This window comes from Phaseolus vulgaris, chromosome 3, assembly GCF_000499845.2.
Source record: "Phaseolus vulgaris cultivar G19833 chromosome 3, P. vulgaris v2.0, whole genome shotgun sequence".
Classification (NCBI taxonomy): domain Eukaryota; kingdom Viridiplantae; phylum Streptophyta; class Magnoliopsida; order Fabales; family Fabaceae; genus Phaseolus; species Phaseolus vulgaris.
In genome coordinates, this window is record NC_023757.2 from 2,689,019 (window position 1) to 2,761,107 (window position 72,089).

The window sequence follows — 72,089 nt, forward strand, 5'->3', positions numbered from 1 at the left end:
AAAATATGAGAGGACTAGATCAAAATGCATATGTTAACAAAAATGATACATAAATAGACTATACATATTAATAAAAAATTCTAATAACATACTAAATGAACCCTATTATACTTTATTCTTGTATATATTGTTCAATGATGTTCTACTTGAAAACATTTAAGCTTATAGCATTTGGATTTTTTTTTATTTTTTTGTGTATTTCCATATAAGAGAATGCTAGATCTATGTGATGGTTTAAATTTTTTTATACGGGTTCATCCATTTATATTTATTCATTCTTTATAGATAAAAAAAAACATTAAACTTATTTTTATTTTATTTTTTTAGTACCAAGAAAATAATATTTTAGTAGAATTTTGAATTTTGCAATTTATTCTCATTAGTATGTTTGAGTCCTTTAAATTTTTATAAGACAAAGGAAGTAATTTTCACATGAATACAAGATTCGATGAATTATATTACAAAATGGTATTCAGAAAACATAATCAAAATTTGGAAAGAATTGCATATAGGTTGGTATTTTGGAGAAATAATAATCAATATTTTATTAGAAAAACAATGGAATATTATCATTTAATGAATATAAGAAATAGTAATGTGATCGTTCTAGATGAGATTGAAATACTCGTTTGTAAAGAAAAAGAACAGAAGAAAATCTCAAGAATCTTGCATGAGAATAAGATCTTATCTGAAAGAGATTTAAAATGCAAAAAAGATTGAAACACTCGTTTCTGAAGATAATTTCGATGAATTGATAACCGTCCTAATCTTTTTCAGATAAACCTTAAGAATATCTAATTCTTAGGGAAATTTAAATACCACTAATTGTGGATGCCAAAACAACTTAGATAATTAGCTTTAAAAAATAATTAATGATGAACAGTATCACTGCATGTGGAGTTGTTTACGATGACAAAATTATGTATTTTATTACTCTTGATTTCCCTTGATTTTTTGGGGAAAAAAAGTTTGAAAAATATTGATTAATGCTATATACTTTATAGGACATAAATAAATTAATATAAATATTCAGATAATTAGCATAAAAATGAAGTGCAAATGAATGATTGTACTATGTGTTCACTTCCCTTGTCTGGTCTAATCATTGGCCAACCATTTGTCAAGCTCAAACCTCAATTTTCATGATGCAAGCAATATTTCATTATCAAATTAACATCCTCACCAAAATTTAAATACAATTTTAGCATAATTTTGAATTCATTATTATATCAAATCTATACATCAAATCTATAAAAAAATATTTAAAGCTTTAGATGGTAGAGCAAGGCTGAGTTGCAGGGTTTGTTGATAGATATATGTAGTTAATTTGAATTCGTCATAATTGTCCGTATGATTTAGAATTTGTCTTTGATATGTTTTATGTATAGAGTCACACGATGACTGGTTTGCATAAGGGTTTAGGTATTTTTGAAATATCTCTATTATTTATTCGTTTTTTATTGATAAAAAAAATTGTGTGTTGTTTTATCTCGAGTCCGTTGAGATTACATCACTACATCCAAAATCAAAATTTCATTACAATTTTGATTTTAAGAGATGTATCAATAAATTAAGATAAAAATGTGTATATAAATTGTTCGACCTCAACTCCAGAACAAAACGGTGTGAAACAGGGTTTAGGGTTTAGGGTTTAAGGTTTAGGGTTTAGAGTTTAGGGTTTAGGGTTTAGGATATATAAATATTTTGTAGTGAATATCACTTCAAACATTTTAGTTAAAGCAATATATCATTTAATGATATATATTTATAATTTTTCTCTCTAACATTGGTGGTTCATGTATTTAACCTACGTAGCCTTATGGTTGGTGCCCTAGCTTGTGGACCAGATATAAATTATGGGTGTCAACTAATAAAATATATATATATATATATATATATATATATATATATAAAGATGTGATGTGAGTTAATGAAATGTGTATGAGTAATTTTGATATTTAGATTTCTTGAATTAAGTTTGTGGTTCGATTTTGCAGTAAGAAAGAGATCGGTTGAGTGTTAAATAAACTTTATATATTTTTTAGTTAGACATTAAAATAGATATACCAAACTTGCTTAACCAGGGAATTATTAACATGATAATATTTATAAAATTATGTTTAACTTTTAATATCATGTGCGAAACCTTGAATATATCTTTTGAGAAATTAATCTTTTAATATAGTTAGTCTAAGTGGTTTAAAATGTTTTTGTATTTCGTCTAACATACATAAATCTTAAACATTTCATAATACATATTACATTATAATAAATAAATATTTTATGCTTGTAAAAATTATACAATTATTTTCATTATTTTAAGAAAAACTTAAAAAGTCTTGTCAACATTAAGATTTTTTTTTTTTTTTAAGAATACGTTAAAAATTGCTTCATATAAACTACTTATCTGAAAAAGATAAATATCAGTGTTGTGAAGTCATGCTATGGAAATTTTATCTTTTATAGTAGATGTTTTGTCATATGTATAAATATTAAATTATTATAAATTATAAATTGGATGTGAATGTCAACAAACATATCTACTAATGAAGATGTTACTCTAAATAAGATTATTCAAGATTTTAAAAAATTAACAAAGGAAATAAACAAAATGTGTAAATTGAATGATAAAAAAGTAAAAAAGCAATAAAAGTGCTTAAAATAAATAATTAAAACAGATAAATTACCAAAAAGTAAAAAAAAAACATAAAATACTTGAATATGAAAATAGAAACAAATATTAACAAAGAGAACATAATCTAAAGTTTACGCTGATGTGTACCATTCCCAACACTTATTACATAACTACTAATTAAGTCAAAGCGTTTATAAAACATCAATTTTAACTATTCATAATTTTCTCTCTTCATTATATTGATCAACATAATTTGGATTATGAAAATAGAAACAAATATTAACAAGGAGATTAAGAAATTTTCATGCAAGCAAACTCATTATACTCTTTCCAACATAACATTTTATATTAACTAAATAATTCGTTGAATACAACATATATTAACATATTTCGTTTTTAATAAAATAAAAATATATATAACTTTAGTAAAAAAAAAAAATGTTTAATTTTATTTAAAATTAGTTAATAATTAAAGATAATTAAACACGTTTTTAGTATTTATAATTGTTACATGTGTTCGATTGTTACATATCCTTTTTCCTTCTAAAAATTTAAATTTTTTAATGGATCTTCTAATGTTAATTATATATTAAGGTTATTTCGTCCTTTAATAAATACACATAATAATTCTTAAAGACCAAATTCAATACTTAATTATATTAATCATTAATAGAATTCAAACAAAATTAATATAATTAAAGTTATTTTATTAAGATTTTAATTTTTTTATTATACTAAACATAAAATATACTAACTTTTATTATACTTAACCGATCATTTAATTTTTTTATATTTAATTTTTTATATTTAATTTATATATTATCAATTCCTTATCTTAAAACATTATGCTGAGGAAAATGTTGAAAATTGGGTTAATTTAAACGGAAGTGACCTAAACGAAGCAGAGAAGAGTCCGTAAATACAGGAAATCATTGGTCACTATTATTTATTATTATTATTATTATTATAACAAAGTAAACTTTAACCTTAATTCAACCTCATAAAACCTGTTTAAAGATGAAATTTACACTCATTTATATACTATGAAATGTCATAATTTTTAATTGATGTGAGATCTTCAACACATCTTCCACACGTCAAAGTTACCAACTCGTACGTGGAACTATATATTATGGATGATTCGATTACGATTCGATAACGGGTGATCTGATAAGTCTAATAAACAATTGTTAAGATAGACTCAAAATAACTCTGATATCAGGTGAACTTTAAGCTTAACTCAATCTCATAAAATTGACTTAAAAAATAAAATGTCATAATAATCTCTAAATGTATTATTATTATTATATTGTTATTATTATATTATTATTATATTATTATTATTATTATTACTTTTTAATTTTTATCTTCTCACAAACTAACTGTTGTCACACGCACGTTCCCACTTGGTAGGAGGACAAGTTTTCCGTATGTACGTCTTTGTTTTTGTTCCTTCTACAACAACAATAACGTATGTCTACTATTCTCTCTCTTCCTCTCGAATACCATTTATTTTATTTCATATATAAAGTGATACCACCCATAAATTGTTAGAAAGATATTATCATTTAATTTATAACTTATTTTACTAAATTAAAATATAAAGTAGTTTGTTAAACAAATTTATCTCTTACAATAAAATAATTTTTTCTAGAAAAGTTATTAAAATACTATTCAAACTAATTATAATATTTTTATTTACACTTTTTACTTTGGTAAAAATCCTTCACTCATCACGTCTTATCTAATTTATAGCATATTATAATAGTTCTTTTTGAGATATTAGGGTAAATTTAATTGGAAGTGTGATAACTATTTATTTTTACTATTTTTAATTATTACATTTATTAGACTATTTATTTTTACTATTTTTAATTATTACATTTATTAGACTATTTATTTTAATTATTAATTAAATATTATTAATCTTGTTAGAAAATCACTCTTATTATCTTTAATAATTTTTTTCTCAATTATATTTGTAATTAAAAAAAAAACTTGAGACTTAAAGAATCTAAACTTAGTTAGATTTAAAAAACTAGAGTGATATATTTGAATCTTTTAAGATAGAAGATGCAAACTTTAAACCAACGCGTTTGTTAGCGATACTTCTTTGACTCGTGTACAAAAATTTCCTCTAACTTTCTTTCATGGCTTCTGTGGCTGAAAACTTTTAGGTTTAGAATAAATTATGTTAGAATGCACAATATATAAATATATATATATATGTAATTATAATTCAAATAAAATGTTCTCAATCATCTAGAAAGTAATCAAGTTCAGATTTGATTTCTGAAGTTAATTAAAATTAAGATGAAATATTTAAATAATGAGTTGCCAAATTCTACCACTTTCAACAAGTGAATTAATTATATTTTGATATTATTAACCCTAGTAATCTGAGCAAATTCCTTTAGTATAAATAAACACTTTAAAAAGCGTCTTTTAACATAAAATATTATTGTTTTCATTATATTTGAAATTTACAAAATAACTTTTCCATAAACAAAAAAAAAATTATGTACAAGTAAAAAATATTTTTAAAAAGTTGACACGAAAAGAATTTCTACTACTTTGTTTATAGATGAGAATTAATTTTAATTCATAAAAAATATTTTAGTTTTCAATCCTAGAATTGATATGAAAGAATTTAGCAAAACATAAAATATATATTTACTGACTTTGTTATAGGTATATAAAATATTCAAACTTAAATGTTTAGTATCCAAAACCTCTTTCAGTATAATGAATGAGTCATTAGTATATAACTAATGAATCTTAATAAATTACAATTAATAAAAATCGGTTGCTTTTATTACTTTGACAAAGGAGAGAATCTAAATCCTACGTTATCCAAAATTGTTCTAGGATGAGATTATCCATAGAGTTAATTACTAAGAATAGCAACTAAATACAAATAGGTAAGACAAACAAATCATATTTCAAACAAATTCACCACTTAAATATTACCATGTTTAGATGAAAACATTATCTTTGAAGAGCATTAACTACTCGTTACATAGTTAAAAATACCCTTAAATTAATGTGAGTATCAGAATTTAATATTGAACTCTTAATATTATAAATCTTTATCATATTAATCATCAATTCAATTAAACATAATGTTAATATTAATCATAAATTCAATTAAACATAATGTTAAGATTATTTATGATTTTATGATTATAATAACTACTGAAAAGCCTACAAAATATAATCTTTCATAATATACAAACTAACTCAATGAATATATATGATACAGATGATTGTTGTTACTTAAGATAGATGTCAAATTACATAATATTTAACCTAACAACTTTTTTATAAAAAAAAAAATTAATTCAATAAATATATTATCTTTATTATTTTTATTGATTTAAACATAAAAAAACCTTATTTAGATGGATCTTCCTTCTTTTCTGTTTTGATGATCTGACAATAGTTTATTCATAGAGTAAGTTTCACATCATAATTACAAAATTCTCCGAATTCATTTTCAGTAAATAAATATATATATTTTATAGTATTATTGAAAAATTTGGTGAGATTATTAGTATTGTTATGATGTAGAATTGAGGGCCCACATAAGAATGACGGTAAGGAGAGACCCACCGTCTGCAGCACCATGGTTTTATGAAACTATTCCGTGTGAGTCCCTGCTAAGGGCAAGGACTTCTCCGTACACAATAATACTAATAATAATAATAATTATTATTATTATTATTTTGACATGCAATTTGCTTACCCACCCCTTCGATTATTTAGTGACCACCCCTTTTGTGAAGTATCCTTATATGTAACCTCATCCACAGTGATAATATGATTCAACACAAGAGTGTGGCCCCAACACTCTTTCTCTGGATCAATAAATTGCTATATAGGCAGAGTCTATAATGCACCACAAGGGTTGTCTCAATCTGTACCTTCAACCTTCCAAGTCATTCTAAGAACTTTCATTTTGGAAAATCAATCAATGAATCAATGAATGAATCAATGCACTCCTCTTCCTCCTCCTCCCACTTGAACAAACCATGTAATTGGAATAGAAAACTTGATATTTTTGTGGTTTTTTGTTTTGTTTTGGAGAGAAGATAGTAGGGTTGAACCTGGCTAATAAGACAAAGTGGAACTTGGGAGGAGGAATGAGATGAAGCCAAGTGGGTAAGAATTTGTTGTTGGATGACCATGTCCCTTCTTCAATGCCTATCCATCCCTCCAATTAAACTCTTAACCCCACGACCCACACCCCTCCAACTCCACTCACCAACTTCACTTTCCCTTTTCACTCCTCTTCATTTTTTATGTTTACCCTTCCAACACCAAATAATACACATTTTTCCATAAAATAAGCACAATTCAGATAACACAAACTAAAGAGTTGTGTTGTGCACAGTAGCACCAACGTTCAGGGGGGATGAACTTCACCAATTACAGGTCCACCCTCCTCATGTGAACCCCATCAACTTGCTAATAAACTAGGACCCACCTCACATACAAAGCCCACAACTCAAACATAACCCTCACTCATAATCCTTTTTACCCTCTTCTTCCCATTCCTCACAGTCCCCACTTTCACACCATGAATCTTCCTAGTCCCTCCCCCATCCCAGTTGACCCACACCCCACACACACATACAACAAACACACACTCTCTCCTCAATTTACAACATTATTGTTAAACACAAACTATGCAACTAGTTATTAATATCACACCTCATCATTAATAAATTGTCCCAACTAAGCATATTTCCTTTCAAACTTAGGATAATATTAGAATAACATATTTACTAGGGACACTTTCCTTCTCTATATATTACCTCCTCAAACAACCCCTATTCCCACCCAAACAAACACATCTCTCCTGCTATGCTACCTCTTAGTCAAACAAACTAACAAACCATCTTTCCTCTTTTCTCTCTCTCTTTTCTTCTTTCTATCTTCAAATTACAAACTAATTACCTCCACAAATGGACTGCATGGATGAGAGCACCACCACTGAATCGCTCTCCATCAGCCTTTCTCCGACCATATCGTCGGAGGACAAGCTGGTTCCGCCATCCAAGAACCTATCTCCTCCTCCGCCCTCCAACACCCTGTGCCGCGTCGGCAGCGGCGCCAGCGCAATCGTGGATCCTGATGGCGCCGGGAACACCGAGGCGGAGTCCAGGAAGCTTCCGTCGTCCAAGTACAAAGGCGTCGTGCCGCAACCCAACGGACGCTGGGGCGCCCAGATTTACGAGAAGCACCAGCGCGTGTGGCTCGGAACCTTCAACGAGGAGGACGAGGCGGCCAGGGCGTACGACATCGCGGCGCAGCGCTTCCGCGGCAAGGACGCGGTCACCAACTTCAAGCCCGTCTCCGGCGGAGACGGCGACGACGACGACGGCGAGGCGGAGTTTCTCAACTCGCATTCCAAGTCGGAGATCGTCGACATGCTCAGGAAGCACACGTACAATGACGAGCTGGAGCAGAGCAAGCGCAGCCGCGGAGTCGTCCGGCGGCGCGGCGGAGCCGCCGGTGCCGGAACCGGGAACTCGATCTCCGGCGCGTGTTTTGTGAAGGCGCGTGAGCAGCTCTTCGAGAAGGCGGTCACGCCGAGCGACGTGGGGAAGTTGAACCGGTTGGTGATCCCGAAGCAGCACGCGGAGAAGCACTTTCCGCTGCAGAGCGTTAACGGCGTCAGCGCCACGGCGGCGAAGGGCGTTTTGTTGAACTTCGAAGACGTTGGGGGGAAAGTGTGGCGGTTCCGCTACTCGTATTGGAACAGTAGCCAGAGTTACGTTTTGACCAAAGGTTGGAGCCGGTTCGTTAAAGAGAAGAATCTGAAAGCCGGTGACACGGTTTGCTTCCACCGGTCCACTGGACCGGACAAGCAGCTCTATATCGATTGGAAGGCGCGGAATAATAGCGTTAACGAGGTTGGGTTGTTCGGACCGGTCGGACCGGTGGTTGAACCGATTCAGATGGTTCGGCTCTTCGGCGTGAACATTTTGAAACTACCCGGTTCGGAGGCTAACAATAACAATAATGCAAGCGCAACCATTCCCGGGTTCTGCAATGGCAAAAGAAGAGAAATGGAGCTGTTTTCGTTAGAGTGTAGCAAGAAACCCAAGATTATTGGTGCTTTGTAACATTACGTTAGAGAAACTTCGTTTTTGTTTTGTTTTTTGTTTTTTGTTCTGAGAGCGATGAAAGGAAGAAGGTGGTGTAGAGGCAAGTTGCTAAAGGTGGATTGTATATTACTTAATTAGACGCTGAAATTAGGTGTAATGTGACAAAAAGTGTACAAGGGAAAAAAAAGGGGTTTTAAGAGGGGGGAGAAGAAGAAGAAAAAAAAGAAGAAAGCATAACTGTTTAATTGTACATGTTGAATCGTTTGAATGATGATTATTTTGATGGCATCTGATGTTGTTTCTATTTTTTGGATTGTGGGGGTGAGGGAAATATGGGTCATAGGTTTCCGAAAATATCAGTGTTGACAGAGAAAAATAGAAGTGTGTTTTGTTGGTGATGGTTAGAGGGGGTTGTAATTAATTTTGGTGGTGTGCATTTTGGGTAATGATGATAATGAGGTGTGTTTGGGAGGTTGTGTGAGAATTGGTTAAGAAGAAATAATAGAAAAAGAAAATAGGGAGAGAGGAAAGAGGGGGACCCTTATAGGTAAGAAAGTGTGAACAAGTTGATAATGAGACATTTGTCCAATAAAGAAAGAGGTTGTTGGCAAGTGGGCATGGTGATTGTGTTGTGTACACTGTACATTCCCTCATTGCTTCTAATCTTAAAACCCCCTTCCCAGTACGTCGCTTTTGGAACGGTCAACTTTACATGAACCTTTCTTTCTGCCATAATTCGGCACTACTGCAGAATCTTGAACTCAGATTTTGCTCGACACATCTTATTACCAATACCAATACCAACATCATTTTGAGAATCACGATTCTTCGCATATGCTTCAAATCAACTTCATCTTATATATAATAACTTCTTCTTCAAACATTGGAATGGAGAGAAATGTTACCTCACTTTACTCAATGCCTTTCTTTTTTTACTTTTCTTGTCCTCCTCTCTCTCTCTGGTAAACTCTAGGTTTTGATGGTACTTGTAAAAGATACTCCGATACTTAAGTGAGATTTTGATATTTAGTGTTTGGTACAAGTAATGCATGATGATATATCTTTTTCTCGAAACTTGGAAATATTTATATGATTACCATGCGTCATTTGTTATTGGGTCAAATTAGGGTTTTAAGCATAATTAAGGGTGTGTTTGCCTAATATATAATCACGGTTTAACTTTATTAACCTCTTGGTAGAATTAATGAATCTGGTTATATTGGTCGACACTAACTGAATATTGAGACCTCCATCTCTCATCCTGGACATAACTAAATTTTAATTCTGACACTACAAGAAAATCATTAAGTAGAAATCAATTTTTAGAGACCAAAATAATTAGTTGTAATAGTAACTAAATTAGAGACTATTTTAGAAACTAAACAAAATTTTGGTTTCTAAATTAGTTTATATTATTGTTAAATAGTTTCTAAATTGGTATCTAATTAGCAACCAAGGTTTTAGAGATCAAACTTAGAAACTAAATAATTGGTAGTTAAAACCTTGGTTGCTAATTAGATACCAATTTAGAAACTATTTGACAATAATAGAAACTAATTTAGAAGCCAATTTTTTTTTTTTAGTTTCTAAAATGGTCTCTACTTTAGTTACTATTGCAACTAATTATGTTGGTATCTAAAAATTGGTTTATATTTCATGATTTTATTATAGTGTGAGTTAATATTAGGTTTACGTTTTAGATGAGATTTTCAATAGTATACATCACTTTCCTTTTTTTCAAACTCTACATTATTTTATCTAAACCATTTATTCTACTTATCCTCTTCACCATTAACCATTTTTAGATCTCATTCAAATTACCTTTTTCTCACTGTTAAACCCTTTTATGTTCTTATCCCCTCGTCAAATTTCGGAAAGAATAATGTTGACAGGTATCAGATAACTTATCCTTATTCCTTTAATACACACATATTCTTCTGTTTTTGTTCTTCATTATATTCTCAACACCAGTTCAGACAACGTGCTTTTGGAATCAATGAACTTTTAGTACAGCTTTTTTCTCTTTTGCTGTTGCCATATAGCTTACAAGATAAGGAGTAAATGTTACTGTGCACTTTTCTAAACTTGTCAAGGGTCTAAACTTAGTTCATTACGAAAATATAATAGAATATATTTTTATTCATTTTTTTTAAAACCTTTCCCTCCTTTTCTAAATTTAAATAGCTTTTCAACTCACAACTTTACTTCAGATTAGAGAACACAAAAGAACTAAACTCAACACTAGTCTAAATATGCATAATGGTGCCGTTCTAGAGATTATATATATGTTAATAATAGTTCATTGTGGCTTTGCTTCTCTTAAAAAAAATTCAAAGCATCTCAAGGGTCAAATCACTATCTACAACTTGACATATCGAATCGAATGGGACCAAATTAATTTTCGATATTATTCTTTTCGTAAACTACTATATACATATATGGATTCATCACATGCTCATGGTTATACAAATATAGGTTTCTTAGCATTCTAGTTACCTTTTCAGTTCATTGTTTCTTTTAGAATTATCCTCACACAAATCAATAGTTAGTGTTTTAAAGTGGCACTACAATAAAGGTAAGAGTTGGGGATAGTATATAGAACCTTAAACCTTAAATCATAAATTTTTTTCACCACGATTTTTAAGTTTGTAGATGTGTTATATGGTGTCATAAGACAAATGAGTTAGTGTTTTTGGAAACACTAGTTTTTTGGTTTATCACTACTACAATACAAAAGTGTTTTCTCGGAAAAACTTGTTTATGTTATGAGTAACAAGTTTTATGCAAAATGAAATGTCACTGTTTGTTTTTTAGTTGATATACTATGTTAGGTCAGATGTTATAATTAGTAGTTAATTCTTTTTGTATAATGATTCAGACATCTCTTAAATGCCGCAATATATATATTCGTTGTCGATAAAAAAAAAAACAAACAATAATGAAATATAAGTTTGAACGTGAGGTTTCATCGACTAAGCTATTTTTTTATCATTGTTAGTAGAATCAACTTGTACCATCTACAACCAAACTTCAACATAGTTATTAAGAATTAGAAAGTAAACTTTAACTCTAACTCAAACTTACAACAAAATCGATTCATAAGGTGATATTTGTATCAATTTATATTCTATAAAATATTCCTGCAATAAAAATTTACTAACATATGTTGATTAGTTTATAAGCATTATTCTATTATCTCATACTACAATAACATGTTATTATTGCAGTTGACATTATATATGATGAATGAGGACCCAAGTTGCTAGTTAGCAAAGTTGACAATGTTTTTTTTTTGCCTAAAATTTCCGTTGACAAGGCTTTTTGTCAAACCCTAGATTATGAATAAGCACCTACGTCATTTTTTATAGTTGACAATGTTCCAACATTTATATTTTATTGCTTAAAATGGAAATTTTCTCACTATTAGTAGATATATTATTATAATAAACAAATTGTTGTATGCTGAAATTTATTTTAAATTGTTTCCAATTATAGAATTAATTTGCCAGCACCTTCCTTACAGTTTCCACGCAAGCAGTTCACGGGAGCCTTAACAAATGTCATGTTGTGTTTTATTAGGGTTTTTAATAACCTAATTCTGTAGTTCTTGTCCTGCCACATGTTGCATAACATCATCCTATGAAAATTGTTCATTTTAAATAGATTCTTTGAATTGGGTAGCACAACACATGATTAATTAATTATACAATTATCAACTACCTTCAATAACACCACATATATTAATAAAGAAATCTAAATAGAAAAATAGTTCCATCTCAGAGTTGTATATGTATAAATATAAATTTAAAATCGGATTTTTTTAACATCTTTCTATTAAAACGTGATAATTCACACTACTACAACACAAACACAATCATTAATTAGAAACTAACTTTTAATTAGTTAATATATTTATTAAATTAGATATTATTTCAGATATTAACAAAATTATTGGTATCTAAAATAATTTATTATTAATAAGTAGTTTTTAGATTGATATATAATTAGTTACAAAGTTTTAGATACCAACTAATTAGATTTTGAAAATTATAGGGCTGGTAGTTAAAATTTTGATAGCTAATTAAATTTCAATTTAAAAACTATTTATTAATAATAAAAATTATTTTATATACTAATAATTTTTTAGCTTTTTAAAATAATATATAATTTAGTTAATATAGTGACTAATTATTTTTTATCTATAAAATTGGTCTCTATTTAATTAATTATTTTGTGATATAGCATAATAAGATTCAAAATAACTTATAAGAATAAAGAAAATATTTTTTATTTTGAAAATAATTAATTTTTCAAAAACTTCTTAAAATCTTTTAATTAAAATGTTTTTTTAACTATTAATTAGAACAAAGTTGCAACAAAAATAGTAAAATTATGAAAATTATGTTAAGATCTTATATTATAACTCTTGTAACAATAAAATATCATACTTAATATATATTATAAAAAGTATTAATTTTCTAATAATTATAACTAGTGCTTATGTTTTCTGAAATTTTTAAAAAAACCGAATGCAAGAATGAAAGTTAGAATAACTCATTTGTTATAACTTTAGTGTGCAGATGCAAGGAAAAAAGATAGAAAATCTCACACGTGCTTGGTACATAATCTTGATAATTTTTTTATAAAATAAAAAAATAAATGAGTTTTTCATATAAATGTTTCTATTAGTTCATCTATAAATAAATTTATCTCATAATTTGTTTACTTCATATTTTCCTCTTTTAAAAATGTTCATAGTTTTTTTTATGGTGGTTAATATATTTTGGATCATGTTCCTAATCAAAGTAAACCAAAATTTTGCACAAAAACTTTATGAGACTGTGAGGAAAATTTGGTGAAAATTTTGAATTTAGAAAATGTTCATTTCATTGTTTCCTTAAAAGTCAGAAATTATTGGCCAAGTTAAATATGGCAGTATATCCAATTGAGAAAATAAATTATGCAAACAATCACTCATCTAATTATAAATTATTATGTATTGTAATTTTATTAACCTTGTAATAATTATTTTATAAATTATATTAATTTAATTTTTAATATTATATTGTATTGACAATAAATTAACACAAGTATGAGCCAGGAATTCGACTCAAAGGGCCAAGAAAAAAAATTAATATGCTTAATTTTTTAAATATTTATTATAAATAAAATATATAATTACTGAGTAAGAAAATAACATTACCTAATTTTATAATTTTTATAAGAAAAAAAAGGTAAACGATGTGTTTTCCCTCTTAATTATAAAAAATATAGACTCATTTTCAAATATATTTAATTACATATTTCTTTTTATTCCTTAACTTATTATGAATTTTATTAATGAGACACTTAATCAGTATTAGTATTTAATGTATACGTGAATGTATTTACTGGTCTATTAAAAGTATCCAAATGAAATGATTATGTTAATTTTGTGGGTCTTATATAATGACTCATATATAGATATAAACACTATACCCAACAATTCACTCCATCATTGATGGTTGCTAAGGTGAATGCATAATTTAATTTTGTAAATCTTACAATTTTCTTCATATTAATGCTAAACATTTTCTCCTTGATTTCTCTCATTCAAAGCAATGTTGCTTATATAAACAAAACAATACTATATAACTTATAATGTCAAAGTCATTTGCTTCCATATATAGTAAATTTGGTCAAGCAATTATATTAAAAGATATGGATATAAGATTTCTAAAAAAAAAAAATATCAATCTTTTCTAATTCTTAGTTATTTCTCTTTATAAAGATGTATAACCTTAATTTGATTTTATCCAATTCTAGTTTTTATTGATTGACTCTTTGTTTTTCATTCTCTTTTTTTAACTAGACCTATAATGAGTGTATTGTTTGTATATATTTAAATCATTTTTATTTTATTTTAATAGAAAAGTAAAAGAGATATTTCTTCTCATATAATTTGTTTTTCTTTTTATCTTTTGTTCATCTATGTTCTATTTTATAATATGGTATCAGAGATCTGATCAAAACTCTGATTACTGCATTTACTGAAACCCTAAACTGATATATAATAAATTTGGTCAATCAAATATTTACATAACTTTAAACAACCTCTATAAACAATTGCATTGGTGATGAGTGAATCTCATAGATGTAAAATATTATTAAGAAATGTTAAATACTTAAAGTAAAATTTAAATCTATTATTGATTAAAATTAACTAACTAATTACTTTTATTGATTTCAATGAATTATTTATTTATTCCTTTTATATGTATTTAGAGATGCACGTGGGAAAATAAATAAACTAGATGCATAAAATAATTTTGGAGAATATGTGAATACTATATTATCACAAATACTTTATAATTTTTTGTTTATCTCTTGTTTTACCACTTCATATTACCTATTATAGATAAACTTATCTCTATTTCCTCTTTTTTTTAAGCATCAACTAACATGGTAGTTTTTATCTATCATTTACTTCTTTTCTTTTGAACCACAAGGGTATATAATTATTTTTGTATTTCTAGTAATTTAGATGACTTTTGCTTCCTGCACTAGATTATTTGGAATCTGCAATATATAAATTTTTTAAATGTCAAACTACCTTCAAATTTTGATTTGAAACGAATGAGTGTAAATGTTGATTTTTGGTGTTGGTAGATTTCATGGAGGTGGAGGCAAAACTGAGTTCCTACAAGGTGTATTGGAGGTCATGGTTGTAATTGGAAGCTTGGATTATGTGAGGTAAGAATGGATGATTGAATATGAGTTTTGTTTTTGGAAATCGGGTTCTAGAAAAACATTTTGGAATAAGCAATTCAAAAGGATTTTGTGGGTATCATGTTGTTGGTTCATTATTTTTAAGTCCATACTAGAGAAATAATCATTTTGGAAACTTTGTTCCAGAAGAGGGTTATTTGTGCATTTTGAGAAAATATCAGAGAACCATCATAAAACAACCACAAATACATCGATGAATGATCCATAATACTTAGAACTCGCATAAAGCACTCAAAACGTCCAAAATTTACACCCACAACTATCGAACAATGTTGTTCAACTTGCAGAAGAAAATAATCAAAACTCTAAGAGTTTTTAAAAAACTTATAAGAATATTTATGTCATTTTAACTAAGTGATATAGTACATGTTACAAAATGATTTAGCAAGCAAAAGTCACTTTAAATAGTCGGGGGAATTTAGAGAGGGGCAAAATTCCTACATATTCCATCCTAGGCCTATGAACTAGTTAAGTATAAATCATGACTCACATATATTATAATTACATAATTTTTTCCATAAGATTCACATGGAGTTTATTGTTTGATACATATAAGTAGAAAATGTTTTCATTCTTTGCTTTATTCTAAAATTACTCTATTTTATGGTATATATATATTAACTTCTTTTTTATATATATATTCTTTAATGCCATATTGCTTTGTCATATGATGTTCTTGTTCTGAACTTACATATATAATGTGCTTTCATCTATTATTGTTAAGATGTATATAATTAGGTGACTAGAATAAATGTTTATCTAATCCAATTTTTTTTTCTAAACTCTAATATAATGAACATACATCTATCACTAAACTCACAAATTCATCTGAAATAATCAACTTTGATGTCCTTTTGGCAAAAGCTAAGCAATACAAATAAGTAGATTTTGATAAGGGCAACCAAAGTTTCATCTTTACAAAATTGATATTTTTTTGACAATAAAACATAAGGAGACTGTTAAGGCATATATGACTAGATGCAAGTCTACATATTTACCAACAAGTCACTCAAGATTTTAATAATAAAAAATAATACAAACTTTTGGTATATCTAACGAGATTGTTAAGCGTGAATAAACTAAGTTACTTCAAGTCTAAAACAAATGTAATACATGTCTTGCAAAGAACCATTAGAAGACTAAGACTAATACTAGATGTGTTATAGCAAATTGCAACAACCTTAATGATTTTGATTAAGTGCTTAAACCAACAAACCATTAACCATGATATAGTTGCATTTGACCGACATTGAAGGAAAAAAGCTTATCATGCAAGTGCAAGTGCTTCGTCTGACAAACTTGAACACTCTACAAATTTTCCACTTCCTCTTAAAGGTGTTGATGAACATTACACAATAAGTGCAAACAAATCTTAAAGCTAACTTAAAGATAAAGAATATTCTCGTAGCTTAGTATGTATTGTAGAGAATGTCTTCACTACTCGTTACCAAGATAATCCACGCTTAAGACAAGTCAACATCAAAATCTTTTGAAATTTGAGCTAAAGTTACACTGCTTACAAACTATCTTGACACAAATGCATTTCAACCCTGACCCAACCATTTGTCCAATACAATATGTACTCTTATCATAGTTTGGAGCAAAGTTTTTGTTACCAAGAAAGATAAGTACTACAACTATTAAGGATGCTATGTGAAAAAGAGAGGATCAATTAAGGTTACATGAAACACATTTAATGTTTCTCAACTTCTTGCTCGAGAGATGATATTAGAAGAAGAATAAAACATTCAATTAAGTTCAAAGCTACTTGATGACCAGAAAAAAAGAATACAACCACTATATTCTTCAAACCTAAATTTTTAAAAATAAACCATTGCAAGTGCTAAAAGTATACTAAATTTTCTTTGCTCCATAAGTTTGTTTTCAATCTTTAACAAACTAGAAAAGAAGTTAATCTTATAAGAAAGATGGAACCCTCTCTTGAATAAACTTTGTGACACGTTAAGGAATATTTTATTATTTAATACGTAGAAAAAAACTAAAAAGAACAAAATTAAGATATATAAAATTTACAAAAATAAAAATAATTTACGGGGAACAAAAACATTCTAAAACCTAAAAAACTCCTGAAGATTTGAATTTCGTTATCCTCTAACCAAACCTCACACACAGTCCTCTGCTTCGAATATGGCGCTCACTGCTCCTCTAGCTCGCAACGCATTTCCAAAATTCCCAATAATACCCTTTCATGGCGAAACCTTGCCGTCTTCGTCATCTTTTATTGGCTCTCCGCTTACTCTCTCGCCCGCTTCTTCCCTTCGTGGTTCGTCAATATTCATCCTTATTTCTTCAGAGCCATAGATAAATGAACTATTAACCGAAAACTAGCTTATTCGAATGCTTTTGCGGTGTGTTGCAGGGAACCAATCACTCTCGAGAAAGCAGTGCGTGGTTTTTGCGAAGAAGGTTTCGGGGCTGGAGGAGGCAATGAATATCAAAAGGTAACATTATTCCACACCGAGGTGGAGTTATGTTATTGTTTTTGTAGTATTTTAGCGGATTGAATTTGAAAGTATCAGTTCAATATGTAAGGTAATGATCTGGATTAGAGCATGAGAGGGTGCAAAGTTTTTAATTCTTGTTTGGTGTTCTAAGTTTACATTGTTGTTGCGGTAGTGTGTGACGGATTGAGTCTACAGTCGCATCCTGACGTGGTGACTGAAAATTCCAAAATGTTATTTAAAATTTGATTGATTATGTGCATGTTTGAGTGTCGGCTTAATAGGGGTCAGCAACGTGAGTCTCTATAACAGTTTAATTATATTCTATTTATTATAAATGAAATTGAAAATCCTTTTGAAAGCTGGACAACTAAAATAGACATAAAAATTTATTGGAAAAATCAATCCAAATTTGCAAGCATTAATGAAATTAAAAAGTGGAAAGCCAAGATGTATGTTTCTAGATTCTTGGTGAATCCACTATCACAATAAGATGTAAATGAAGAGGTAGGATAATTAAAGTCCACTAAGTCTTATATGTGAAGGAAGTGTTGAACCTTCACTATATATAAAGGGATCATATGAAAAGAGAAGATACAGCGAATTGAGAGAGAGGGGGTTACCACCTTACGTGAGAGAGATTGGTGGTCTAGTAATGGGGTTTCTCATGGTTGTCTAGAAAACTTGTAATGTGTTGAAGTATAATGAAATTTATTTGAGACAGTTCCATGGACATAGGCATTAGATGCCGAGCTGTGTAAATTCATATCTTTCGCTACATTTTTTTGTGTGGTTTTTGTGTCTCGTACCTTTGATCCTCATTATGTGTGAAGGGGAGATTTTTCCCCAACACTAACATAATGTGTTAAATAAAGTCTAAGTTTCCAAGGAACTAAAGGTGAAATTATGCGTACCAAAAGCCATAAGCAATAGGTAACACAACCCAGCTGAACTCAGTGTCATCATAGATATTCATTGAATTCTTTGTTTAATTTTAAACAATCTTCTCATTCTTTAAGCATTCTGTCTGATTCTTAGCATCATGGTGGCTAAATGATGCTTCTGTAATTTCTCATTTCTGTCTATTGTCGCTTTCTCAACACAACCAAAATAGCTACACTTTTAATTGTCTGGACACAAAACTTGGGAGAAACACATGGTTACAAAAATAACAAAATAATGTTGGTTGTGGAAGTTCCAATTCTATATCATTCTCTGCCGGATAACTTTTTTATCCTACCGATGAATAGAATCAACCCACCTTCTGTTGGTTGGGTTGAGTTTAAACCTATGGGTTTTGCTGTTTAGCCCAAGCTAATGAACTTCCATTATCTGTTGTGTATGTACTGGATGTTGAGTTATTCCATGGTGTATATTTGGGTAGTTAAATTCTTGAAATAGAACTTCTCCTGTATAGAGGTATTTGATAATCAGAATTTGTATTTTATGTATCGTATGTTGAATTGTAATTACGTGGTATGCTGTACATGAGAAATAAAATTGTTTAGATATCTTTTTTAAAAAAATTTGAGAGATATACATTTTTTCCCTTGTTTTTTTTATCATTTTCTACTTCATGTCTATTAAGTGTTCTATCATTTAGGTCTTAGAATATAAGGGATAGATATCAAATGATCTATTTATCCTTTCCTCCCTTTCTTCTTTGCTAAGCATTATAAAAGTGTTTTTGTTATGAACCTAAGTTTTTGAACTTCTTTACTCTTGCCTGTGCTCTCTGATTACAGTAAAAGGGTTTATTTCTATTTAGAAGTAGAAAAAAAGTTGATACAACTTTACTCTAGATTCTTACTCATTGTTTGGTCATATGAAGAGAGCGTGAACTTCGAGTTGTGACAAAGTTCAAGAAAAGGCCTCCATTAAGGCGGGGGCGAGTATCTCCAGGTCTCCCTGTCCCTGATCATATACTAAGGCCTCCTTATGTTGGTTCAAATATACTTCCAGAAATTGCAAGTGAGCATCAAATTCATGATTCTGAAGGTATAGCTAAAATGAGGGCTGCATGTGAGCTTGCAGCACGTGTCTTAAACCATGCAGGAACTTTGGTTAGGGTAAAGTTTCCTTCTTCAAGCATACTTCCGATGTCATTTATTTATCTTGTGTTTGCTTTCTCTTGCAAGATAGTGGTCATTGTTAATTAATTATTCTCTTATATTTGAGCTTTTTTAGACAAATTTCTTTGTATGGTACCTTTACCATGTGTTAGCATTCACTTTATTAGATTTGATGAGGGTCATTGGCTGTGGTTTTTCTTCTTACACATAGACACTAGTGCTGATCATCATAAGTACTTTTTTCTCCTTGTGTTGCAATTGATATCCAATTAATCATAGCTTTTGGTTAATAGGGATAGTTGGCTAGTTAGTGTGAAAGAGGAATGGGTGAATTTGGTGGCATATGTTTTGGTTAACTTGGTGGTAGGTCATGGGTGGAAAATGGTGACTAGCAGTTTAAAGATGATGGAAGTTTGAATGGTGGTCAGTGTAGAATGACTACTATTACTACAAATTTAACCTGCTTTAGGCAAGTGAATCATTCATCATGAAAATGAGTTTTCAGAGATCTCTTCAAGGGTTATTTTGTAAACCAATTAATTCTTGTAAACTGATAAGTATTTCAGAGATCCACATTTTGTTTCATTTTTCTATTTATAGTAGAATGAAGAAGTTTTGGAGCTTGGGATTCTGGTTAAGTCAAAATTGAGATTATAGTTGGGATTTTGAGGGCTCACAACATCGCAAATCTTGGGATTGTAATACAAATCACAGATCCTACTCCTACATAAATATGAGATATGTACTTATACAAATAATATAAATAATTAAACAGATTAAAGGACACGGTCACACTTGAAAATACTTAATCAAACTTATGTTCATCATAAACCATAGGAAAAAAAGCATGTTAACCAAGTCATAACTCATGAGTGACAAACAAAATTTAAATACCCAATTACTTATGTCTAAGTAGCCTAAACAAAATACAAAATTATCAAATACCAACTACCTAGTCCAAGACAAAGAACACCTAGATGGCTAAGCCTAAACTTAAACATATGATATAAATCTTTCAAATTCAAACCAAAACTCAAGGGATCTTCATTAGCTCCATCTCCTTCACGAAGCACATCAATAAGAACATCCTCCTCCTCTAGAGGTGGGATTGCAAAAAGATCATCATCTTGCTCTCCACTTTGGGTTTGACCTTCAACCAAGTGTTCATCATCTCCATTTTGAATTTGGAGAATTATTTAAGCCTACATTTTAATTGTCTCCTTCAACATTTTTCATAATCCCCTAATCATCGGATGGAATATCATCAAGTTACTCAAGTGATCTTCCTCTACATTCTTCTCAACTAATTTTTAATTAACTGATAATGCAAAAGTCCAACATCCCAAGATTTTAATTTGTGTTTAAAAACAACCTACCAAGTATAAAACATGACGTACTTTGTTTGTTAGACGATAGTTTTATAAAAACAACAAATTATGTAAGACGTAAGTGTTTTGTCTGACAGACAATATAACATTGTGCAGTCTATTCTTAAGTTTGATAAAGCACACATAAGAACAAATGAAACACGTACTAAACATCAGACAATCCGCATAGACTAAGCTAACCTCGTAGTTCAATAAATATCCATATGCTTATTATATGTTTGCAGAGAATGTCCGTATGTCAAAGAGATTTGTTCAAGATTAATTATAAAACAAATATTGAAGATCACTTGCGACACGAGCTAAAGCTGTTTTCTTCATCAACCTCCTAACACAAAGAGCCTTTCAACTTTGACTCAGCTATTTGCCCTGTATGTATGCACTTAACCATGATTTGGTGCAAAAGGCTTTGCTATCCAGGGTGATAAGCATTGTTAGTTATCAAAGATGATGCAAAGAAAAAGGAGCACAAATCAAAGCTGCATTAAACACAACAATCACATTAAAGCTTGTCAGATGCAAAGCGAACATGTATAGAAGCTAAAGTTGTTCAATGACTATAAACGACCTCTTAAGGCTACCTTCTTCGAAAGTCTATTTAAATCTTTCCATCCAGAAGAAAAGTAAGAGTTAGGGAGATACTATGCCAAATCGTTGCTCAAATTAAGAGCACTCCTCTAAGTTAAAAGAGAAGAGGTTGAACCATACCAAAATGGTGATTAGATGATAGAGCACACCTCACTGCTTCGTAGAAGGATTCTCAAACTCAAAATAGAAACACTTTTAAAGTACTAGGATCCAAAAGAACGTCATGGAAAACACTGAGAGTGTGTTTCCAACTACCTAGGAGAGAGAGCTTGTCCATTGTATACGTCGAAGGACGCTACACTTCTAGAGAGCAAGATGATCTGTACTAGGAGAGAAAGTTTGAATTGTGTATTTGTTTGAGAGACGCTATAACTCTCCAATAGTCAGACAATATGATCAAGTGATCATCCAAGCATTCAATCCTTATATGTTAGCCAGGAGTGGCTAAAGAACATAGAATACTCATTAAGCCAAGAGTAGCCTGGGAAAGAATACTTCTTAACGAGGTCAACCAAGAGTGATTGCGATCCGAAAGAATACTCATTAAGTCAGGAGTGGTTGGAGTTAAGAATACTCAGTGTTAGCTAAAGAGTGGCTCGAGGAAAGAATACTCAACGGGTTAGCCAAAAGTGTCTACGAGCTCAAAGAATACTCAATTGTGGTAGGAGTGACTTGTGTCAAGAATACTTATGGGATTAGCTAGGAGTGGCTACGAGCCCAAAGAATACTCTAGTGTACTTTTGCAGCATTAGTCTGCCTAGTTGAACTTGATTAGTGGGTCAAGAATTGGATGTAGTCTGTGCGACATACAAATCAATATAAATTATTGTTTACATGTCTTTCCTCCTTATTTCCTTACACTACATGTTATTATCATCGCACTAACCCAAGAAGGATAGTTATTGCGAGAGTACTTTCAAAACATATATTTGTCAAAGGTTTTTTTCTTATGTTATTTTAAAATCTGCACACAGGAACATGGTTAGACGCAAAAACTATGATCTAATCACTTTGTTAAAGTAAACATGAAAACATATTGGTCAATTGATTCAGTTGAGTTACGAAGTCTATGATGTGACCATTTGGATTGAAAGGGCTTAAAATGAAATAAGTTTTTAAATATGTTCGTCTGATAACATTTGTTTTAAGATATGAGGAAACTCGTTTATGTTTTATTAGATGGAACATGTTGAACAATGTTTATGAAAATGTCTTTTTAAATCAATATTTTTCAACAAATCATCTTAGGTCAAACTTGTATTAGGTATGTCTATTAGACAAAATAATAACAAGTTTGATCAATAGTTAGAGTCAATAAGAATTTATGACAAATGATTTAGAGAAGTTAGCAAGTTACATTTGATAAGATACATCAAATGAAAGAGTTATAGTTTGATTGCTTCACGAACTAAATCATCGTTTGAATATTGTCAGTTAGACGATATTTGTGAAAAGTTTTCAAAATTAATTAAATCACAATTCAACCATCCCTTCTTGGGATTTCCTTGTTTTTCACATTAACCATGACATAATCAAAATATCATTTAGAGTTTCTTATTTCAAATAATTTGTTTTCTTTGTACGGATCTAATAAATACTGTTATAGTTATAGGAATATGGAGTAAATCCTCTATAGTCAAGAATATTTATCATTTGGAACATTTTTATCCCTGTATCATATTATTAGAAGATATCAAATACCTTTTATTAATTTGTGTTGGTTTCGTTTTCTCAATAGACATAAAGCATCCATAGTTTGAGCTTAGTGTCTCTCTTTCCTATAGTTTAACGTGGTATCTAGAACCTTTTTCAAAACCGTGTTGGCCTTGTTGAAGTGGATTGTTTTAGTGCCACTTTCAGGGACCAATATTTTCTCCAATGAACACATAGTTGGGATCATGTTGCATTGTGAACCATCCGAATCATCTAAATGCCAATGTGAACCATCCATTCATGCTCATTTGCTCTCTCATTCAAGCCACAACTAACGACAAACTAACTTGCACCCTTGCCTCCTCCCCTGTGCACCCCTAAACCTATCGTGGTGGCTTTGTCAGAGTTTGTTTGGTGTTTCGATCTATTTTTCCTTTATTATTTTATTACTTTTTTTTCCAGATTTCAAGAAAAAAATGTCTTTTCACATCACTTGTGTTCCTTCGTATTCCTCAAAAAATAAGCACAAAGACACATACTTTGTGTATAGGGGAACATATTGCCTTTGCATCACAAAGTAATAACTTTGGACACCTTTACTCTGGTAATTCTAAAAACCATCCGAAATGAGAACATTGCTACTACATTGGACATTCCATTGATAGGTGTTGGAACCTACATGGGAAACCCTCTCTCTCATCCAATATAGCCCCAAACATTTACTATTGAGTCACCTGTTGGTCCTGCACTACCAGTTGATCTACCTTGTATGACTTCAACTACATATGAAGACTTTATGAAATTATGTGAGGCACGCCAATCTAATAGTAATGCTGTTTTGGTGGCACACACTAGTAATTTGCCTTCTTGTCACTCTCAATCTCCTTTTGGTCCTTAGGTCATTAACTCTAGTGCAACCGATCATATATTTGTATCATTCACTTTTCCCTTCCTTTACTACTACCATTTTGTCATTTATAACTACTGCCAATGGTTCACAAGCACAAGCTTTGGCATTGATACTACCTAACCCTTTCATACTTATTGTTGATTTTGTTCTTTATGTCACTAACTGCCCTTTTAATATATTGTTTGTCACCTAAATGACCCAATCCCATGTTATTATTTTCACTTTCACCACATATAATGTTAACTTATAAGATTAGATATTAAGCAGGACGATTGTTGTCGCATGTGCGTCACGTGACCTTTACTATCTCTCTCCATCACCATCAGTATGTGCATCAATGATCTCCTCTTTGATGATTCATGTGCAATAGGACATCTCGGGTTGACAAAAGGATGGTGTCAATCTTTCTTGGTAGTCTTAATGAGTGCTCCTTTTTCTTTAGTTCTTTTTGATTTTTGGGGTCCTTCTTATACTATTACACTTTTTGGTTTTTTAATTTTTCTTAACTTTATTGATAATTATTCTAAATGTACTTGGATTTGGTTGATGTAGAATCGACCATAATTGTTTTCTATATTTCAAACTTTTTAAAATGAAATCAAAACCCAATTTGGTATATCCATACATGCTTTTTGTCATGACAATGCCCATAAATATTTGTCTCACCAATTCCAACCGTTAATGGCATTCAATGGTATTCTTCTTCAAATTTTGTGTACTCATACCCCTTAACAAAATGGAGTAGTTGAATGCAAAGACATCTTATTGGAACTATTTGGGCACATTTTGTAGTTATCTTCCTCACCATTTTTTGGGGGAGGTTGTCCTAACAACATATTATTTCATTAATCGGATGCCCTTAATGATTCCACTTTGTTCTTTTTCAACATTCCCATTTATATAGTCTTTCTCCATGTATTTTTGGTACCACATGTTTTGTACATTACATCCTGCATGGTCAAGATAAACTTCCTCTTGGGTCTATAAAACGTGTCTTTGTGGGATATAGTTATTCTAAAAGTGGGTATTGATGTTTCTCTCTAGATCTTAATCAGTATTGTGTCTATTAATGTCTATTGCTTTGATTCTATTCTATATTATACACCTATTCCTTATAATGACGACATATGTAGTCACTTTTCTATCACTATCAGTCTTCCTTCGTCACAACCATATGACTCTACCGTAACTTGGGATGCTTCTTTAACATCCCTTCATATCAACATCGTTCACGACCTATTGAAATTCCATGGGACCTATCTTCAACAAATAATGATATAGTGGAGGCCATGCCTAATCCTTCCCCGACACTATCTCCTGTATTGAATCTAGTCTTCTCTACAAATGATTGGCCTATTGATTCCAAAAGGTTGATTTCTATTGTAACCTTTCTTTCCACTATACTAACCTCAATTATCATCGACTTTCTACCATACACTATATTTGTTTGTCCTCGTTATCTTCTATTCCTGTCTAATTCTCTAAATGAAGCTTTATCTCATCCAGAGTGATGGAAAACGATAAATTATGGGAGTGTGCCCTTCAAAGTAGTGGTACTTGGGAGCTATTTCCTTTTCCAGCCACAAATTAATTGGTGTTAGTGGTTGTACAAATTGTATTGACCCTTTTTCTCTTATTCCAAAAACTACATCTATTTGATTTCTCTTTTGCATTGTAGCTATTCACCACTCAACTTTGTTTCATCTTGACATCAAGAATACATTTCTACATGATGATCTTGATGAGGAAGTATACATGGAGCAATCTCCTTGATTTTTTGCTTAGGGGGGAGTTGTATGATCTGGTATGTCGTTTATGTAGGTTCCTACATGGCCTCAAGTAATCACCCTATGCATGGTTTGGGCATTTTTGGATTGTCATCCAACAATTTGGAATGATAAAAATTGATGTTGATCATTCTTTGTTTTATTGTGGTTCTTTCGAAGGATGTATCAATCTCATTGTATATGTCAATGACACTATTATCTTCGACAATAATAAGGAGAGTATTGTCGAACTAAAACTATATCTTGCTCAAAAGTTCCAGACCAATGATCTTGGACACTTAGGTATTTTCCTTGATATAGAAAAGGCCCAGTCCAAGGGTAATTTGATCATATTTCAACGAAAATAGGCTTTGGAAACTTTAGAAGAAACATGGATGTTAAATTCTATGTCCGTGAACACACCAATGGATTCGAGTGTTAAACCCTTACTTGACCAAAGAGAACTATATTTTGATCCTGAGATACTGAAGGTTTAGTTGGTATTAAATTATCTCATTGGAGCTCGACCTGACATCGCCTTTGCAGTGAATATAGTAAGTTAATTTTTATGCTCTCTTGGTCAAGACCACTAGGATGCGGTCGTATGAATCTTGAAGTGTATTAAGAATGCTCTTGGAAAAGGCGTCATTTATGAAGATAAGGGAAATACTCAAACTATTGAGTATTTTGATGTTGACTAGGTAGAGTCACCAAGCAATAGATGCTCCACTTCAAGATACGATGATCTTGTTGGAGGTAATTTAATATTGTGGAAGAACAAGAAACAAAATATTGTGGCTAGATTAAGTGCAAGAGCCGAATACAGGGCCATGACATTTGTCACTTGTGAGCTCATATGGTTAAAACCAACTCCTTAAAGAGCTTAAATTTGAAGATAATTCCTAAATGCATCTTATATGTGACAACCGAGGTGAAGTAGCAATGACCTTACATGCTACAAACTTGGGAAATTGACAGTACATTTACTTCGTTTGTTGAGGGAAGTAAGAAGACTTTGGACTCCTTTTATCACTAAGATGCACCATTACCTTATATGCACCAGAAACAATGTGAGAAGTTTGGTCAATTAAAGAACAATTTTTGATGGTGAATGTTTATAGCTTATTTAAAACTATAATAGTTGGACCTTTATGTCCACAACATTCTTGAAATTTTATTTATAGTCCAACATTTTACATTTTGGGTTTGGTAATTGGTACGATCATCTATTTTGAACAGCTATCTAACTTAATGTTGGTTTAAATTGTCAGCCTTCCATAACAACTAATGAGATTGATAAAGAAGTACACCAGATGATAATTGATGCTGGTGCTTATCCCTCACCCCTTGGCTATGGTGGATTTCCGAAAAGTGTGTGTACATCTGTTAATGAGTGCATGTGCCATGGAATACCTGACTCTCGGCAGTTACAGGTTTTGCAAGCCTATATTATTATTATTATTTCTAACTTTACCTTTTGCATTCATTCTTCTCATAACTAATGACAATGGTCTCTTTTTTGCAGAATGGTGATATTATTAACATTGATGTGACAGTCTACCTGGATGTATGTTTCTCTCTTTCTAAAATTTTATTTAGGTGTAAGTATAGGAGTTATGTCTGTTATTGATACAATTATTTGGAGCTGTATTACAAATTACAGCTTCATCCTCCCATAGTGGATATTTGGAGCAAAGAGATTCCTCTCTTGCTTGGGAGAGCTCTGCTCTCTGGAAACTTGCTTTCCTTTCTCTCAATTTTTTAATTTTCACTATCTGATTGCAAGTGCCTCTGATACACGTTGTATCATTAGTGCTTTTCCTGAGAGAAGCTTGCCCATTAACGTATGAGTACAAGAATGACACTGCATCGTCTTGACATTGTTGAATCTGATTTGTTGAGATAGCCATTTGGCGTTCTGCAGCAACCATTTGCCCCAAGTTTCCAGGTTTCAGCCTTGAGGACAAGGCTAATTCTGTTGGGCAGGGAATTGATATCCCACTCAGGTCCATAGTTGTAAACCTAAGAATAAAAAGTAGGATTGATTGTTTAGTGGCTCTGTTTAGGTGTATTTCTGTTTCAGTAGAGAAGGAGTATTTGGAGAATGGTTGATTCTATTAGAGGGGAGTGGGGTTGGTCTTTTCCCTTTGGGAAAATGTTGAGATCATCCTGGGGGATCCATTAGTGGATGTTGAGTGAGGAGAAAATATTTTGTTGAGTTGCCACGAGATATTGTGGTTATATAGTGTTTTACTCTAAGATACTAGAAATCATTGTAATCATTACTCTTGGGGGTAGAGTTCTCTATATATATGTCCTCTTGTATTGATTTACGTTGAATCAGTTCAATAAAGATCTTTTTCCTCTCATAGCACCCTTTTCAAGTGTGGATATTTGGAGCATACAGATTCCTCTCTTGCCAGAGAGAGCTCTGCTCTCTGGAAACTTGGCTTTCTTTCTCTCAATTCTGTTATTTTCATTTTTTGATTGCAGGTACCCCTAATACGCATGTATCATTGTTAGTTTAATTTACACCTTTGTTTATAATGTGGTTAAAAAGCCAAGTAGAAACTGAGGGAGTAGGAATTTCTTACCATGTTTCTTTAAAAGATTATGTGCATGTCATTCGTGATTGTAATTTCTCATGATATTTTAGGCTGTCATTAAATTTTATTTTGTGAAATTATTTTATAATGTTCAGTACAGTTGTTTCCGTTTTTATGTCAAACAGATTAGCTGTGGTCTATTTTATTGGATTTTGGATGTGGGTTACCTATATTGTTTCTATGATGTTTACTGCTTTTAGTGTTAATGATTAATGTAATTAATGCCCTTATATGATTAAATGAAATTAATACCCTTCTATATGCTATAGGGATATCATGGAGACACATCAAAGACATTTTTTTGTGGGGAAGTCAGTGATGAACTGAAAAATCTTGTCAAGGTAAATAATTATCAGTTGATTAAGGGAGAAAATAAACTTCGCTGTATGATTGATTTGATTGTGATAGTATAGGCAACACTCTGTTGACCAAATATCACTTTCTTAATCTGTTTGATATTTTCATCAACAGAATTTTACTCATTAAGCAATTTCAGTTAATTTATTTAGATTTTTCGTTGAGTAGATCCTTTATCTGTTGGAAGGTAACTGAAGAGTGTTTGGAGAAAGGAATAGCTGCATGCAAGGATGGCGCTCTTTTTAGGAGAATTGGAAAGAAAATCAGGTAAATTATTTATTGCATCATACTGGAAAAAAGCACCTACAGGCATGAGGTGAAAAAATTTGAAGGTAGTAAGCAATAATTATGGAATTACTTTTCTTAATAGAAAAAGGAAACAATACATTGATATTTAATGGAAAAATGAAATCCTAATAAAAGGAAATAAATCTCCTGGAATAAAGGAAATAAATCTCCAGACATAAAGACTCTGAATTTGGAGCAAATCTACCAAAAAAACTCCTAATCCCAATCCCAATCCCTTAGTTTTAGGGATTTCTTACAAACAAATCTATATTTATTATCCAATCAATCTGTATTTATTGTAGAGTAAGTGTGCGATGTTTACACCCATATTTAAACACCCCCTCCCCTTCTCAGGATGGGGAACAAATGTTCTTCATTCCGAGCTTGGTTATAAGATTATGGAAGTATGAGGTATTCAGTCACTTTTGTCAGCATATCAACCACCTGTTGCTTGGACGGAATGTATGACATGCATACTAAAACTTCTATTTTTTCCTTAACGAAGTGTCTATCTATTTGTATATGTTTTGTTTTATCATGCTGAATGGGATGATGCGCAATGTCTATTGCTGACTTATTATCACAGTAGAGTTTCATGGGTTCCTCCAAATAAATCTTCAAGTCATCTAAGATAATTTTTAGCCATAATAACTCACATAGCCCTTGTGCCATGGACCTGAATTCTGATTTAGTGGATGATCTTGCCACCAAATTCTGTTTTTTGCTTCTCCATGTCATTAGGTTCCCACCTAGGAAAGTACAGTATCCATTTATTGATCTTCTATCAACAAGAAAACCTATACCTGCATAATCTGCGTTAGTGTAGGCTTCAAGAGATAGTCTCCCATTTCTTTTAAATAGTATTCTCTTTCGAGGGCTGCCCTTCAAAAGTAATGTAGAATTCTATAAGTAGCTTGAAGATGAGGTTCCTTTGGTTCATTTCATGCATAATCTAACTTGACACTCACTGAATGAGCAATGTCTAGCCATGTGTGAGACAAATAGATTAATTGTCAACCCAATATCTGATACATATTTTTGTCTACTGCTAGTTCCTCCTCAGCCTTACATAACTTGTGATTACAATCGATTAGAGTTGACATTGGTCTGCATCCTATTTTCCCAGTTTCTACTAGCAAATCACCCATTTTTTTCATCATTTCCAATCACTATAGTTTATCAACATAAACTAGAAGTACTGTTACCCCCTCTTTTCGTTGACTTTGTTTGTAGTCAAATCCCTTCATAAATTTTGTGAATCTTCCAAACCAAGCTCTAGGGGACTGTTCCAGTCCTGAAAGAGCCTTTCGTAGTGTGCACACTTTATTTGTTCTGTCTCTCTCAAACCCAGGTGGAATATTCATGTAGATTTCTTCTTATAGATCTGCATGGAGCAAAAGCAGTTTTAACATCATATCATATTGTTAAAGTTTCCAATCAAAGTGGGCAGATAAGGACAAAAGAATCCTTACAATATCCCTCAGTGACCAACCTCACTTTGTACCTTTCAATGGACCCATCAGCCTTATATTTTACTGTCAATATTCTTTTGCAATGAACAATATTCTTCTCTTTGTGTTTGTCAACAATTTCCCGAGTACTGTTCTTTTCCCATGAATCCATCTCCGCTTTCATGGCATCTGTCCATTCTTTCTTTGTCAAAGCTTTAGTAACAATGTTAGAGAGAACAACAAAATTCAAAATAACAATGAACCATAGTCGATAATCTATTCCGAGAAACATAATTTGATAAAGGATAGAGAGATTGTTTTGTACAGCTTCTAGTACCTCTTCTAATGGCTATTGACAGATCAGGGTCATTTGGAGAGCTGAGAGTGGTTCAACTGTCTTTAGTTTTAGGTTCAAAACTTGGATTGCATTCATGGACTTGCAACATATTTGGAATGCTCTTTACTTGTTTATACATCGCTGAATCTTGGAAAAATTATAGGTACTCTTGGGGTTGAATCTCTAACTGTTCCAGTATTTTCTGGTTGCAGTTTAGTAGCATCATTGATGGTATCAATTTTAGTTTCTAATTCTGCCCCAAAATTAATTTGCTCAGTTGTAGGTTCACTTTTGGAGGCTTCAGTTGGAGCATATGACAAAACAAAGGGTTCAAGGTGGTCATCACAATCTTTTGTTTCAATTGAAGGTGACATCAATGGAGATATACAAGCCTCACAATGCACTTTTGAGGTATCTAGATTTTTAAAACAAAAAGTGATGGATGTCCTAAGCGATAGTGGTATAAGCAAAGGGTGTCTTTATTTGATACACCGAGTAGAGACATGGGTTGGTCAGCTTTTGATTGTTGACACGGTTCTAGGGAGTAAAGTTCATTTCTTTCCTTAGCATGTCCAATCCTCCTCCCTGAGAACTGCTCCTCCTGTAAAACACACAAAGATGGGGAAAACATTGCAAAGCAATTGAGGTCATACGTAGTTTTTTGATGGAGATTAAGTTTTGGGACATGTAGAACATTTTTAAGAATAAGTTTGGAAGATAAATTAGATACCACCATATCCTGCAACTTTTACTAAAGAGCCATGGGCAACAATAATTTTTCTAGTGCTTGGAGATGGGCTATAAGAATGAAAGAGTTGAGGTAAGTATGTCATATGATCCATAGCTCTTGAATCCACAATCCAAGAGTTAGCACTATATGAGACACTCATACAAGAAACATTATCTGAGAAAGTAGTACATTCAAAGGGTTTCTCAATTGTTCCCAGTAGGTCTTTTAGTCTTTTTATCTCCTCAATATTGAATCCTCCCTTTGTTGATTTTGGATCAGACATCACGGAGATGCAAAACAACAACTGGCTGTCTAATGGGTGATTTTCCAAAGAAGAGAAAACAACAATAAAGGCTGTTACAATGAAATTGCAGTAATTAAGGTTGCACCCTATTGAAGACAAAATGGCAATGAAGGCTGCAAGTGATAAAAACAGATACTAGGGCTCCTGGAAAAACCTAGAGCTTTGATACCGTGTGGATAAATGTGTAGGCTGTAAGCAGTAGTCATGGAATTACTTTTCTTTATGTAAAAAAGAAACAATACATTGGTATTTAATGGAAAAACGAAATCATAATTAAAGGAAATAAATCTTCTGAAATGAAGGAAGTAAATCTCAGGATATATAAAGACTCTAAATTAAATATACCAATTAAACTCCTAATCCCAATCCTTTAATTTTAGGGATTTTTTACAAACAAATCTATATTTACTATCCAATCAATCCATATTTAATGTACAATAAATGTGCAATATTTACACCCATATATATGATAATCAAAATCATGAGTCAACTCGCAAACTCATAAGGGTTTATATTCCTACACCATTGAAATGGCTTAACTCATTTGCAAACTCATTTTTGAGTAAGCTCGAGCAAACTTGCTCAAACTTATCGAGAATGTTGAGTCTCCTACAAAACTTTGACATTTAAGCATATGGTCTGGGACATGTACAAAAACAATTTCCCTTAGTATTAAAGACGGGGAGTGAATTGAAGTATCACCAATTTTCACACATACGTGCACACACCCTTTTGAGTTTTCTACTTTCATTTGAGTTAAAGTTGTTAATTACGCATTTTCTTATTTGTAGTTTCTGAATACAATTATTGTGTATTAATTGATGATTCAATCTTCAATATATATTTTTTTAAGCATTTTCTTTTCTTTTGAAACATTTCTCAGTGAGCATGCTGAAAAATATGGCTTCGGTGTAGTGGAGCGTTTTGTTGGACATGGTGTTGGAAGAGTGTTCCATTCAGAACCAATTATCATACACAATCGTAAGTGACCAATTAACTTGCATAATTTCTTCATAGTCTTGATTTCCAATAAGAATGACTGGCTAAAATAACTCTGCATTAAACTACATATTTATTTCTTGGTTGGCTAAAATATGTAAAAATTCTTTTTATATTCCCTAATTTTTTTTAAAATGCTTTTAATAGGTCAAGTTTTATTTTAGTTCACCAATTTAAAAGTATTTTTTTAAGTCTCAAATTAAAAAAAAAGTGAATTAACATTTCTAGTTCTATATTGAATGTGACACTTTTGTTTCATTAGGATAGAAAATTAAAAAAGAAATTGATCCATAACATCTATGTCAAACTTTTTATATTGTATAAATATGTTTGAGTGACTAACAATATGTTTTCTAACAGTTCTTTAGATAAATTGTTGTTGTAAATAGCATAATATTAGGATAAAAATATTCTCAATATCTCCATGGTAGTTAGGAAAAAATATCTTCAGAATCTTCATATTAATCTTAGCATATTTTTATTTCCTTATTTTAAAGGATTTGATTATTACAAATAGAGACTATGGGAATGTAATTGGTATGATTGTTATCAATAAAATAATTCTTTATTTCCTTACATAGTTGAAGTATTTACAAATAATATGATAAATTTGATCATGGTTTTAAACCCTTAAATCTAACGAAGCAAAAGGAAACATTGTATTCATACGTTCTAGTTATGACCAGTATACCTTAATCTCAAAATAAAAACATAAGTCAAAACTCTATTCATGAGAAAGAGAAGAATATTTCTAATATTGTTAAAGTTGTTTTCTCAAATTAAACACATGTTTGTAACGACAACAAATTTCATTAATGTTAACCTTGAAAATGAAAATGAATTAGTTCAAACATGGAAGACTTAAAAACCCACTTTTAAACTGGGGAACTACAAAAATATTTTTAATATGGAGGACTAAAAAACTTACTTTTAAAAGTAGTAAAAAAAATTAAAAACTGTATTTAAATGTTATGAAAAATCGAACCAAACTAGGAAGTATGGTTTATTTTGGAAAACCAAATCTGTTTTTCCCTCCAAATCAAATTGATATTTTTGGCAAATTTGTTCATCATCAGTTTAAAACCCAAATCAGTTTGAACCAGTTTTGAACTGGTTTTAGACTGTTTTTGGTTCAAAACCAGTTTTAAATTTATTTCTAAACCTGCATTTTGAACCTTTTTCTTTCTTGTGAATCCAAATTTAAATCTGGTTGAAGAAAATGTCTTAGGTTTAAAAACCACGTTACATTATTTGGATTTTTAAAATATGATTTGGTTTTGATACTTTAATTAGATTTTTTGTGTGACCCTTGTTTTTCATTGTAACTCAGTTGCTTTCTTGTCCAAAATAATAATGTTAAAATTTGAAATGTCTTTCATTTTAACTCTGCACAATAGCTGAGCATTCATCCAAAACTAATTAACTTTTATGTTCTTTGAAAGAGCTGAAATGTTGATTAATCAGTGATTGGTTGTGTTTAATATTAACTTCATTTTTTACCTGTTTATGATTGATTACAGTGGAAGTAGGTTGTGATTTAAAATACTTGGTATAGGCAATCAAATTCACCTATTGGATGGGGCTAACTTACCTGTCATCCTTACTAAGAATTATGTGAGGAATTGTTCGTACAATATGTTACATATTAAAACCTTCCATGTGCCTTTGGTCCTTGCTACAATGCTACCCTCAGAAGACATTTAATTTTAAAAGTGTTGGCCAGAGAATTGTCCACATTTCAAGCTTACAAAGTGAATACGGGTGTCATAAAAACCATTTATGCAACTTCACACAACATAGACCTGCCCTTCACTGTTCCCTCTTGTTTTCCTTGATACTATTTGTCCTAACAGATTTTTAATTTTATGCCATTTCTTTACAGGAAATGAAAAGCGAGGTCGCATGGTTGAAGGTGAAACCTTTACAATTGGTAAGTGAATTCTTAATTGTGCCAAGAATCTGAGGTGATAACAGTTAGAGTAGCAATTTTAGTAGTTTGTCAAGTAATTATAACCAAATTAGTTAGCTGACATCTACTCACTACTATTTAACTAACTCTAAATAGTTAGCATGGGTATGATGTAAGGCACTTCTCACTTTTGATAGACAATTGTGATTCTCCTTCTTTGTATTTCTTCAATATCATGAAAGTCTCAAGGTTCTTTCTATTTTAGATCTTTGTGCAATTTGAGATTCTTAGATCTCATTAGTACCTAGTATCCTGTGTTCTATTAGCTGCCGTTTCAACTGGTATTAGTAGTCTTGTTCCTTTGGCACGCTTCTTTCAGCCATGGTAGAATTTACCTGATCTCAAGCAGCTTTATGTGAGGTAGAAGAAAGATTGGAAAGTTGCCTTTATGAGAAAATCAAAACAAAGATGGTGGAACTCGCAGGTATGATGTAAAAGACATTGCATGATTCACTGAATGAGGCATTAACTTAATTGGTGTAGCAAAATCATGACGATCGAGAAAGGCATCACAATTTGGAGGATGATCAGGATCATCTCATCAAGATTTTGGTTCTAGTGTGCATCGTTATCAATCCCGTGCTCCTTATGCTTGTGGTACCAGGTTGGCTAGAACCGATTTCCCTAGATTTAATGGTGAAAATGTAAATAAGTGGATTCATTAGTGCAAAATGTATTTCACAATTGACCTAACTCTTGAGGAATTCAAAGTGCGGTTAGCAGTGGTGCATTTTGAAGGCAATGCAATGCAATGACATCATGCATTTGCAAAATCTATAAAAAACGATAATTGGCCGACTTGGACTGCATATGCTAAATTGTAAAAGACGGATTTGGGAAGGTTTGTGAAGATCCCATGGTTGAATTGATGAATTTGAGGCAATATTCTATTCTTACCATATATCATGAAGAACTTGATGCCATAATCTATCAATATGGATCTACTAACAGATTATGTTCTTAGCTATTTTTTTAGGTGTTGGAGATCCCACATCGACTAGAGATTAGAGCCTTTCATTGTATATAAGTGGGTGCAAACCTCAACCCTATGAGCCGGTTTTATGGGGTTGAGTTAGGCTTAAAGTCCACGCACGAGTTGGTAGTCTCGGCGTGAGGGGGGTGTGTTGGAGATCCCACATCGACTAGAGATTAGAGCCTTTCATTGTATATAAGTGGGTGCAAACCTCAATCCTATGAGCCGGTTTTATGGGGTTGAGTTAGGTTTAAAGTCCACTTCGTAACATTAGGCAATTAAAGAATGATATCCAAATGTTAGTGAGAACGTTCCTACTGCTATAATGATGGTATTTTCACATGGCAAACTTTATGAATCAGCAAATCAAAGTGGTGGTATAGCTAAGCCTAATCCTCTAAAGGGTAATTCTAAACCCTTACTATCCAACAAACCTGTTTATACTATGGAATCACAGGTGGATTCCCAAAAGGGGGAAGGTGAGCAGAAATTTAATACCTGCTTATATGAATGAAAGAAAGGTTAAGGGCCTATGCTGTGTTTGTGATTAACCCTTCACACATGAGCATAGCTTAATTCACAAGAAAATTGAGTTTCACATGGTGGAAGTGGAAGATGATTAGTAGGATGAAGAGACATTACAACCAGAGAGACTTGTAAGAGAAACATTGTGACTTTGGAGAACCACACCTCCGTTACTGCACTCACTGGAATCATAGGTATTGGAGATCCCACACTGACTACCGTCACTACAGACCTCACTTTATAAACTAAGCTAGTTTAGTAGAGTTGAGTTAAGTTTAAAGTCCATTTTCTATTAGTAGGTGTTAGATATTATGAGATATTATTAGATTTTTTTACTTATGTAATGGGTTTAACCCATATTTTTTTTGTATGTTTTTCTCTATATAAACATAACCCTATATCTCCAATATACACAAGGGAATTTATCCTATTTTTTCTTTTTCTTTATTTTAATATGATACATCCATGATACATTAATAAAAGATTATATATGAATATAAAATATGCAGATTTTACCCATGAACAAAGTTTAAAGGCTAAATAAATGGGTAGGGAGAGGAAGAATAAAGTGAAGAGGTCCTGTATTTTTGTTTTGGAAGGAGTACATAACTCAACCAGAGAGGATATGGCATGTTTGCTATTTGTTTCATGAATTTAACATTTTTAATTTAAAATATTAAATTTTTTATTTAAAAGAATAGAAAATGACTTAAGCTTTATTGGAGTCTGCTCCCTTATAATAATCAAGTCCGTATCCTGTATTAATTTTGAGGTCCAAAAAATTGGATACTTTCTAAGATATGTATCTGGGTGTATCGGTGTCGAACCTGGGTACTACACCGTTATATTAGTCATTTTGAAGTATCCAGCTTCATAGATTACATCACATATTATTTTGTGGCATGTCTGGAATATTAGGAGTAATTGGTACGGTAGGTGGTCATCCTGTCATAATCTATGTAATAATTTCAATTGAGTCATTGTTTTGGAATAAGACATATGAGGGAAATTTCCCTTGATAGAAAGAAGTAGTAGGAACGTGTTTGGTTTTAAGAAATGCTTTTGTTTCCTTTTTCTATTTTCACTAGGAATAAAAACGTGAAAAGTTTCCACTCAGTCATTCCTTTTTCTGTCTACCTGTGGGTGCTATAGCATTTTGTTGAGATTCATGGTAATAAAAAATGCTACATCATAATTTAGAATTAAAATTGTCCTTGTATAAGGTTGTGATGCCTTTATAGTTCATATCCGCCACCTTCCGTTCCAGAATGTATCACAGATCTTGAAATTCCATTATGAAAACTAAGCCAATGCAGATGCGATGACAATTGTGTTTGCGCTAAGCTTCCTTATTATTATATGTGACCTTCTCATCTGTACATCTTGTGTTCAAATGAAAATAAAATCATTTGTCATTTATTTTATTTTCATGCTGATTCTGGATTTCTGTGGTTTGCTTTGCATTCTTTCTTTTTTTTTCCAATTGTTAATACGTTAGTATTTGTTAGTTGGGGAATTCAAACCTAGAACCTGTCCCTTCCTCCATTCACTTTTACCATTAAACCAACCTTATATCTTCGGTTTTCTCTGTATTGATCAAGCTGGGTGTTTAGTTTAGTCTTGAAAGTTTTTGATCCCTTATGAACTCTACTTAAATTTCAGAGCCGATTCTTTCTATGGGAAGCATTGATTCTATTACATGGCCAGACAACTGGACAACGTTAACAGCTGATGGCAGTCCAGCTGCACAGTTCGAGCATACGATTTTGATAACTAAGACTGGAGCCGAAATTTTGACTACATGTTGATACGGTAATTGTGCTTTTGATTTGCATTCACCATGTTATGTAATGTGAGTAGAGTTTGTGTCTAGATTGTAAATATGTGCCTTGAAATCAATTTACTTCTGGAAGATTATGCTCAGGCAACTAAAAATTGCCTTGCAAAGCTGCAATATCAAATTCTCTAGTGCATAAGTTTTCTTCTATGATGGCACCAGTTTAGAGACACACATTAAGTACGAAGTTGTGACACGATGCATTCAGAGTTCTCTCTTTCTCAGATAACTGTTCGCTACCAACTGTTTAATTTTATGTTTGGAAGTTATCGGAAAGAGTTTAGCTGAGTTTTCATATGAAGTGGTGGACATTATCCATGGGACTACTTGATAAATCTGTTGTGATTGCTTCTTCCTACATCTCCATATGTTCTTTTGCCACTCACAAACAAAACCTGAAAATATCTTTTTATCCTTCTTGTGTCATCCTCATAGATTTATGAAATCTAGAAGTAATTTAAAAAATTATATATATTCTGGATTACATAATCTAGAAGCTAATATCAGATTTGGGAATAGCTTATGGATTATGTAATCCAGAATATATTTTTAAAAAATGGTATTCTGGATTACATACTCTGGAAATAGCTTCCAAATTATGTAATCTGTAATATATTTTAAAAAAATGATATTTTGGATTATATAATCTGAAAGTCTTTTCTGGATTTGAGAGTAGTTTCCGGACTATATAATCCAAATTACATAATTTGGAAACTACTCTTAAATTTAGAAAATATTTTCCGATTATACAATGTAGAAACTAATCATGCATCTGAACAAAGGCTTCATGATTACATAATCGAAAAACTAATTACGAATCTGAAAAAAAGACTTATGGATTACGTAATTCAGAATATTACAAAAAAAAGGTCTTTTTGGAATACACAAATTTATGAAGGTGAGAGAAGATGACATGTTAGTGCAGAAAGAAACAGTCATCTGTTGTATTCTAGATGTGGAATCACGAGTTAAATTTCAGATTCATATATGGAGAAACTTAGATTTAGCAAAAGCTCAATCAAATTTGTTACAAAATGGACTTTAAGCCTAACTCAACCCCATAAAATCGGTTCAATGAGATGAGGTTTGCACCCACTTATATACTATGAAAGGCTCTAATCTCTAGTCGATGTGGGATCTCCAACACACCCCCGTCACGCCGAGACTGCCAACTCGTGCGTGGGATTATATATTTTGGGTGGTCCAATAGCGGCCCGATAGCGGGTGGCACGATAGGCCCAACACAAACACTCGCTAGGATAGGCTCGAAATGGCTCTGATACCAATCCAGAAGACTCCCCCTGAGCAACAAAATCGGGAGGTTGCTCCATATAAATTTCTTCCTGTAAATCCCCATTAAGAAAAGCATTTTTAACATCCAGTTGATAAAGAGGCCATTGTTGAAGAGCAGCCATAGCTATGAATAAGCGAACAGAGGCCATCTTTGCTACTAGAGAAAAAGTATCACCATAGTCTAAACCAAAAATTTGGGTATAACCCTTAGCCACAAGACGAGCTTTGAGACGATCAATAGTACCATCAGGACCAACTTTGATAGCAAAAATCCACCTGCAACCAACAACAGATTTCCTAGATGGTAAAGGAACAAGTTCCCAAGTTCCATTATTCTGAAGCGCATTCATTTCATCAAGCATGGCCTGACGCCAACCAGGATGGGCTAAGGCATCACCTACAGATTTTGGAATGGATACAGAAGAAATAGACGAAAGGCAGGTATAAAAGGGTTGAGATAGTCTATGGTAACTCAAAGCAGTATAATGTGGAGAGGGATTACGAGTAGAACGTATACCTTTACGGATAGCAATAGGAAGATCAGGTTCAACAGTCGGAGGTTCAACTATAGGAGCCGGAGGGGGATGAGGTGTTGGCACCAGAATAGAGTCTGCTGATGGACAATGAGACGGTTGACGACGACTATACACCTGAAGAGTTGGCGGCGGTGGTGAATTGTTAGGTGCACTAGGCACAACAAGAGGAATATTAACTTGATTAGATGAAGAAATTGAAGGAGAAGGACAAGACTTAAAGTAAAGGGAAGATTCACTGAAGGTGACATCTGCTGAAATAAAATAACGGTTTAAAGACGGTGAGTATCATTGGTGTATAATAATTTTGCTTGTTCCCAAACTTCTGAACATGTTTCATAGGTACGAAAAATTTGTTTTAAAGATGAGTGAATGGTCGATTTGATAACAATGCATAATTGAGCATCAATTTTCGACCAACGAACAACCTCATTTTCAGCAAGAGTAGGATGAGTAAGATGATCAACATAACCTTGACTCTTAAGCCATAATTTAATATCTGATGCCCAAGTGTCATAATTGGTTCCATCCAATTTGTCAATGGAAAGATGAACATTGACGTAATTAGTATAAATAGATGAATCCAGCATAATGACGGAAGAAGAAGCCATAGTGGCAGCGGAAGCGGAAGAAGCCATAAAAGATAAGGACAAATCCAGTCACCGGTTAATTGGCGGGAGCAACAAAGATGAAGGCTCCGACAGCGATTCCGGCGAGATTCCGGCGGTGTCTCCGGCGAAGTTCCGGTGAAGGTCCGGCGAAGGTCCGGCGAGACAGTGGGGGGGTGGCTGGAAAATTCCAGTGAATAGTGGATTCACCAATAAAAATTGAACCCTAAACCTTAAACTCTAACCTTATGCTCTAGATACCATGTTACAAAGTGGACTTTAAGCCTAACTCAACCCCATAAAACCGGCTCAATGAGATGAGGTTTGCACCCACTTATATACTATGAAAGGCTCTAATCTCTAGTCGATGTGGGATCTCCAACAAAATTAATAAAAAACTATGTTCGTTTTGCCATTCAGTAATAATCTCGAGGCTCAATCCTAAGAAATGTACAGGCTTGCATAAATTATGGTGACTGTTTCTTCCTGCACCTCCATAAATTTTTGAATTTCTAAAAATGTTTCTCTATAATATTCTGGATTATGTAATCCGGAAGTCATTTTTCAAATTAGTAATTAGCTTTCGGATTATATAATCCAAAAACTTTTTTTCCAGATGCATGATTACTTTCTGGATTACATAATCTGGAAGTTTTATTTAGTTTTTGGATTATGTAATCTGGAAGTCTTTTTTCAAATGAGTTTCTGGATTATATAATCTGAAAATTACTCTATGGGGGTGACACGAGAAGGATAAAAGTGTATTTTATGTTGTGTATGGAGGTGGCAGAAGAAGATACGAAGGTGCAGGAAGAAATAGTCAATTATGGTACCTTTTAAACGTATGGAGGCTTCTTCTTCCTGCACCCCCACAATTTTCTAAATCTCGAAACTGGCCTTAATCTTTTATTTGAAAAAGGACACCATGGTCACCGGAAATAGGGATCTGGGAGTGTGCTACAGATTCATCAATCTGGAACTCAATATTTTTTTTCCAAATGAGGTGTTTCGGAAGCAATTTTTGCATAAATTATTGATTTCCAGAATGTTGAATCCAGAAGTCTGATTCTGTTACAGATTTGTGGATCCGGAATGCTTTTTTTTTGAATTATGGATTTCTGAATCCATAATAGATATTTCTGTTATGGATTGGTGGATCCAGAATGCTTTTTTTGAATGGTGGATTTTTGAAGGTGAAATGCATATTTTAAATTACGGATTGGTAGATTCGAAATTTTACCAGAAAGGGCTAATTCAAAATTTTTCTAGATTCCATAATCCATAATGCAAAAAAATAAATACAGGTGCATTTTAGGATTTTTAAAAAATAATTGGGACAATTTCGTCTTTGCATTACATTGTGGGGGTGCAGGAAAAAAAATGTAGGGGTGCAGGAAGAAACTGCCACGTATCGAATGGGAATTGGGTTGGAATATGTTAATACGAGCTTTACTATAAATTCCGTATATTGTTTAACAACAACTAATGACGACCAGCTTCGCATGAAACCAAAATTCTTTACATTTTGTTATATTTTTAACTAAAAGACAAAGCCAGGTGATGTGTCGTGTGATGTTTTACGTAAGGAATTTTATATATATTAAAATATAGAATAGCAGCCAAACGTGTGAAATGGTTTAAATTTTATTTTATATCTACTAGTAAATATTTTTTAGCAGATTAGTTTAGGAAGAAAGATCGCAGCAAATGCCTAAGTTTTTTTTATTTTATATTTGAGGAAAAGGATGAGGGAAAGAAAATTGATGTAGATGGTAAAAGGAAAAACTCCTAATTAGGGAAAAGAAAGCACCGTGGGCCTCATTTTTTAACCTTACCCTCCACTTTCGTTTCACACCTCCCAAAATACACCAACCCTGTAAAAGTTAAAACAATATTATTCTATAGAATTTTCCATTTATAAAGCTCCTTTGACGAGGCATTCATCACCATCAATGGCTTCCATGAGCTCTCTGAAAATGATTTCTTCCCTCAAACTCTCCCATTCAAGTTCTAGCACTACCCTTCAAACCCAAAAGAAAGTAGGTTCTAGTCTCTTTCAATCCCTCCCAACCAAAACTTTGAATTTCCCTGCTGCTCTTGTTGCTGCTACATCAAGAAGAAGTACTAACAACACCACAATCACTGCATTCTTCTTCAACAACCAAAAGCAGCATCAAGATTCTAAAAAACCAGGTAAGTGCTTTTCTGATCCCTTATGTATAAACAAATTTCAATGACATAGGTAAAAAATCACAAGTTTCCCTCTTAGTAACCTCTTTGAGTAGCATTTTGTAACCATAATTTGTAGAGAGCTAGCATTCCTCACAAACGATTTTGTTCATTTATGTAGCCAAAGTTCAAGAACTGTTTGTCTATGAGATCAATGAAAGGGACAGAGGCAGTCCAGCATTCCTGAGGCTAAGCCAGAAGCCTGTGAACTCTCTAGGAGATTTAGTGCCTTTCAGCAACAAGATATACTCTGGAAACTTGGAAAAGAGATTAGGGATAACTGCAGGCTTATGTGTGCTCATTCAGCATGTTCCTGAGAAAAAAGGTGACAGATATGAGGCCATTTACAGCTTCTACTTTGGAGACTATGGCCATATATCTGTGCAAGGAGCTTATCTCACATACCAAGACACATATCTGGCTGTTACAGGAGGCTCTGGAATCTTTGAAGGTGTGTCTGGACAAGTGAAACTCCATCAACTTGTGTTCCCATTCAAGTTGTTCTACACCTTCTACTTGAATGGTATTCCTGATTTGCCTGCTGATCTACTTGGGAAGCCTGTTGAACCTTCACCAAAAGTTGAGCCATCTCCAGCTGCTAAGGCTGCTGAGCCTCAAGCCTGCATACCAAACTTCACCAATTGATGATCCAACTCAGCCCTTTCCTTTTCCTTAAAACTTTAATTTTGCATTTGGTCCCAGAATAAAGTCTTGGTGTTGCATATTTTCTATATCATTGAATCTTCTATGTTGGACTAGAGGTTGCAGATGTATTAGGTGAAACATAATTGGAGTTTCATTTGTGCTCATAATTGGGGAGGCTAGTCTTGAAACAACAGTTTGATCATGAGTTCAAATTTGAAAACAAAATCTCTTTCTACATGTAAAGATACTACATACAATGATCCTTCTATATACTTTCAAATGCTGAGGAATCTTCTGACATCTATTACTTTTAGTTTTCTTTGCCTGAAGTTGTTAAGACTAAGGAATCACTATTTGAACAGAACATTGATTGGTATTTCAACCCTGTTTGCCATTAAATTAATCAAAGGTTTCATCTATCTTCTGTGAGCCTTATGGGATGAAATTGTCACTGCACCCTTTGATTGATAGTAACTGCAAATGCTAGAAAAATCATAGTCAAGTGAAGAAACGTGGTAGGTCACACTTTTAAATGTGGAGTGACATGTGGGTTGTGGCTGTGAAAAACAACTTCTATGAAAAGAGAAAGAAAAATGACATTGAAGATTTAAACATAGTTTATAGTTGACCATTTTATGTGGACAATTCAATCATGCTATAAAATTCATTTAAATAGGATCCAATGTAGGTGGTCTACAAATCATAAATTTTATTTAATATATAAGACTAGACAAATGGTTGATATCATCATCTATATTAATTGGAATCTCCTTTATCCTTTGTGGTGTGTTTGGTAGAACAGTGAGTGCAAGAATAGAAATGATACAAATAAATAGTTTTATTTTGTAACAAAGGGACCCATCAAATAAAAAACACTCTTTTGACATTCCTAAATAATAATATTTTAATAATATTTGTTTTGTTTTTAATTTAAAATTCTAATATATATTATTATATTATTATAATGGATTGTTAAGTGAATGTTATTTTTTTGGAAGAGTGTTAACAAAACTTTTTTTCTACAAATAAATATGTTTATTTTGTAAGAGATAAGAAAGAGAGTGAGTAAATCTTATTGGTATTTATTTATTCTATTTTCATCCATTTTTACTATTTCTTTTCTACTATTTTTTCGTTGGTATTATTCAATACTTCATTAATGTTTCTTTTTTCTTTTTTAAAGAAAAGAAAAAAAGTTATTTTCACTTTTCTCTAACACCACAAAACTCCTCACTTACCATTGGGCAAACATGTAAATGGAAATATATGTATCCTCATAGGTAGGTATAAAATAAACAACTAACCCAATAGCATTCTTGATTTTAGGAAGAAAATTTAAAAAAACCCTTAACCTCTACATTCATTCACTTATATTATTTTTCAACACCCAGAACTAAATTAATAAACGTTTATACAGAAATTAGGGATGACAATCCGGACTGGTTCGTCCTACATAAGTATGTCCCGCATTTGAGCTGCAAAATGTGAGTTGAGTTGGCCTGCATACTGATTGTACTGGCCTGCTCTGCATGAGGGTTGATCTGCGGACTTGCGAGTCTCGCGTAAGAAATACTTTTTTTAAAAAGTAATAGAAAAAAATTTAAATATAAATTTTGAATAAATTTAATTCTTTTTTTATTTAAATGAATTAGGTAATTGTTTTCCTAGAATTACTCTCACGACACATGCTTAATAAGATATGAGTAAAACTCTGCAATGTGGAATTCAAAAACTTTCGAGGTTATAGAATTTGGAAATTAAAATTTGTGTTTCAGATTACACAATCCATAATACAAATTTGTATTCCAGATTGTAGAATTTGGAATGGATAATTTTAGAATTTTTTAGAATGAATCTACATGAAGAAAATATGAGGATGCAGAAAGAAATTTCTAAATTTTTAAGTTATTCGAGTTATGCGAGTTAACCCACCCCACCTCGCAGTTGACCCGCACCAGATATGGATTATGCGGGATGGATCTAAACGGACCATCGGGTTGGAATAGATATGTCTAAATCTAGACATATTCCTTAGGTTCAATTTGAGTGTTTTCCTTTGAATTTTGCTTTAATTTATTTGCTTGTATTTATTTGAATCTCTTTGAATTTTGTCCTATAATATTTCAAGTGATGTTTTTTTCACTTCTAATAGTGTTTTTCTTTATTTTTCTTCTAACTCTTTGACTTGAAAAATATTTGAACTCTTCTCTTATATCTTAAAAGAATCTTACCTTTTCTAAAGATAACTTTCTAAAAAGTAACATTCTTGGAAGAATCTTTGGAGATTACTATTTCAAGAGACTTTAGAGAAGGAGAATGGAATTTTGAAGATTGAAAACATGTATACAAATTGAAATTGACATTTGGACGGAAACATTGTCAATTGAAACATGAAAAAAGGTAAACACAAAAGCGAGTTAGCAACGGAAAATTCCGTCACAAAATCTAAATTCCGTAGTCAATTTTCTTCACTAGATTTAACCATTTGTTGTTGTTATTTTACTTGTCACGGAATTTTATGTTTTGATTTTATTTTTTTTGTTAATTTGTATATTTTTTTATTGCTGTGTTGTCTTTGAAAAATATCTTTGGTGCAATTACATCTCTATAGTCCAATTTGTAATAGTTAAGCATTTTTATATTTGTGAAAGTGTGTTAAAGGAATCCAAGTATCACTTGTGATTTCATTTTTATTTAAGATTTTGTTTATTTGTATTTTTTTATTTAAGATATAAAAAAACTTGCAAAATTTATTTTGTTTCTTTTGAATTTTTAGGTCTCCGTGACAATTAGGTGTTAAATCTCTCTAACTTAATTGAATAGTTGACCTTTTCTTTGCTCTTTAGGACTCTTTGCACACAAACTAGGAAAAATTCTTTTTGATGTTTTATTTATAGGAAGTATTTGTAAAAGCAATCTATGGAATCTCTGGCTAGGAAAAACTTGACATTTAGTATAGTATCCACATGTGATCCACCTTTATTTTCTGTGAGTGAATTTGGAAAACTTTTAACACTTAGTCCTTGTAGAAATTTTTTTCTCTTAAAACGTTTTGTGAAAACCTTATACACTCAATTTTTTTGTGGGAAGTGAAAATATATTTCTTTGATAGAAAATGAGTGATCATTCCCATCCATCCAATGTCCATAGTAGTGTTCAGGACCCACAAGAAGATATAAATTTGAGAAATGAGGTGAAGAGACTAAATGAAAATGCATTAAAAAGAGGAAAAAATATTAATGGCATTAAAGGGATGTTTGCTCAACTAATAAAAATCAAGAAAAGGCAACAACAAACATAGTGAAGGGTCCAATACGAGAAGACATTACCATGACCCTCACTCCCAAAGATAAGGGGTGTTTAGTAGTCACCACCATTATCAACCTCCCCCAAGAAATCATGGGCACCATAACCCAAACTCTTCCTAAGGACCCTAAAGTAGGTCTTTCTCCCTTACATGAAAAGGATAAAGTTAAATAAATGAAAGAGCTTGTAATAAAAGGAATAAAATTTATAGTAGGAGAAAAAAAGTATATAAGAAGAGAAAAAGAGTTCAAAAAAAAGTGAAAGCTCTTATTAGAAAAAGAAGAAGAGCAAGACATGATTAAAAAAGTGGAGGAAGAAAAGAGAGAGAAGAAGAGAAGTTAAAGAAATCCAAAAAGGAAGAAGAGTCTCTCATAACACACTATACAAACAATGTTGAAGAAGAATCCCTAAAAAGGAATTGTAATACTTTGTACTCTTGTTCTCATTTAATTCATTATTCTAACTTTTTTCTCAAATTTTTATAGAAAATCACTTTGTTTTGTTGTTACATAGCATAAAGCAAGGGATAGAAAAACGTGAAGAAAAATACGATTTTAAAGTAAAGGCTCATAAATACGAATACACATCCTAACACAACTACAATCCTACGTACTTATAAAAAGACAACAAACTTATATTCTTTGTCTTTAATCTTTGTAAGCTAGAAAGAGAAATCTTGTAATATTTTTCACTCTATGAAGCTACACCCTTGTAAGCAAGTCTTCATTGTATATCCTCTTTATGAGAGATTTTTCTTAGGTTTACCTTATTTATTTTTAATTTAAGATAATAGTGGTAGTTAGGAATACTTGAAGTTCTTAGTCTTGGAATAAGATTAAGACAAGATATTTATAAGTTGCTCGCATGTGCCTTCAAAAGATATGTATGCTCTATTAAACTTCATTCTAGAACATGCATATGTACCTTTAAAGGTTACTCATGACTATCTCATTTATCGCCCTTTGAGACAAGGAACTAGTATTCTATTTTACAAATTCACTTTTGTATTTCTCAAGTATATTCATTAATTATTACTTCTAGCTACAACACTATGTTGTTTGTGTTATTATGAGAAAACCTTCTCAATAGCTAGGATATAAATTATTATCTTTCCTTGTTATAGAGAAAGATAAATTCATAAAGTGAAGGTTTTATAAATAAAAAATATTATCTTTATCATCTTATTAAATTCTTTAAGGATTTTGCACTATATGAAGTTTTATAAAAATATTTCATACAAAGAGCTTTTATATATAGATGTCTTGAATAAGATTATTGTAGCTTTCATGCAAATCTTTTGTCCTTGTGTTAATAAATTCTGTTAATGCTTTATTAGAGGTTAGTAGCATTTTATCTTACATTACTTGTCATGCAAAGGACAACTTTTTCTTTAAGCTTCATAGTAGTAGTGACATCACCAAATTGAACATACAATATCAAGATGAGATAACATACTGTGTCAAAATCATTATGAAAATCCATGAGTCAAGTTTAGTGAAGAGTATATAGTTTGTTATATTTATGTCTTCTTTTATGTACATGTTTTAATATCTACTTCTTTGTACTAGCATCTTATTATGGTTGTCTGTAGTATTTGCATGTGATCTAGATGTTCTTATTTTAAAAAGTATGATGATCTTTGTGTAGACTCATCTTATTTTCTTCAAGCATAAAAATTATTTTTTCTAATAATATGAAAAAAAAAACACTACAAGAAATTTTGAATTTACTGATAGAAAATTACTAACGGATAGGTATCTATCGGTAATTTCATTTTATCGACATATTTTATCAATAGATATGTACAACAAAAATTCCGTCCATAATTAAGCATTAATCAATATCCGTTTGTACAAAATCCATCAGACATATTAGCTAGTACTCTTACGCCAATTAATATTTTTCAATAGTATAATAATATTTGTTGATAATTGCCAACAATAATAATATCAATTATGTAACGGCACTTTTTTTATAAAAAGCAGAAACAGTGTGCCCACTATCACTTTCTTCTTCATTCTTCCAAACCACTTTCTCTCTCTCTCTCCAATTCTCTTCTCTCCCTCTCTCTTAATTTCTCTCCCAATCTTCATCTATTTTAGAATCTGATCATACCACGCTGTAGCAGAGGAGTTAAGGAACATTTCTACCCGATCAGATTTTCAAACAGAGTAAGTTCATTTTTACTCTAAATATCTTGTGTTCTCTGTTTTTCCTTAGGATTTAGTCATCAATTTTGGTGGGGTCAGTTGAGAAGTTTAATCCTCTCAACTTATTCTATTATATACTGAAATTTTGTTCTGTTTGGATAATTTGCATTAGGCCCGTAAATCTTGAAGCTTATCCAAACGGTGGGGAATAAAATTCTAAAAGTTGCTTGGAAAGCAAGCAATTGAGGTAAGGGAAGCTAAATTTAATTTTTAATAGCACCCTAGGATAGAAGATCTGAATGCGGAAGGGACGTGGTCCCAATATTGAATTTCTCTTACAAGGGTGTTATTTGTTTATATATTGTGTGTTTGTTTATATATTATTTAAATTTGTGGAAATATTGGGTTTTGATGATTTAGTATTAAAGTGTATTTTTTTTATGTCAAATAAACTTTTGAATATTGTGGATAAATTTTGAAATCATATTGTATGATGAAATGGTATGAAATTGAATTCATACATTTGGGATAATGTATGGACTGATGTTTGTTGTGTATTAAGTATTGATGCCTATGTGGTAACAGAGATCTCTGAGCTTCACTGATGATCTAAGTCACATAGACTAAGATATCAGGTGGTGAGAAGTTGATGGGGGAGTTCATGCACACCGTGACATATGAGATGCACGACTTGGGTTGTATTGAACTTACCCTGATCCTTTCTGTTGGATTCGCTGGTAATCTTTGGATCAGGTGTTAGTCTCTGGTAGGACTTACTTAATACGGGTCTTCCGGAAGACGTTGTTTGTTGAATATTCTGGATGTGTAGATCCATGTGAGATCTATGTGATTGTTTTAATGTTGGGATTTGAAGAAGATTGTGTAATTTGAGAAATTGATCATGTAACTTGGTTTTCTCTTTGGATTTAAGTGTGTATATTATAAAATTCTATTTTCAGTAGCTTACCCTTGCTTTTCTTGTTGTGTTTGAACTGCGATGACTGTACTATGTACACGAGCAGATGACCATACAGGTGCAGGAGAGCCTTAGAGGTTACAGAGTTTTATTTTGAGCTGTGGATATGTAAATATTTGTATTTCTATAAATCCTAATCATGTATTAGGAATGTTTTGAAAAACTCCAAGTTTGTATAGAAACTGGTAGAACTTTTATTGTAATAGTTATATGTAAATTATGGGGTGTTACATTTAATGGTATCAGAGCGGTTCATCCTTAGGATAACCTGAGGGTAGTGGGTTTATTTTGTTTCTTCTGCGTGTAGATTTTTGGTTACGTCTAGCCTCAAGACTTAGTTAAAAGTTTCTAATAAGATGTTTGACAAAGTTGTTTTTCTTGAAATCTTGTTGTGTTCGAGTCAAGTTAATTGTTATGAATAAAGATGAAAGTATTAAGAATGAAAAGAATCTTGATAGAGTGGTGAGGGTGCACACTCATGACTAGATCAAGATTATTTTCTATCTTAATTCTAAGTAGCTAGAGTACATTTTAGGGATAAGTTTTGATTGGTTTTTTACTTGTTTCGTATGATTATTTCTTTGAAGTTAATTTGTCTTAAAGATGTAGTTGAAAATTTTTAGTAATTTCTAATCCAATTCTTTATGTGCTTAGTAGATGGCACGTAGACCACCTACTCCTCCTCCACCAGTAGATATGCCCAACTTAGCTCGGGCAATAGAGATGATGGCAACAGCCTTGCAACAACAGAGTGCTACTATGGCACAACAGCATCAGGTCGCCCTTCATCAATTAGAAACAACTAGATTAGCAGCAGAAGCATCTCAGCTTCATCAACAACCCCATACCTTTAGTCTGGAGGATTTTCTGAGACACAATCCACCCAAATTTAATGGCAAGGTAAATCCAGATGGAGCAGACCAGTGGGTGAGAGACATAGAAAGAATCTTTGAAGCTACTCAATGCCCGGAAGAGAGAAAGTTATCCTATGCCATTTATGTACTAACTGAAGAAGCTGAATTCTGGTGGATAGGCATGAAGCAAATGATGGAAGACAAAGGAGAAGATGCCACTTGGGAGAACTTCAAAGTAAGATTCCTGGAGGAGTATTTTCCTGATAGTGTCAGGTATGCAAAAGAAATTGAATTCATGCAGCTGGAACAAGGAAATCTTTCAGTCACTGAATATGCTACTAGGTTCAAACACCTAGCTAGATTCTACACCCAGACCATGACTGAGGCTTGGAGATGTAGAAAATTTGAGTTTGGGTTGAAGCAAGAGCTTAAAGAAGTGGTGATTCCTATGTCCATTAGAGATTTTCCTGCTCTAGTGGAGAAAGCAAAACTAGTGGAGAGTTTGAAGAATAGTAGCAGACTTGTTAAGCCTCAAGTGGGAGGACCTTCTAAAAGCTTACCTAAATATGAAGATAGAAAGAAACCTTATTTCAGACCTCAATCTTATAGCAGTGGAAGACTCAGTTCTCAATCACCACCTAGTTTCATATGTTTTCGATGCGATGGGCCACATGTTGTTAGATTTTGCCCTCATCCAGTGTCAAATGTGACATGTGATAGATGTCACAGGTATGGTCATGCAACAAAAGACTGTCGTGTCCAATTGGGAGCTCCAAATTCTGGCGGAGTGCAGCAAGTACAACAAAATAGTAATAAAAAACCCAAAGCTGCTGGCAGAGTTTTTGCTATTAGTGGAGTTGAAGCTTCACAGTCTGATAGCCTTGTTAGAGGTATTTGTTCTATCCTTGGAACACAATTATCTGTATTGTTTGACTCTGGGGCAACCCATTCTTTTATATCTTTTGATTGTGCTAAGAAACTTAAGTTGCCAGTCCGAGAATTAGAATTTGAGTTGGTGGTATCTACACCAACAGAAGGTATTATAGTAACTTCTTCCATGTGTGTTGAGTTTCTAGTAATTATAAATGGGCAGAGATACAAGATCAACATGATTTGTATACCTCTAAAAGATTTGGAGGTTATCTTGGGAATGGATTGGTTGTCTGCTAATCATATCCTTATAGATTGTGGTCGGAAGAAGTTAATTTTCCCTAAGCAGGTTATCTCAGCTCATCAGTTTGAGAGAGAGATACAAGAAGGTGCAGAATGTTTTATGCTCTTGGCTTGTTCTATAGTTACTGATAAAGTACAAAAAGATATGTTTGTAGTTCAGGAGTTTATGGATGTATTTCCTGATGAGATTCCTGGACTTCCACGTAAAAGAGAGATAGAGTTTGCAATAGACTTGATTCCCGGAGCAGGCCCCGTGTCAATTTCTCCATATCGGATGGCACCAGCGGAGTTAGGTGAATTGAAGAAACAACTAGAAGACTTATTGGAGAAGCAATTCATTCGACCTAGTGTTTCTCCATGGGGAGCTCCAGTGCTATTAGTGAAGAAGAAAGATGGTTCGTCACGTCTATGCATAAATTACAGACAATTAAACAAGTTAACAATAAAGAATAAATATCCTCTTCCTAGAATTGATGACTTGATGGATCAGTTGCATGGGGCAGTTGTCTTTTCTAAGATAGATCTGCGCTCAGGTTATCACCAAATTCCAGTGAAAGCAGAAGATGTTCAGAAGACTGCTTTTAGATCAAGGTATGGTCACTATGAATTTCTGGTTATGCCATTTGGGGTGACTAATGCTCCAGCTATTTTCATGGATTATATGAATCGGATATTCAGACCTTTTCTTGATAAGTTTGTGGTAGTGTTCATCGATGACATCTTGATCTATTCTCGTACAAGGGAAGAACATGCAGAACATCTTAGAACCGTCCTGAACATTTTGAGAGAAAAACAGTTATATGCTAAACTTTCAAAATGTGACTTCTGGATGTCAGAAATACAATTTTTAGGACATATCATCTCTGCACAGGGAATATCAGTAGATCCTTCTAAAGTGGAGGTTGTACTTCAGTGGGAACGTCCTAAAACAGTTACAGAAATTAGAAGTTTTGTCGGGTTAGCAGGATATTACAGGAGATTTATAGAAGGCTTTTCTAAAATAGTGGCTCCTTTGACCCAATTGCCTAGAAAGGATTATCCTTTTGCATGGACTGAACAATGTGAGAAAAGCTTTGAAGAGTTGAAAAAAAGGTTGACTAATGCTCCTGTATTGACAATCCCTGATACCAATCAGTCTTTTGAAGTTTTCTGTGATGCTTCCTATCAGGGATTGGGTTGTGTTCTGATGCAGAATAAGAAAGTTGTTGCCTATGCTTCTCGTCAGTTAAAGGTGCATGAAAGAAATTATCCAACTCATGATCTAGAATTGGCAGCAGTTGTCTTTGCTTTAAAAATATGGAGACATTTTCTTTACGGAGTTAGTTTTAATGTGTTCAGTTATCATAAAAGTTTGAAGTATTTGTTTGATCAAAAGGAGTTAAATATGAGGCAAAGGAGATGGATTGAATTTTTAAAAGACTATGATTTCCAGCTAATATATCATCCTGGGAAGGCAAATGTTGTTGCAGATGCGTTGAGTCGTAAAAAGATACAAATGTCGTCACTTATGATTAGAGAGCTAGCATTGATTGAAGATTTCAGGAGTATGAATTTGGAGGTTTCCATGTCTTCAAATTGCATTAGTTGTAATACACTTGTCATGACTAATGAATTTCTGGAGAAGGTGAAAGAGAAGCAGTTGGAAGATTCAAAATTGAAGAATTTCATGGGCTTATTAAATACTGACAAAGCTAAATACTTCTCTTTAGGAGTGGATGGTATTTTGAGGTTCAGAAATAGAATATGCATACCAGAGGATAATGAACTAAAGCAAACAGTGTTATCTGAAGGTCATAAAAGCAAACTCAGTTTACACCCAGGGATGACCAAGATGTATCAAGATCTCAAGAAGTCTTATTGGTGGCATGGCATGAAGAATGATGTGGCCAAGTTTGTAACTGCTTGCTTGACTTGTCAAAAATCAAAGATTGAACATCAACGACCTGGAGGCATGTTAACTCAGTTAGACATTCCAGTGTGGAAGTGGGATAGTATCTCAATGGATTTTGTTACCCACTTACCACGTACTTTGAGGAAGCATGACTCTGTTTGGGTCATAGTGGACAGGTTGACAAAGACGACACACTTCCTACCTATAGACCTGAGAATCTCTATGCGGAAGTTGGCCCAGATTTACATAGATGAAATAGTCAGATTGCATGGTGTACCTTCTAGCATAGTTTCAGATAGAGATCCCAGATTCACCTCCAGATTCTGGCAAACACTTCAAGAAGCTTTGGGGACTAAACTCAGACTTAGTTCAGCATATCATCCTCAGACTGATGGACAATCAGAGAGAACTATCCAGTCCTTAGAGGATTTGCTTAGGACTTGTGTGTTAGATCATTTGGGCAGTTGGGATGAAATTCTACCATTGGTAGAGTTCACTTACAATAACAGTTACCAAGCTAGCATAGGAATGGCTCCTTTCGAGGCATTGTATGGAAGAAAGTGCAGGACACCTTTGTGTTGGTTTCAGGATGGTGAAAGTGTGTTAATTGGACCAGAATTAATACAACAAACCAATGAGAAAGTCAAAATGATTCAGGAAAGATTGAAAACATCTCTTAGCAGGCAAAAATCTTATGCAGATCAAAGAAGAAGACCTTTAGAATTCTCTGCGGGTGAGCATGTCTTTTTTAGAGTTACACCGTTCACTGGTGTAGGAAGAGCACTCAAATCCAAGAAATTGACTCCTAAGTTCATAGGACCTTATCAAATTCTCAGGAGAATAGGCCCTGTGGCTTATGAAATTGCTTTGCCTCCTCCTTTAGCTAACATTCACAATATTTTTCATGTATCCCAGCTACGAAAGTATGTACCTGATCCTAGCCACATTCTAGAGTCTGATTCCATTCAGGTCAAAGAAAATTTGTCATTTGAAGTGAAGCCAATCAAAATTTTAGATTCACAAGTGAAACAACTTCGTGGAAGAAGTATTCCCATGGTGAAAGTATTGTGGGACCTCACCTCTGGAGATTCCACTTGGGAAATTGAAGAGGTGATACGAGCATCATACCCTAATCTCTTTCTTGGTAAGTTTATTTTCGAGGACGAAAATTTTTGTAGTTGGAGATAATGTAACGACACTTTTTTTATAAAAAGCAGAAACAGTGTGCCCACTATCACTTTCTTCTTCATTCTTCCAAACCACTTTCTCTCTCTCTCCAATTCTCTTCTCTCCCTCTCTCTTAATTTCTCTCCCAATCTTCATCTATTTTAGAATCTGATCATACCACGCTGTAGCAGAGGAGTTAAGGAACATTTCTACCCGATCAGATTTTCAAACAGAGTAAGTTCATTTTTACTCTAAATATCCTGTGTTCTCTGTTTTTCCTTAGGATTTAGTCATCAATTTTTGTGGGGTCAGTTGAGAAGTTTAATCCTCTCAACTTATTCTATTATATACTGAAATTTTGTTCTGTTTGGATAATTTGCATTAGGCCCGTAAATCTTGAAGCTTATCCAAATGGTGGGGAATAAAATTCTAAAAGTTGCTTGGAAAGCAAGCAATTGAGGTAAGGGAAGCTAAATTTAATTTTTAATAGCACCCTAGGATAGAAGATCTGAATGCGGAAGGGACGTGGTCCCAATATTGAATTTCTCTTACAAAGGTGTTATTTGTTTATATATTGTGTGTTTGTTTATATATTATTTAAATTTGTGGAAATATTGGGTTTTGATGATTTAGTATTAAAGTGTATTTTTTTTATGTCAAATAAACTTTTGAATATTGTGGATAACTTTTGAAATAATATTGTATGACGAAATGGTATGAAATTAAATTCATACATTTGGGATAATGTATGGACTGATGTTTGTTGTGTATTAAGTATTGATGTCGGGATAATGTATGGACTAATGTTTGTTGTGTATTAAGTATTGATGCCTATGTGGTAACAGAGATCTCCGAGCTTCACTGATGATCTAAGTCACATAGACTAAGATATCAGGTGGTGAGAAGCTGATGGGGGAGTTCATGCACACTGTGACATATGAGATGCACGGCTTGGGTTGTATTGAACTTACCCTGATCCTTTCTGTTGGATTCGCTGGTAATCTTTGGATCAGGTGTTAGTCTCTGGTAGGACTTACTTAATACGGGTCTTCCGGAAGACGTTGTTTGTTGAATATTCTGGATGTGTAGATCCATGTGAGATCTATGTGATTGTTTTAATGTTGGGATTTGAAGAAGATTGTGTAATTTGAGAAATTGATCATGTAACTTGGTTTTCTCTTTGGATTTAAGTGTGTATATTATAAAATTCTATTTTCAGTAGCTTACCCTTGCTTTTCTTGTTGTGTTTGAACTGCGATGACTGTACTATGTACACGAGCAGATGACCATACAGGTGCAGGAGAGCCTTAGAGGTTACAGAGTTTTATTTTGAGCTGTGGATATGTAAATATCTGTATTTCTATAAATCCTAATCATGTATTAGGAATGTTTTGAAAAACTTCAAGTTTGTATAGAAACTGGTAAAACTTTTATTGTAATAGTTATATGTAAATTATGGGGTGTTACAAATTCAAATAGTAAAATATTGATAATAAGAATAATAATATAAAACTAAAACTAATAATAATAAAAAAAAATCTGATAATAATAATAATCATATTAATTTTTTTAATTTTAATAATAATTTTTTTCTAATAATAACACTAATAATTTATTTTATATAGATATATAATAAAATGAAAATATTAATTTAATAATTTGATGTAATAAAAATAATAATGATAATAATAATATTAATAATATTAATATTAATATTAGTCATTTATGATAATAATAATAATAAAAATAATTTTATTTTATATTTAGTATATATGAAAATGAAAATATTATTTTAATAATTTGATATAATAATAATAATTATTATAAAATATTAATTAAATAATTTGATAGATAACATTATTATTATTAATATTAGTACTACAAATATTTTTATTAATGATTGTCAATATTTTTAATATTATTATTAATATTACTATTACTAATACTACTATTACTAATAATATTATTAATAATGATAATAATAATATTAATAATAATATTATAAAAAGAAGAATAAAATCAAAAGATGATCAAATTTTTTTATGTAGTGGTTATGAGTTATATATCTATTAATAAAACTTGTATTTGAATCTCTGTTCCAGTCAAATGTTAATAATAATAATAATAATAATTTAATAAATAAATAATAAAATATTACTAGGACTTACCAATAATTTTTTTGGTAAATTTATCTACATCTTATGAATGAATTCTTAACTATCATTTTTCTGAAAAAAATACAATTGTCGATTTTTTTTTACCTTTAACAAATTTGACTGTAGGTGATATTGTATTTTTTTATAATAACATAATTAAATTATCAAAATTCAATATTATCTATTATGATTAAAATAAAATAATCTTAATATATAAATCATATTAACATTACCACCTTCTAGCTCTTAACATTACACATAAGAAAGATTCAAGTATATCCAAAATATAAAATATTATTTTTTCTGTAGGAAGGTTAATCCTAGAAGATCATGTTCATCAACATCCATTGCTTCTGCTACACAAGAATAATAATTATTATATACAATAAAAACTTCATTCTCATATTATTATATACCACTTAATAATCTGTCTTATCATGACACATTAATAAATAACTTGGTGATAAAAAAAAATACAAATTAATAAAATTCAAGCAATCAGTGTGCTAAAAAAGAATAACATAAAGGGGAAAAGAAAAATAGATGGATGATAAAAAGTACTTTTAGAATGGAGTAAAAATATACTTTTGAGCTTGAGTTTAAAATTGAAAAGAAATATTTTTTTTTAATATATCCATCAATAGTAACATTTTTTATTATTAATATTTTTTAATATAAAGAGTAGGGAAAGTACAATATTTATTTTTACAATATAATGAAAAGAAGGACTGAAGGCGACCTCTCATTTTAGTACAAATCCTGTATAATAGTACAAAAGCATATTTTAGAAAAAGAATTATATATCAAATAATTGATAATGTTGTTAACCATACTTTATGTAATAACTTAAAAAGAGTAAATTATGCACACTAATTTACTATTTTTCATGAAAATATTTGAGTAAAAAAACATTTTTTACACTTTTTTTGCACTAGCGAGTTATTCTCTCTTTTTTCCCTCTAACTAACTTGTACCAAACACACTATAAACACCTTTAATCCACTGTTAAATTTTATCTTATTGCATTAAAATCTTTAGTTTCCCTCAAAAATTACTTTATTAATCTTTTTGACTTGTAGACTTAGATTATTGATACTACTTATGCATAGTTAAGAGTTATGTTTATCTTTAACTACTTTTTTTTTCTCATAACTAAGACTAAGATGTTTCCTTTACTCCACACTTTGAAAATATAATCATTTCTTAAATTATAATGAGAAATGAGATTATATATAAAGTATAACACTCTTTTAATTAGACTAATACAGTTAACCTTTTAACATTCATAAAAATATCCGTGTGAGCGATAATCTATTTCAGATGAGTTAGTTCACACACTATGAAACTAATTTTTATATCAAAATACACATGATGAAATAGAAACCAATTTTAGAAACAACAAATAATTAGTTGTTATACTGACTGAATTAGAGACCATTTTAGGGACTATATAAATTTTTGGTTTCTAAATTAGTTTTTATTATTGTTAAATGGTTTCTAAATTGATATCTAATTAGTAACCAAAGTTTTTGCTACCAAATTTAGAATCTAAATAATTGGTAGTTAAAATTTTGGTAGTTAATTAGATACCAATTTATAAACTATTTAACAATAATAGAAACTAATTTAGAAATATTTTTTTTTTAGTTTCTAAAATGGTTTCTAATTTAGTTATTATTGCAACTAATTATTTTGGTCTCTAAAAATTGATATCTATTTGATGATTTTCTTGTAGTGACAATTAATCATTATATTAACTAAATTAGAGATTATTTTATAAACTAAAAAAAGTTATTGGTATCTAAAGTAGTTTCTAAATTGATATCTAACTTTAACTTTTAGCTACCAAGATTTTAGGTACTGACTACTTATGTTCTAAGGTAGTCTATATTAGTCTTATAGAGACTAATTTAGAATTTAAAATATTAGTAGTTAAAACTTTGGTAGATAATTTAGATATCGATTGAGAAACTATTTTATAATATTTTATTAATAATATAAATTACTTTAGATATCACTACAAGAAAATGATGAAATAGAAACCAATTTTTAGAGACCAAAATAATTAGTTGCAATAGTAACTAAATTAGATATCATTTTGGAAACTAAAACAAAAATTGGTTTCTAAATTAGTTTTTATTATTTTCTATTATTGTTAAATAGTTTTTAAATTGGTCTCTAATTAGTAACCAAGGTTTTAGAGACTAAATTTATAAACTAAATAATTGGTAGATAAAACATTGGTTGTTAATTAGATACCAATTTAGAAACTATTTAACAATAATAGAAAATAATAGAAACTAATTTAGAAACCAATTTTTGTTTTAGTTTCTAAAATGGTTTCTAATTTAGTTACTATTGTAACTAATTATTTTAGTTTCTAAAAATTGGTTTCTATTTGATGATTTTTTTGTAGTGTATCAATAAGTTTTTAGTCTCTCTAAATTAGTATCTAGTTTAGTCAGTCAATATAGTGATTAATTATTTTGTCTCTAAATATAGTTATTATTTTATAATTTTAGATGGAAGATTTAAAATCCTATGTTTTTTTATCAGCCAAAACCTATGTTATGTGTACGAATTGAAATGAGAGAAAAAAAAAACCTAATGTAAGAAGCTCCAATTGAATAAGGTCTAGAATAGATATTCATGTTATATGTGAAAGACTTTTTTCTAGTCTATTTATTAATATTTTATAAACATTGATTTCTTTTAATTCAATCATTGATTTTAAGAAGTTACATTAAATAAATGAATACAAAAATGATATAGTTAGAAATGATTTGTTATTTTCTTAATCAATATAGTATATAATATTTATTTAAAATTTGTCAAGCATAATGTCAATATAATTTTACATAATTGAATATTAGAATTTATGTTTTATATTCATAAACATAATAAGAGAAATAAATTTTAAAAATTAAAAAATATGGGAATGTGATTGTTCAAATTTAAACAACAAACAAGAATGGTATAATCTGTTTATAAAATGTATGTGAGAATATGAGTGTATTATTATAATAAAAATATATCAATTGATTATTAATTATTTATGGTACAAATCTGTACAAGAGTTTTGTTTATATATATATATATATATATATATATATATATATATATATATAATTTCATGGATTAAAAGAAAAATAAAAGCATGAAGACATTTTGATTTTGATTTTGATTTTGGGTCCTACAGTAATCAGTTTATAGAGATATATAAGTATACTTTCAACTGATTAGACTAATGTGGTTGAAAAGTTTAATTATTCATTATAATAATATATTATATCTCCAAATCTTTTAAATATGTGAATAAAATATTATTATTAGTGGTATATAAAAAAAATGAATTAAAAAAACAATTTATTTAAATAAGTTATTTTCAAAAGAACTAGTAAGTAATATATATACTCCAATTAAAAGAAATTCTTCTTGGTAAAAGAAAAGAATGTGAACATTTTTCAACACTCTTCCGAGTAATCAACAATAAAAAAAACATGTTATTTAGCATACCGAGGATGTCTGGTGTTCAGTTAATGTGTAAAATAAGAAGTAAATAAATAGCATAACAGTAAAATTGCCTACTTAACAGGGAACTGGACAATTTAAACGTTAAAGTAGTTGTTAGTCTGAATTGAATCTTTTGCCTCGGATCTGAAACTCATGTCTCTAATGCTACTTCTCTATCATCTCTCGTGCTGCTTCTGTTGTTTGAAATGCTTTTGAGAAATTGTTTTTCCCCAATAACCAGACAAACATTAATTAATGAATCAGGTTACTTGGATCCGTGAGCTAAACTAAAAAGAAAAAGCAAAGAGAAGATCTAAGCATGCATGCACAGTATTAATTTATTCTCTTTTTGTTTTTCAATCTTTCCATTTTCTTCTGCTCTCAATCTACTTTTCATGCTACAAAAGAAGAAAGAAGGAGGAAAAAGATACATATATAAGTACAAGCATCAAAGATAAAGCCTCGAGCAATGAACAAGATCAGAATTCACCATGCACATGCATTATTATTTCATGAATGATTGCTTCTGCTGATTACTATTATACCATGATGATGAATAATTCACATTCTTGCACAATTATAATCTCTAACACTAACAACATATATAACAGCCAAGTAATCTTTTTCTTGAGTCAAAACTTACTACAACATATGCATGTAAACAGATTTTATTAACACATGTTCAAAGTAACCTTATACAGAATGAATTAAGGTGAAGATTGTACAAACTTCCTCACACAAATAATGATTAATTAATTTGCCTGGAAGTGGGGGAGGGTTAAAAAAAGTGGGGAGGGTAATAACAAGAACAAAAGTGCTGAAAATGTTTTGTAGTATCTGTTTGTAGGTGGTCTGAAAAGGCAAAAGGCAGCCCTTTGGGTGAAACCCCAAAAACAGCAACACATAGCAGTGCTCCATCTATCCTTACCCACACACACTGACAGCAGTATCAATCCATCAAAGGTGTGTTACCAGTGCAGTGCTAGTCCATGCTCAGTAAGTATCACTGACCCCTCAAACAAAAATAAAACCAACTTGATACTCTTTCTTACCACTTTTCTATTTGAAACAAAATATATTTTCATAATCATACAAACATTTCATAGCAGAAAATATTTCTTCACTTCAGTACTTTCAAACTTTTCTTTGATTGCTAAAACAAACTTTACTGTATATGACAGTGGCTAAGTTGAATTGAACACAAGTTCCTTCAAGACACTTTTGGAATCAAACCTGTTATAGATGAAAACATCATTAAAAACTACCAACTATGTTCTTTAACAAAGATTTAATTACACTAAGAACAAATCCATAATGTGAGTTTATCTTTTCCACTGTATGTGTTTCCCTCTTCTTTTCTCTTTTCTTTCTATATCTATGGCTATGCAAATGCAAAAGTGTTGAACAGTAGAATCTGTGACTGTCCCTGTCTGCATGTCTGTCTATCATCTGCAGTCAGTCACTGAATACTCTTGACTACCTCTTCGTGACTCTCTCTCTCTCATTATCACAGGAAAAAGTAGCATGAAAAAGAAAACGTCCTTTAATTAGATAAGACTGTCACTTCTGCCATTAAACGCAAGAACCTTAGCTTTCATTTCACTGTTTGTCTTCATCTTCTCGCATCCTTCTCTCTCTCAGAGACAACAGACAAAGGTTCAGTGTCTAATTCATTCACCCAAATCTTAGTTACAACGAAAATCTACCAAAGTAAATAACCACCAAATGACTTGTCTCACTTCAATTTTTCTATATTAAAAATTATTTATATACACATTTAAGAGAAATATTTTGAAATGCATAACTAGAACACTGTTTATTATACTTATAAGAAGTAAATCAGTAATTAAAACTTGATCAGAGTGACAAAGTAGACAGAAAATGAGAAGAGGCAATTTCAATCCATATCAGAGAATCCATTCTACACTTCATAATATTATGGAATTATTAATTAAAAGAAAAAACCACTTGATTACTGTTATAACCTTCATCATCATCATCATCATCTTCTACATCTAGTTCCTCTTCATCTTCATCACCAAACAAGTCATCCTCCCCAATCTGATCACAACTCTCCACAGTGTGTGGAGCGTGGCCATCACCAAAGGCACGAACATGGTCTTTGAGGGACCTCTTGTGCTTGAAATCAGAGCCACAGATGCAGAACCAAAGCTTCCCACAGTTTTTCTCGTGTGTCCTCCAATCCCCTCTCACAGCAAAAGGCTTGCCACACTTTCTGCACCCAAAAGGCTTTGCTCCATGCTTCCTCTTGTAGTGAGTCTGAAGGGTTCTGAAATCCTTCAGTGGCCTAGACCTTGGATGGTCTATGTTGTTTTTGCAACCCTCAGCACAACAATAGCAGGGAAGCCTCAGCATTGAAGAAGCTGGTTTTGCTCCTCTCAGTGATTCAGGTCCTTTCCTATATTGTGAACCGTGTCCCCACATGTGCATCTACTTTGATACAATGCATAAGGGAAATTTGTATTGCATATTGTTAATTAATGCACCATCAGTTCATGAAAGAAAAATAATAAATTATAAAAACAATGAAAATACATTTCTGCTCACAACATTTTTTTTGTTATGTATTTTGGTAAGAGGGCTGACAAAGGTACCCCAAAAATGGGGTGGATTGAGGTGGAAAGATAGGAGAGATAAGAAGATAAAAACCATAGATATTTGATAATGAATGTTCCACATTCTAATGGGGTGTGAAAGGGTTAATTAAATTGCAATAACTAAAGAGATGTGTAAATTTATTTTGAAAGAAAGAAAAAGCAGAAGCATTTAAAGAAGGATCATTAATGGAGTCAAATTCAAACATTAACTAGAGAGTGTAATGGTTACTTGTTTACTGTGTATCTAATTCTTCAATAAATAAAAAAAAGTGGTGTTTTTCTTACGTTCTTTCTTTCAAATCCTTTTCACCTAGGCTTTAAAATTGATCATGAGATTATGATGGAGTTGATTGCTACACATTCTGGACTGTTTTTTAGCTGATGTGTTATAATATCTGTTGGATTCCTATCTGGTTGGGTTATAAAAAGTTTGAGTTGAGATTACTTAAGGGTTGAAATACCTCTATTTTATTTATTTTTGCTGATAAAAGAAAAAGATGTAGTTGAATAATCACCTGCATGTTGTTGAAACGGTTGAACATTTTGTTGCAGACAGTGCAGGAGAACTGGGTGGGTCCAATGAGGATTTGAGCCGGAGAAGGGATCCAGTACTGGCCCTGAATGGGAGTGGAGGTCAGATGAAGATCAGGCTTGCTAATGGGGGTGGGACTGTTTGGTGAAGTGGTGGGATTGGGAAGGCCAATGTGAAGAGCCACAGTTACACCTCTCTGATCATCAGAGGTAGGGTTATGCCGATAATGGTGCAGAGTGGAGGAGGAGGAGGAGGAGGAAGTGCCTTTGGGGTGGTGTTGTTGGCCAGGAGGGCCAAGAGAGAGGGAGATGGAGGCTTCATCCACAGCCTCCTGATGATGATGAGGTTCCAAGAAGGCACTGCTACCATGACAGGAGGGTATGTAGGAGAAAGGGTGAGTTTGCATGGTTTGATCTGTGAGATATGGTTGATGGGGGTGTTTTAATGTTATTCTATGATATGGTGAGAGAAGGTGGTAGTTAGGTAGCAGAGAGTAGAGTAGTGAGGGAGAGGGAGAGTGTGTTGTGTTGTGTGAGAGTGTAAGTGGGGACGAGAGAGGCAATAAATAAACAAATCTTGTGGATGTTAACTTTGGCTTCTTGCATTTTCAACATGGAAAAACAGTTATTCTAATCAACAAAACACCTTATAATATACCAAGTTTTATATTGTGTTCATGTGAAAAGCTGCAGATAAACGTGGTCATGCAGCAATCACAGACATCCTTAAAAGCTTTAACACTGTAATTAAAATAAGCATCACATACTTTTTCCTAAAACATTGCAATGTACACATCTAAAATCAACATCAACACTAACAATTAGTTGGTCCCAACCAGCTGGTTTTGAACCTTCTAGTAAGATTTCTGCTCTGTGTACTATAAACAAATAAAAAAAATTTGACACTGATAACTTAATTAGTTATTAAAAACATGAAGTTATATGAAGAAGAGAAAAAGTAATTAAAAATAGATAAGCATTGTGATAGAAGAGAGAGAGAGAAAGAAATGTTGGAGTGGCATGAGTACGTGGAAAAATGGTGATATGATGCATTTTGGCGTGTTTGGGAATAGAGGAGACACAGCACCGGCAAAGGAGGAAAGTGTGAGAGTAGCAATGAGGCAAAGGAGGATGCAATGCATAGAACATCGCACCAATATACGACACTATAGTAGCAGCACTGCCATAACCTCTTCATTTCTCTCTCTCTGTCTCATATATATTAGTGTTTCATGCTATCATCTACATTTTTATTCTCAAAAGCTTATGCAGGACTCTCTAAAATCTTCTCATTACTCTCTTTTTTTTTTTACCTTCTGCTTCTTTTTAACCAAAAGGGTATGTTAGTTTCTTCTATTTTCTTAAACATTATTATCAATATCAAAGAACTTCAAATGAAAAAAAAAAATACCAAACACGTTAAGTTCATAGTCAAAACACATTAATAAGTTTTGGGGGCATTGGAACATTTCATTAAATTCTATAAAAGTAATTTATATCAGTTTTAACAGTTCTTTTGTTTCAACAAAATGAGTTGATTTTTATTTATAGTGTCTTACTAATTATTAATATCATATATCCAACTTTTCTTTCATTTTTATTTCCACTCTATTTCTTCTTATATTTCTTTCATTTTATATCCCATAATTTGCTATATATATTCTTAGTTTTTCTCACTTCCTTTACTTTTTTTTTCCTTCTCTTTATCTTCATTTTTCTTCCTTCTACACACCCCAACAATTTCAACATTTTTTTTTCTTTAAGACATCCATTGAATCATGTTCTGCAAATGTTACTGATTAAAGTCATTGAAAACTTTAAAATAACTGTAGAATTAAACTCGTTAAATAATAACAAAACAAAGCAAAAAAGCCCCACAAAATATTTATATAATTTTCAACAAATTTCAATCTACATGCATTAAAAAAGTATTATAGTACCATTTGTCTATTTCAAGCCACATAGAAAAGAAAAAAAAAAAACCCATACTGAGTTTTTTTCTCTGAGTTTTCACTGGTACTTTAAATTCTCTTCTCTCTTATTTTGATCATTTTCTTTTCTATTTGTGATATCGTGCACTCTAAAATGGAGTCCTTTGTTGTAGCCCTAGAGTTTGCAGGAAACGAAAGGCTGTGTTCAATAATTGCTGGGGCCTTATATTAATATATATTAATAATGTTGATGTATGGTTCTGTGAGTGTTGTTGTGCCCACATTTACTCTCTCTCAAAAGGTGAGAGTGAGTGGGCGATGGCACAGTCCCTTTCCGTTTCAGAGAGACTGAGAAAAATCACAAAATGAAAAGTGAGAGGGTATAAGAAGAACACAGGGAGTAGACATGGAGAACTGTAGAAGGTGGAGGCGTGTGTATGTGTCTCTCTCTCCCCCACTTTGTTATTACCAGAAAGGATAGTGAGAGTGACCCTGATGTTGATGTTGATGCTGATAGTGATGCTAATGCAACGGAAGTGATAGTTGCACTGTGTAATTACCATGTAAACCAACACCTTTCTGTCTCTAGGGAAACATCTATTTTAATAATGTCTTTTTTTCACTCTCCATGTGAAACGGGGTTTTCTGAGAAACAGAATTGAAAACTGTGATCAGATATGCATAAATACATAGGAAGAGACAAATATAGTGAGTCTCATCAACCAATACCAAGGATTTGACCTAGTCAAAGCTTTTAATCTCCTTTACCCTAACAACATAATAAATCATGCTTCAGATTCTATTTACTGCTATCATTTACAAGATAATAAATTCTCTCTTTTCTTTTAAATCAAATACTTTCCTACTTTTCATTTTCTTCTTTGTTAACCTACTTATTTTCACTTTTTTTTAAAAAAAAATTTTGTCCTTACCAAACATGCCATCAATACTCAACCATTTCCTCAAACACATGCAAAAATCAACATATAAAATCATTAGAAGAATCTAAGCCATTATGGATGTGACAATCTGTAGGTATTGATCAAACCATATATATATATATATATATATATATATATATATATATATATATATAACTTCTCGAAGGCTTTATAGTTAAAAGTGAAATCATAAATAACAATAGGAGACTTTTTTTTATTGTTAGTAATTTGGTTGTTATAAACAAATTTTAATATATTTTAAATAACTTTCAATTTTAAGTTAATAAATTTAAAGATAAATTAACCATTATGACAATATTTTATTATAATGATAGGTATAAAATTTTGAGTTGTGTCAAATATCACCATTCATGTAATGTGGAAAATGAAAATTTAAGGCCATAAAATCCAAATAATATTAATCATGAAATGAAATATTTTGGTGTAACAATTTCTTTTGTCTGAGCTTTTCTTTCCAAATAATATTGTTGTATAACCTTAAAAACAGTTATTTCTTAATAAAATTTCATGTTAGGATCACAAATATTAGTATCTACAAATGTTAGTTCATCATCTTAATGTTTGATAAAAAAAAAAACTAAACTTATAGGGCAAACAAACAAAATCTATATGTATGTATATAAAGAGAGTGAAATTTAGTTACTCCATGTAGTTAAAAAGAAAAAGAAAAGGAAGATGTGTTAAGTTATGGTGAAATGGAATAATTTGAAGAGAATAAGATTAGGGCAAAATTGTTAGACAAGACTGACATATAGATATAATTTGACATAAAGTTAAAGTAAAGAAAAGGGGGTTTTTTTCTTCTGTGATCTGGTAAGAATGTGAATAGTTCACGTGTTGGCACGCCCACATAGTAAAAAAAAAAAGGGTAACCCTAGTTTGGATATTAGTTATTGTAATGTTTTGGCAGCACTGAGAATCTTTTGCATAAGTACCATCACGGGATAGAAATGGAGAAATTCTCAATGTTGGAGAAAAAGTCAGAGAAATATGGGATGATTCTTTGTCTTGCCTACTCCATCCATTAATGCAAGCACGCTACGTGAACAGTTTGAAACTTTTCACCATAACCAAAAAAGAAAGAAGAAAATATGAAGGGGACAACATTAATGGGCCGAAGGAAATGGTTGGTGTGGGCCATGTTTTGATTGGACATAGCCCAAAACATAAATAAAACCTTTGATTGACTGTCACACCCATCCCATCAGCAAGCATCTTTCTCTAAGCTTTCTTTCATTCACAGAGTCCACCAAAAGGGCTAGTAAAAGGTCAGGTACAACTTCCACTTTCAGTACTTCATCTAAGCTACCTTCATTATGCCTACCTTCTTCTAGGGCTCTACCCTATTTTTATCTATGCCTCATATTCAGTTTCCACTCTTCTACACTTTCTGGTTGTTTAATAAGAAGAAGAAACTACATATAGCATGATATTTACCAAACACATAACTATCCAACACACTGGAATGAATTAATAGCCCTCATTCTTGGACTCATCACCCATCACTGATTCCTTTCCCTTTTTGCTTCAATCTGATTTGATGTTACTCTGAATTTTCCACTCACCACTGTTCTCACTTGTTTAATGTCCATTGCAAACACCATTTCAGTCAAACTAAATCACCATCAAATTAAATGGCCTAGTTGACCTTGCCAAACTATTCACAATCCATTCTTCACCCTCTTCCATTTCTCTTTTCTGCTTTAGATAACCCACTTTCACCTCCTTCTTATTATAACAACCTTCAAAATATAATCTTTCAGTCAGATGTTATATATAAATGAATGAAAACTATTATTTAGACCACTGTTGAAAATTTCACATCCAGGAAGACATTTCATTGTAGTGCAAACCATTATTTAGACGACAAAATCTAATCAGATTTTAAAACAATATTTGATAAGTACTATTCAACAAATTGAAATTCATTTATCAACAGATTTTTTTCTTCCATTTGAACTAATTTCAATTATTCTTTTTTATAAAATTAAATTAGACCAAATTTATTTCATAATAACTATATAAGAATCAAAACCTGCTTAATGACAGAAAAATTATTTAATTTTATAGTTTGACAGAACTAACAGTCCTCACTCAAGAATTTAGGAACTAAACCAAGAGAACATTGGTAAGTTTATGGTTTTTTTTTCCAATATGGAAACACTCCAAAATGTACAATTTTAATGTGTTTTTCTATATATGTAATGGAAATCCTATATTATAAGAATGAATTAGGCATACTTTCTATTAATGTAAAAATATATTATTTTCTATATATATCCAATATAGTTGTGATTATAGTTAATACAAGAAATTGTTTTATAGTAAGAATAAGTTATACACAGTTTATAACACAACATTCTTTTTAAATAACATTCCTGAATAAATAATCTTACTGTAGTTTTTCTTTTTACTCAATGAAAATAATAAGATTTTTCAACAAACAATACAAATTATTCAAAACTTTGACCTCTAGGTCGATCCTGTTGAATTTAGTTTAGCTTAAATAACATGTTAAACTAATAATCTATGATGAATTCTAGGTAAATTTTAATAAAAAGTATATCAAAGTGTGTTATTGATTAATTTCTTTGGACATAGTTAAGCAGAAAGATTTATACCTACCTTATTTATGACTCAAGTCCCAAACAAAAGTGTCCTGCATTCACATGGAGGACATTATTACAGAGGGTCTGAACCATGCTAAACACAGTGACAGCATAACTGGCCTTAATGAGCTTGTCCTTACATAACCAGCAGAGGAAATAACGTTTTCCCAGACAACATCAAACCGTCAACTCAACAGTTGAAAGAGGAACATCCTCTGGAATCAAAATCAACACTGTCAAAACACTCATGTCATTTCAGATTAACCTAATTTCTTTATATGTTCATACGGAATTAGGGTTTAGGAATTATTAGGACACACCTTTGTGAAAAGAAGAAAGAAAGTGCAACACACATGCATGCATGTTGTTGTCACCAAATAAAAAAGATGACATTTCTCTTCAAACCCCACGTGACCAAAAGGGTCCAAACTTGGATAAGGGCAAATTTTGCTTTTTGGTGCATATTAGGTTGTGAAGAAAAGCAACATTTGTTTAAGGTAAGTTATTGAGATGAGATGAACCCCACTGAAGACCCATATGGGCTCAATGGCTTGGGTAGTGTAAAGGCAAAGTCTTAAACTAGTCCAGAATTTGAAAGAGGGTTGATGAAAAGGAAGAGAGAGAAGTGATAAAGCTTTGGATTCTATGACATTGATTGAATGAGATGGGCCAAAGAAGTACAGAGAAGAACTGTAGGTCATGCATGTTGAGAAGGGTTTGTGAAATTGGTATAAGAAGGACTTTGAATGAAGGAAAGAGAAAAATAAGTTTTCCAATTTGTTGTTCTTGTACGAGAAAGGAAACTCGGACAAAGCCAACAGTGGCATCTGAGACTTTCATAGCCGCCCCATCATTGATACGTCACTGCCTCATTTCACAGGTTATGTTATCCCATTGCAGCTACCTTATTCAATGCTCTTAGTTCTCTCACACTCACACAACTTTCTAACTGGTTCGTAGATTACATCTTTGACTCCAATTTAGTTGCTGATTGGTTTTCTCTAGATTTTTGTGGAGTGAATTAGCTGAGAGAAAAAATGTGGTGAATTCTTTTTAGGATGTAATCTATAGTAGATATTATATGTTTTTTTATTAACAACAAAATATAAATAAACTAAAATAGGATATTTACCCTTTTACACTATTATCCGAGTATCTGTGTACAAGATTGCACACTGAAGTAAATAAAAAAAATGAAAATATCCTATATCCTTTGAGTATCTCACTACTACAAACATACTAATTGTTTCATAGATACAATTTCAAAAACCCAAACATGTTGACTCTATACAAGTATTAAAGATTACCAAAATGTATATGTAGTAATTGTCCAAACCTCAAAATATTTTTTTCTAACCATCTCAAAGTAAACATGTGTTCTATTATAAAAATAAAGAATAGAGAGGAACAAAAGAGAAAGAAAAAAAAAGACAAAGAATATGAGAAGAGATATTTCTTCTGTTTTTCTATTGAAATCAAAGTAGAGGGTCAGAATAGAGAATGTAAAATAAAAGCTAAAATTAGAAAAGACAAAATAAAGGTTAGACACCTGTACAGATAGAAACAATTAAGAATTAGAAAAAACAAAATTGATATTATACATATAAACCACTTCAGGGGTGATTCAACCCATATACAAAGAAACACAGACAACCTAACAACACAACACCTTCCAAACAACTACTCAAAGTACTAATCCTGTCAAAAACAAACTTTGTCACCAATCTACAGCGAATAAAGACAGACCAAAGAAGACAACAATCTGAAAAAGAAAAAACAAGCAGAGAAAAATTTAGAAGTGAACCAAGACCAAACATTCAATTGAGCCACAGAAAATATCTCAGAAAAATCCAAAACTCCCCCTTTAAAAATACTCTTAAAAGATTGAGGACTTAAGACTTTGGTATAAATGTCACTTTGTTGCTCTATGTGAAAATGGAAAGCAAATGAATGAGATCCTTCTTCAATTTTTTTCTAACATGTAACAATCTATTTCTATGTGTTTCGCACGCTCATGAAACACTAGATTTGATGCAATGTATCTTGTCGAGTATTGTCACAATATAAAAGAGATGAATATTGAAAATGAACTTTGAAATCTTGAAGAAGATAAATTAACCATTGAATTTCACATGTAACAATGATCATTGCCTTGTGTATTCAGCTTCACAAGAACTCTTTGATATTGTTTCTTTGATTTCCAATATATGAGGAAA

General features: G+C 31.8%; 4 protein-coding genes across 4 annotated transcripts; 3 read left to right on the plus strand and 1 right to left on the minus strand.

Moving 5' to 3' along the window:
* Window positions 1-6,709: 6,709 nt before the first annotated feature.
* On the plus strand, window positions 6,710-9,036 carry LOC137806247 (AP2/ERF and B3 domain-containing transcription repressor TEM1-like). The gene has a single exon (XM_068606251.1). The coding sequence runs from the start codon at window positions 7,603-7,605 to the stop codon at window positions 8,764-8,766; it is 1,164 nt and encodes a 387-aa protein (XP_068462352.1). The 5' UTR covers window positions 6,710-7,602; the 3' UTR covers window positions 8,767-9,036.
* Window positions 9,037-17,569: 8,533 nt separating this feature from the next.
* On the plus strand, window positions 17,570-38,957 carry LOC137806248 (methionine aminopeptidase 1B, chloroplastic). Its single transcript, XM_068606252.1, has 10 exons — window positions 17,570-17,800; window positions 17,897-17,978; window positions 19,810-20,047; window positions 27,624-27,785; window positions 27,878-27,919; window positions 29,228-29,299; window positions 29,503-29,582; window positions 33,309-33,406; window positions 35,307-35,354; window positions 38,554-38,957. The coding sequence occupies exons 1-10, from the start codon at window positions 17,665-17,667 to the stop codon at window positions 38,697-38,699; spliced, it is 1,104 nt and encodes a 367-aa protein (XP_068462353.1). The 5' UTR covers window positions 17,570-17,664; the 3' UTR covers window positions 38,700-38,957.
* Window positions 38,958-42,839: 3,882 nt separating this feature from the next.
* LOC137806249 (allene oxide cyclase, chloroplastic-like) lies at window positions 42,840-44,316 on the plus strand. Its single transcript, XM_068606253.1, has 2 exons — window positions 42,840-43,355; window positions 43,513-44,316. The coding sequence occupies exons 1-2, from the start codon at window positions 43,115-43,117 to the stop codon at window positions 44,034-44,036; spliced, it is 765 nt and encodes a 254-aa protein (XP_068462354.1). The 5' UTR covers window positions 42,840-43,114; the 3' UTR covers window positions 44,037-44,316.
* Window positions 44,317-63,099: 18,783 nt separating this feature from the next.
* On the minus strand, window positions 63,100-64,921 carry LOC137805752 (zinc finger protein WIP6). Its single transcript, XM_068605678.1, has 2 exons — window positions 64,356-64,921; window positions 63,100-63,673 (listed from the first exon to the last, which is right to left on the minus strand). Exons 1-2 carry the CDS (start codon window positions 64,776-64,778, stop codon window positions 63,170-63,172), a joined length of 927 nt encoding a protein of 308 aa, XP_068461779.1. The 5' UTR covers window positions 64,779-64,921; the 3' UTR covers window positions 63,100-63,169.
* Between the last annotated feature and the right edge of the window lie 7,168 nt (window positions 64,922-72,089).

Bases quoted from the DNA above. Each gene is read 5' to 3' on its own strand.
- LOC137806247 (XM_068606251.1), top strand. From the start codon at position 7,603: ATGGACTGCATGGATGAGAGCACCACCACTGAATCGCTCTCCATCAGC.
- LOC137806249 (XM_068606253.1), top strand. From the start codon at position 43,115: ATGGCTTCCATGAGCTCTCTGAAAATGATTTCTTCCCTCAAACTCTCC. The intron at 43,356-43,512 runs GTAAGTGCTTTT...TCATTTATGTAG, and splicing joins TCAAGATTCTAAAAAACCAG to CCAAAGTTCAAGAACTGTTT.
- LOC137806248 (XM_068606252.1), top strand. From the start codon at position 17,665: ATGGCGCTCACTGCTCCTCTAGCTCGCAACGCATTTCCAAAATTCCCA. The intron at 33,407-35,306 runs GTAAGTGACCAA...ATTTCTTTACAG, and splicing joins ACCAATTATCATACACAATC to GAAATGAAAAGCGAGGTCGC. The intron at 35,355-38,553 runs GTAAGTGAATTC...CTTAAATTTCAG, and splicing joins AGGTGAAACCTTTACAATTG to AGCCGATTCTTTCTATGGGA.
- LOC137805752 (XM_068605678.1), bottom strand. From the start codon at position 64,778: ATGCAAACTCACCCTTTCTCCTACATACCCTCCTGTCATGGTAGCAGT. The intron at 63,674-64,355 runs GTGATTATTCAA...GTATCAAAGTAG, and splicing joins ACCGTTTCAACAACATGCAG to ATGCACATGTGGGGACACGG.